The 53,547-nt window shown below is 35.8% G+C and overlaps 2 protein-coding genes across 2 annotated transcripts; one reads left to right on the top strand and one right to left on the bottom strand.

Moving 5' to 3' along the window:
• Positions 1–4,106: 4,106 nt before the first annotated feature.
• LOC125662546 (uncharacterized) lies at positions 4,107–36,471 on the top strand. The gene is made up of 11 exons (XM_048894781.2): positions 4,107–4,345; positions 11,908–11,930; positions 12,028–12,073; positions 12,332–12,433; positions 16,474–16,619; positions 19,789–19,908; positions 29,745–29,843; positions 30,627–30,846; positions 32,221–32,316; positions 32,554–32,745; positions 33,978–36,471. The coding sequence occupies exons 1-11, from the start codon at positions 4,282–4,284 to the stop codon at positions 34,022–34,024; spliced, it is 1,155 nt and encodes a 384-aa protein (XP_048750738.2). The 5' UTR covers positions 4,107–4,281; the 3' UTR covers positions 34,025–36,471.
• A 7,075-nt stretch (positions 36,472–43,546) lies between these two features.
• On the bottom strand, positions 43,547–48,008 carry LOC125653254 (uncharacterized). The gene is made up of 6 exons (XM_056146217.1): positions 47,718–48,008; positions 47,148–47,229; positions 46,727–46,789; positions 46,404–46,525; positions 45,581–45,870; positions 43,547–43,592 (listed from the first exon to the last, which is right to left on the bottom strand). The coding sequence occupies exons 2-5, from the start codon at positions 47,227–47,229 to the stop codon at positions 45,607–45,609; spliced, it is 531 nt and encodes a 176-aa protein (XP_056002192.1). The 5' UTR covers positions 47,718–48,008; the 3' UTR covers positions 43,547–43,592; positions 45,581–45,606.
• Positions 48,009–53,547: the final 5,539 nt, after the last annotated feature.

Raw genomic sequence — 53,547 nt, 5'->3', positions numbered from 1 at the left:
TTGAGGTGCAGGGTGTCAAGTCCCTATTTATTCCTATATTTCCCTATAAACTTGAAGATTTCTATATGTTCCCTATAAGTCATTAAAATCTCTATGAAGCCCTAGATATCCACACACAGAAAAATTGCAGTCCTATTTTCAAAAATGATCAAAAAAAAAAAAAAAAGAAAGAAAGAAAGAAAATAAAAAATCCAGGAGCTGATGCTAGATTTATATTTAATTCGATTTTTATGAAGAGAATAGCTGTGATGATTGTATACGAACTGTCTATTGGATAGAAAACTGTCCACATCTGAAAGGATTTTGTCTTTGTTTAATATTATTTCTTCTCCAGTAAGATGCTATGCTTGCTAGATTTTTATGCAGAAACAATAAACCTTTATACAAATTCTTTCATAAAACCCCTATTTATTCTTATAAATATGCTGTAAAAATCCCCATATTTGCCTTATAAACGGCAAAAAAAAATTCCTATAATTTTAGACCAAAAGTGGCTTGGCAGCCTGGAGGCATTACTCCATTTCTAGCTACGGACAAGGTTTTGGTCACTGGTAAAGTAGATAAGTTAAAATCTACAAATGTAGGAACATTACTATTATTTTTATTATCATTAGGAGAATTTATAAAGCGCACAATTTTACAAACGAAAATGCAATTAATGGCGCTGTACATGCAAAATAAATTAGAAAATACACAAGTTTACATATCGACTGATTTAATATCAACATATACTGTAGCAAGTGTCCATGGAGGAGTAATAAGTTAGTAGAAAATACTGATATAATAAAACAATTTGAGCTGGCGCTTGAAAATAATATAATCACTGATTGTTCTAATGTCTGTTGGTAGTTCATTCCACACGGTAGGTCCCGATATGGCAAACGACCCGGAAGCATAATTATGTTTTGCGTTTGACGGCAGGGATACCTAGTGTTTTAGCTACATTGTTTAGGGAGCGAATGTTGTATGGTGATGTTCGAACGCTCAGTATTTCCCTAAAGTATGCTGGGCTTTCGCTATCATTGAGACTTTTGAAACTTTAAACTTGATCCGGAAATGAACAGGTAACCAGTGTAAATGCTTTAAAGCCTCTGTAGAAATGTCAGCCGACTTCCACTTTAGCACAAGTTTTGCCACACGATTTTGTAATAACTGCAGGCTTTTAACGGTGCATGGTTGCGCCCTCCCCCCTCCCTAAAATTTTCAAATTTAAGGTAAATCGCGGTATCTTGTTTAGGAAAATGTACTAAACGATAAAAGAAGCAATAATTTCTTCCACTCCCGGAGAAATAAACGACAAAATATTTTGATTCCTTGAATTACTTTATTGGGAGAACTTAATAAATGACTTAAATAGGAGACATATTTCAAGCCCGATAAAATCTGTAAAATCCAGGAGCTTCCGGGGGCTTCACCCCCTGGACCCCCACGAGGGCTTCGCCCTGGACCCACTGCCTCATAAAGTGGCGCCCCCCCCCCCCCGTAACCGTAATTCCTGGATCCGCCTCTAGAATGTGCTTAATGTAATATAAATTCAAGGAAATTGTTTTACATTTTTCACTAAATTTTTAAAAAGATAAATGTTTATCTAAATAATATCCTAGACACGTCATGCACGAAGATGTATTTACGTTTGCACCAATCACATTTATTGATTTGGAAGAAGACACAGATAACATTTGTTGACTTCCAAATACATTTTACTTGGGTTTAATTTAAGTCTGTTCAAATTCGTCCAGTTGTTGATATCTAACAAAACGACCTCCAAATTGAAAGACTGAGAATTCCATGGTTATCGAAAGCAAGATTTTTGTACCTTCCTTGCCTTTCGGGAAATCCACTCGCCCCGCTGCCACACGCTACAATGTAAATGGGATACAGTTATTTGACGTAAATTTAAGAGCATCATATAAAATACACACTGCATTTAGAATATTTTATAAACCACAGAGATTGTACCGAACTTTTAAATAGATATATAAAGTGGCCTGTAAAGGATATGCAAGAACCACACTGCATTTTTTGTTCCACGGGCCGTGAGTTCAATTCCGGGTAGGGAACAGGAGCGGATCCAGGAATTGCGGTTACGGAGGGCGCCACTTTATGAGGCAGGGAATCTGGGGGCCGCCTTGAGGCTCCCAATGGGTCCAGGGCGAAACCCTGGTGGGGGCCCAGGGGATGAAGCCCCCGGAAGCTCCTGGATTTTACAGATTTTATCGGGCTTGAAATATGTCACCTATTTAAGTCATTTGTACTACCATTTAGTCGCTTCTTACGGCACGCAAGGGGTACTGTGGATCTATTCCAACCCCGATCTCCACGGGGCATGGGTTGATCTGAATTTCTGGGCTTAGTTTGTTGTAATAAGTACAAAAACAAAATCCCTTTAAAAAATAAGGGAAGTTTCAATGACATTCAAAAGTTGAAATAAATTAAATCTCTCTAGTATAATTCTATTTAAATTCCTCTCTGTTTAGGACTTGTACTTGAGAAATCACGGGAATAAATTACTTTCCATGTGGTAAATTATATTCATTTCAGTTGTAAAAAACCCATAAATTTTGTTATCATTTTCGGAGGGGGGGGGGGGGTGTTTGTAGCACGCATGTCGTTAATGCATCGTCCACTTATATATGCATCTGTAAATAAACCACTTCTCCACTGCCTGTGAGTGGTAGAACTATTTCCCTCGGGTAACCATTGCTGTGGCGGGTTTGATAGAAGACCTATCCCACTCACAGCCAGTGGTTAAGTTATTCTAACTCGTTATCCATAGGAGATAATGTTAACACCTCATTCTGAACCAAGAAATGTACCTCCTTTATTGGTATCGACAGTTTTAAGGCGATAAAGCATTTTTTTTCACGTCACATCTGTCATATACTGCTTGACTATCCAGGAAGTATTCTGTTTGTCCTACTGATTTAAAAACATTAGGGGGTGTACCTATATCTGATAATGTGTAATGTCATAAATTATTCATTGAAATACATGTACCAGGTGCGTATACCCAGAAACGGGGAGGGAGGGGGTTAAGCCAACTTTTAACTCCCAACCCCACCCATCTTCAGTGAGAGCCAAAATGGCAAAATTAGCATTTTTGTTTTAAAATGTTCGATTTAAGGGAGTTACAATTCCCGTAAAAATCCCCTCTAGTTCCGCCAACGGATGGTATTAGTAACGGAGATGCCTGGGTGTTCATCATCTTAGACAGCGCGTACATCTCTCATTGCGCAGGGATAACAAATGCATCTCTATATTCTACGTATCCCACGCTGCGAGTCTCATTTCCTATCTGACAAATTAGTCTATACAGAAACCACGCGATATAAACTCCCGGGATCAATCGAAGAGTACAGGTATTGCCTACAATAATGTACAATGTATTCGATGTTTGAACATTGCAGTCTCTCCATTGTCGTTACACGACTTCACATACTGCGGGGTTATTTAAAATCGCTAATGTAAGTTTTCGGGGATTGCCATTTTCCGCTCTTTTTTAAAAAAAAAGATTTTTGTCTGTCCAGGCATATAGACTTTTTTTTTTTTACTTATATGAATTTTGTATTGCATTAGGTTTTAATTTCATAGGTTCATTAAAACGATTCACAATTAATTACACTGATAAAAAAGTGATTTCAAACTCTCTGAAATTATAGATAGAAGAGATGTGACGGAATCAATGGACACTTTACAACATTATTTAATTTACGAGCGAGGTTTTATTTTTACTTTTTGAAGTAAAACAATTAAAACAATTAGCCCAGTTCCGATGCAAAGTGCGTGCCACTCCTTAAGTGACATACAATGATATTGAACACAATTACCAGAGAGCCGGACCTCTAAATCTGGCACGCTTCAAAGTAACAGGGGACCTACAATCGATTTCTTCGAGGGTTATTGCTTTTCCAATAAAACTGTTGGACAGAAACGGCTAAAAATCTATATACGGAAAATCATGAATGAATTTTGCAACTTCATTCACAAAATGGATACGTATGTGTCAAAGATCGAGAACCACCAATTGGTGCCAGAGAAATTACACGTAACCATGGCAACCAGAAGTGCTGATGACGTATTCGAATATAATGGGCGACGGAACTGTCAGACCAAATAGTTTACAAAAGGAATTGACATCGAGAAGGTATCGATCAGAGAGAAAGAAGAAAAAAATACTTACAAACATTGTTAGCAAACGTTTGTGTTGCCTTTTGAATATTAGGGGCACCTTGGAAGCACCTGCACGTGAAAACACATCGTCCAAAAGGATTCCAGGAGACAATGAGAGGGCTAATTTTTTTGGTGTGTGTATGTGTGGCATGGGGTGCCCCGATGGGCAACAAAGGTAAGATAGAATTTATTTCTATTTAATTCCTTTTATATCCGTGAAAGCGTTTTATATGAGGGTGGTAGGGTATTTTCATTGCATTGCATTTTTTTTTGTGGGGGGGGGGGGGGGTATGTCCATGGAAGAAAATTATACATAAAACAAAATTCATGTAATCATGTAACACAGGTAAACAAAATGTATATTGATTGCATTGAATAAAATTATATTATATGAGGTGCTAGTTGAACATATTTGACATTTGTTACATAGGTGTAAAACACTACGATTGATTTTGTTGATAGCGAATTGTAATACCTGCAGACAGTTGAAATTCCCGTTTATACGAGTAAATGTAATGGGATTGTAATATTAATTCTATCCACGACGAGTAAATCATTCCTCTCAACGAATGAAAGGTTTATTCGTCAGAAACAAAGAATGATAGAATTATGTCGTTTTTCTCTAAATCTTACTCTGATCTCTTTAATGGTGCCGTCGAGCATGTATTTATCAACATATTGTAAGACTATTATTCATGAAAGATTAACATTTCCCATGTTTTATGCCTTCGATTTTTTTTGTACAAATTTTGATGGTGGTCATTTGCTCTGCGGTATTACACAATGCGCGTATGAATACAGAAGTACTTGATAAAAATATAGTAAATTTATATTAACGGCTGCGAGTTCCGACAGAAGTGAAGTAGAAGGTAAATATCAGAAATAAATTTCATTTTTGAAAATACATGGATTATGAACTTCACGCCAGCATACTAATGCGCTTCATAAAGTTTACCGACGCGAAGCATCGCAGTTCATGCTCTCATGTATTACTAAAAATGGAATTTATTTCTTACATATACACAACTGTCTGGAGGATATGCAATGCCTGTTTTGAAAGAGACAATTGTAAACAATTTCCATCTGTAATTTATTCGAATATCTTCGCGAATTTTCTTCACCAAAGTTTTCGATGCAGTCTCTGTACAATACTCACCCATCTGACCTTTTTTATTCGTTTTCCTATATAACTATAAAATAAAAAATTAAAAAATCTGCTAGACTTTAAAAAAAAAATGTTTTCAAGATGCCTCGATTTACCGTCCAACATAAAATCATTGCTCTGTATGTGAGACTTTCATAATAATTTGTCCTCTGTCATTACTCGCAGAACGTTTTGAAATGTAATTCAGCGTATATGTATAATACACCTAGCTTCATATAAGAAAATAGATTTCAAATAAATATTTTTGTCATTCCAAATTCTTATCGGGTTTCATTCTTTTCGATTTCTTTCGTATTTTTTTTAATAGGAAAAACGTAACCTTATTTGTATAACGTGAGAGCACATAAGTAATTCTTGCTAGAGATATCTAATTTTTTTTTTAAAGTTCAAAATCCATTTTGTCTCTCTCTTTCTCTCTAATAGATACATGTACATGAATTAGCGACAAGTAATACCGTGTTATTGCTTTATGTGCTTTTTATCATTTTTTTAATTTATTGATTTATTTTTTTATTGCATGAGCAGAATATGTATCCCAAGAAGCACATTTAATTCATTTGTTACAGGAAAGACCACGGACATGATTTTCCGTCATGTCACTCTACATGCCTGTGTTATTGTATCTGAAAAGTGAATTTCATTTTTTGAAAATACATCATATTATGAACTGGTACCTTTTACGCCGGTATACTACACGAAGCGCATTACATGAATTTTCAAGAATTATAATTTCTCCCATTTTCATTCTAATTTCATTTCTGTCGGAAATCCCATCCTTTAAAATATACATACTATATTTATCTGTGTTCATACACGCATTCTTTAAAATTACTGCGCGTTCATGATTCCAGGAAATGGCTATTAATACAATTTATAGAGATATTTAAAGTAGAAAATGGGTTTTTTGTACCATGTAAATAAACTGCAGTTGACCAATATTGATCCTCATGGCTGGTTTGTCATGCAGGCTTTGCTTTAGCTGCATCACTAATTTTTAGATATGAGAGAGAGAGAGAGAGAGAGAGAGACTAACTGTCCTTTTTTCCTTGACAGTTTACAATATCCTCATGTACAGTGTCGTACTATCAGCTTGTTGGCTGTATTTATTTACTTTCCAACACAGAGGCAAGATGATGTTCCGCGTTCGCAATGAACCCGACATAAAAATATGAAATCCATTAATGTGAATGAAAATATCTATTAAGCCATTATCTTTCGCGATTATTCAGCTGGATTCCAACAGGCTCTTCAATTCGCTTTGGTTTCATCCGTGAATGAAACTAAGTTCAGAACCAGACGTGCAAGCTGTCTCTCCTATTTAAACGTTTTCATTGTATCTCAGAATGGAGTGCATGGAAGTTGTTGGCCGCATTTGCATTTTCGTTGACATTCCTAGGAAAATTTTTCCTTATAGCAATCCCATTGTTATCAGTCATTAGTATCACGTGAGCGTATTGTGTTTTCTTCTGATTAAACAATGATAATTTCCGATTTTCCCTGGATCAACAGATGTCTCACGATTTGCTGATAAGATCTCACTAAATTTAAAATCGCCGAGACATGGCATTGAAATTAGTGATTACCATGACAACAGAATAGTGTTAGATGGTCAATAAAGACTCTTAAGTAGATGCTGCTATTGATCCTCAATGAAAACAGTGACACACACTAAATGTGCAGCTGGACAGCGACTACACGCTAAGACAAATCGCCCAGTTTTCATTCAGTTTATTTTGTTCTTATGTTTTGGTGGATTTTTGGGGGGTGGGTTGTCTTTTTCTTATCTTTATTGTCCCGTGGGGATCCGGGTTAGAATTTTCCCCCAGTACCTCCTTGCTTGTCGTAAGAGGCGACTAAATGGGGCGGTCCATCGGATGAGACCGCAAAAACTAAGGTCGCGTGTCACAGCAGGTGTGGCACGATAAAGATCCATCCCTGCTCAAAGGCCTTAAGGCGTCTCCATATGAGTGAAAGATTCTCGAGAGTCCATCTTATTTTTTATTATTATTTTGTTGCTAATATACAATCATGATTGAAAATGACATAATGTACTGAATAAACACTGTCTGAACTCGCTATAGTTGGGGCTAAACTTACTAATTTACACAAACGCACGATGAGTTTAATTGAAATTTAGCATATAGTTTATACAGTTTTATACATGGATATAGGAGTCGATACTGAATTAATTGTCAGTTGAATATAAATTTAATGCTTTTTCTGAAACGGAGTCATAAACAGTTTTACTAGTCATCCACTCTTAAAGTACTTTATCGTTTTCCTAGGTCCATCATAAACGGAAGTAGTATACATTGTATAGAATACGTGAGGTTTTGTCTGCGAAATGAAGTTCAAACGTAAATTGTTCGTCATGAATCAGACCTATTTAGTCTACGTGTAAGAGGTTTGGAACAAAATCGTCATCAGCAGCAGCAAACACACGCTTCCATTCCAACCACACTGTCATATAGCAGTCGATAAGGCGAAAGAGAATATCTCCTATACTAGAGAAATGAGTATTACATAGAGTTTACACGTAGGCGAAAAAAATTGGATAAGATGACTTTGGTTTCCCGTTTCGAGGGAATTAGAAAGATATACCTTCATAATTAGAGTATGTTTTCTTTCTTCGCGTGGCTCAATTCATCCTCGCCGAAATGAACATACTGTGTCACTTGGGAATTATGGAAATGTCGCGCAATTTTGATAATTAGCGCGGAAATTGAAAGAAGGCTATTAAACGTGGAGCGCTAAGTGTCCATATGGCTTGCATTCTCAAATGTCTTAGCATTACTAGCAAGTGAGTACATCTCAAGGATGGAGGCGTGACACCCATATTCATATAAATACATACATGTACATTCAGATATAATGTTTTTCTTGTACAATCTTTTTAAGATGGATATTGGGGGGAATTATTTTCTATCCTACAAAATTCATTTTGACTAACTTTCTTAAGGTAAGATTGGTGAAACAGAACCGGTGGTAATGCAGACACACGTGTTTCGGTTTTGGCGCAATAATCTGCATTTGTTGATTGCCATTCCATTTCCTACACTAGCTACCAATGGGTTATTAGAAGTGTTAATGTTTACTTATAAGAGAACACAATTAGGTATACATGACGCACACGCTAGAAGCGATTTAACGTTTACTCCATAAGGATGCCATTTGCCTCTGATGTAAAAGAAGAATAATGACGGTTTTCTAATTTCTTATCACGCTCCTTAAAGCCAGTGACCTCTCTATGACGCGCAACTTAAAGGCAAAACCCTTCTTAAGAACAACAGTCGTACTAAGGCGGTCGCTTTCTAATGTCAATTTGCCAGGTATTGAATTTATATCTTAGAATATATACACTATTCCAATATTTCTGCCTTTGGTCTATTTACAAATTGTAATAGCGGACATTTTCTCAGTGAAGAATGCGCTTATGTTTCTTGATAAATACATGCATAATACGTCTGTTTCAAAGCCTGGGATTTCGACAGAAATGAAAATAGCATGTAAATACACACGAGGTTAAGAACTGCCACGCTTCCCACCGGCATACTCATGCATTTTCTAAACTGATTTTTTTTTTCGCCACGTAAATCTCCAGTTGTTCAGTTTGATAAAAACAGATAGAGATTTTCTTTCATATAAAGAGAACAGAACATGAAAGTTGACGACCACACTCCTTCTAAAACCACAAAAATAAATCACCCGACGGCGGCATCCTGATAAGCATACACAATTTACCGAATATGTTCATTGAAATCAAATTATGCATATGGTATGAAACTTTACTGTAATTTTGTCACCAAAACTTGAATTCAATGGAAATTGTCCTATATTATATATTTCAGTAATAACACCAGTATTTAATTTTTTCAAACACTTTTTATCCTCAAAACAGGACCATGAATATGTAATTTCGGTGATAAAATAATTATTGACTTGCAAGTCAATGATTCTTCCTTATATATTTCTTTGCACTAAAAGCGGTTATCTAACATAGTTTTATTAGGTTTCTCTTGGGGTTTTTTTTGTACAAAATAAATGTTTTTATTCCTCAATAACACATATCCCTGTGCCATTGATATATTTTGTGAAAACATGGTTGCCATCATTTTCACATCTAATGCACCTTTGAAAATATATCATCTTTTATGTCAATATTCACTTGCAATCTGAAACGATTCTACCACATAAAATGAAGTACATGAAAACAAAGCAAAACACATCGAAAAGATCAGGTGTAGTGTTCATTGCCCCCGTGTTTCTTCCCGCCAGTAGATCGCCCCATGTACTTTGAAAAAGATTAATGCAGTAAAACGATTCTCACAAATCTGCCTAACATCAATGCCAAATAATACATTGAGTTGGCAAGACTATTAAAGTTGATCTGGCGCCAAGAAAAACCACGCGTCTTGTCAAAGGATATTTTGCACATTGTATAACAGGAAGAATCTCGAAATTAATTAAAGCGTAGGCAGGACCATGATCAAAACAGCTGCTCTATATACAATTTCATCTCTCCGGATACGTTCATAACGCGTGCATTATACGGGAACAACAACGCTTTGGACTGCTAATTCGTCTCTTAGAGAGAGAGAGAGAGAGAGAGGGGGGGGGGGGGTACTGAACATGACACGACACTCGGTATTTTCGACGCAACCCGCGTTGCGATTTCCGTCGAAAATTTGAGGTTTAAGTAACCAACAATATGGTGGCCTTTTCAGTGTTTCTATAACTTCCTTAATGGCATTGTATATTTTAAATTATATCTGACATCTAATGAAAGGGGGTGTTGTTGGACACACACACACACACTCGCTCTTTCTCTCTATCTCATAATAACTCTCTTATTTTTCAAATACGAGGCTCAGTTTACAAAAATTCCTGATTTATATTTTGTTTCACGATAATGAAGCTATTCAAGGAGGTGATAGAGCTTCAGTATTTCTCATTTCAAATAAATCGGATGCATGTGGGAGCAAAATGTGATATTTAATGACAATCTCAACTTGTGATGACGTGTCGTCCGCGGTAGATAATGGACTACTTGATATTGGGACGTACAACCGTACTGGGTTTTCTAGCCCTGTCCTTTTTTCTGATATATTATTTATCGATTATTCATTCACATCAGAAATGTACCTCATTTATAACAACAAAAAGAGATATTTTAAACCTTTCATGAGGAGGACGTCTGAAAAGCACTCATCACAAAAAACATGAAATGATAATATATTTGTCTATAGAAATCAGACAATGCGATGTCTATTCTGACGTGCAATGTCGTGTACAGAACAGAACACGCTATACGGCAGTAATTCACTCGTTCACTTAATGCTGAAAGAGTTTCGAGGTGTCTACCGGTAAATGTAATCAATCCCGCATTCGCATAATTCACTGTAATAGAAGGTACTCATTTCTATCATTTTCTTTCCTCTCTCATCCGATGGAAGTTTGCCCACGCAAAAAATATCATATTGTGTAAAATATCCTTATATGTATTCGTTGTGGGTGATATAGACAAAGTAAATTTAACACAATTGTATCCCTCCTTCTTAAGAGAATTTCATTTAGAATCTATGGCACGAAAATACAATTTAAGGAAAACTGACAATCGAGAAGTAATATCCACACGTTTACACTTCAAACACTCTGCTTCTTTGTCGATTTCCGTCGTCAATATGATGTTGTACAAGTTCTTCCTACTGCGAAGGTATTATATTTAGCGTGTACTTTGCTGTATGTTTGGCTCTATGCATAAGATCACGGTAGACATTTTTCAATGTACTTCATTTAGCGGGAGGACTCATCCACCAAGAGGGCTAAAATAAAAAACTGCCAAATGAGATACGTTTGCAGTACATTTTCTCTTCTTTTTTTTTTTTATAAGCCCTTTATCTGATTATTATCTAAATAAATGAGGAATGGCGGGAAGTACTATGGAATCTGGATCAGTAGCGGGCATACGAGCCGGTGTGCAGGGCGATGTAACGTGGTGATGAAATGACGATGGCGGGGTGGTGTACCAGAGACAACTGCACGATGTTATCGATGATCTGATGACGGCACTATGACGATGATTTATCGATGATCTGATGACGGCACTATGACGATGATTTATCGATGATCTGATGACGGCACTATGACGATGATTTAACGATGATCTGATGACGGCACTATAACGATGATACGATACCACATCGGGCCATACCGTGTCATCTCTCGGTCGTCATCGCTTATCCTCATCGATCCGTTATCATCGCTCTATCGTCTCAGTGTAATTGCACGTTCATCATAGCGAACTACGTGGCTATATTCAGGGTCCATAGTTAATGCATGTGTAAATACGGGAGACGTCACGAGAGAGATCGTTTGCGCATGCGCTTGGGTTCATTAAATGATGAGTTCATTTTATAAACCTTTTTGCAATGCTCCTTTTCTTACCCTTGTATGGTTGGTTTATCATCGTATAATATACCCGATTCTCTCAAAATTTCAACACTAACTACATGTATAATTTTCACTTGTACAGCAAACTTCAAACAGTAAGCCTTAGTTTTTCTTTTTTGTAGGTAAGGAGGACGGACTGGAATCGGTGAGTGATGCATAGGTTCAGTACATGTCTGGTTCTTTGTGATTTCTGATGTATCATGATGGATGCATGCTGATTTTATATCCGTTTGCGTTTATAGATCCAGAACACGGAGAAAGAGATCGAAGAATTGGCGGATCTAGCGGGTATGTTATCTGTATACGTGTTGGCCCTATCTGTTTTACATGGACAACTTCCTTATTAATCAACCATGAAAATTGCGGGGTTTTTTTTTTTTTTTTGTCCTCTGTTGAATTTCGATCTGAATTTAATTATTTCATATTGTGTGTATTTCTAAATTAAAATGAATATTTTTCAACATTGATTGTGCTTTATGAAGTAACATTGAAAGTCATTCAGACAACTTGAAGAAAGTGTTTAAATCGACTAACTATTTGTTTTAGCGGAGTCCGGTTCACAGGACGTCGGGTTCGAGACACAGAAGGAATATTCCTTCCATAACATCAATGGTCACGTGGACAATAAAGCGAAGACAGAAAACAAAGGTAACTCTAGTAAACATGGTTACAATAGAAGCGGTTATCATAAATTAATGTCCTTGTTAAAATTACCCCCCCCCCCTTTCTATTTGGTTAGCAAATTATCCAAGAGGAAAAGAAATATTTTCTTTGTTAATTAACAAGCTTGAATGTGACTCAAGATGCTAATGATTTCTCGTATAAACCTGCACGAAATACGATTAAATTGAACTGCAACATGCGAAACACAACTGATATGTCTTGGATTGGACTGAAAAATACTCCATTCTTTAATCTATACGATGTCGGTGAAAATGGGACAACCAGTCTATAGTTCGGTTGGGGTTAACCATCCATTGACTGTTGACCAGAAATCAGGAATGAAATAAACCCAGGACGTTTTTAAGTTAATTGCGTTAGTCAAAATATTTATTGATTTTTTGATTTTTTTTATCGCAATATTTTAATTGAAGAAAAATGAAGATGTGTAAGATTCTTACGATACCAATACAGTGTTTTAAATCTGTGTTATTATTCATGGATAAGGAACGGTGAATCGGTTAGAATGACCTAATGCCCATTGTAACTACTTTCTACCCTCTGTAACGTAACTTCATAACCTATGTAACGTTACTATTACCCTCTGTAACGTAACTTTATACCCTCTGTAACGTTACTTCATAACCTATGTAACGTTACTATTACCCTCTGTAACTTTACTTCATACCCTCCGTAACGTAACTTCATAACCTATGTAACGTTACTATTACCCTCTGTAACATTACTTCATAACCTATGTAACATTACTTCTACCCTCTGTAACGTTACTTCATAACCTATGTAACGTTACTATTACCCTCTGTAACATTACTTCATACCCTCTGTAACGTTACTTCTACCCTCTGTAACGTTACTTCATAACCTATGTAACGTTACTATTACCCTCTGTAACTTTACTTCATAACCTATGTAACATTACTTCTATCTTCTGTAACGTTACTTCAACTCTCTGTAACGTAACTTCATACTCTCTGTAACGTAACTTCTACCCTCTATAACGTTATTTCATACCCTTTGTAACGTTACTTCTACCCTCTATAACGTTATTTCATACCCTCTGTAACGTTACTATTACCCTCTGTAACTTTACTTCATAACCTATGTAACATTACTTCTATCTTCTGTAACGTTACTTCAACTCTCTGTAACGTAACTTCATACTCTCTGTAACGTAACTTCTACCCTCTATAACGTTATTTCATACCCTTTGTAACGTTACTTCTACCCTCTATAACGTTATTTCATACCCTCTGTAACGTTATTTCATAACCTTTGTAAAAGAAGTGAATATGAGACATTATACACGATTATGACTTACCTGAAAACTTTTGATAGCTTAATTAAAGCATCTGCCGTGGGCGTTTGTTCAGGTTTATTTTTACCACACTCAGTGGATATTCCCAGCAAAATCAATACAAACGTTAATGAGCAATATTTAATCAGGAGAAGATGATTATCTCTCTTTTAAAATTCAGTGCGGTAAATTATCAGATTTCCATGTAATGTAATTCAACGATGGAAGATGAATGAGCACTGCAGAACAGCAACGACGTGACGTAAGATATGACAAACACACCCCTCATTCTCTATCTATCAAACGGAAATTGAAACTGCTTTTCTGTTAAAAAAGAGAATTTCGCTTACTTTTGTAACTGTCTTTAAAGTTTGTGAAGCGAATTTTCAAACACATGCTTTGAAAGTTTAAGACATAATTGTCCATTTCCTTCGAAAGCCTTACGAATAATGCCTTATCAATTCTTTCTAAGGCATTTTGCAATTTTTAAACAAATGATGTAGATCTATAAAATATATATTTAAGAAATAAATACATGAAGTATGCAGGCATAAAGCGTCGCAGTTCATACCCTCATGCATTTACAAAAAAAGATGGAAGTTTACATTCTGTTTTCATTTCTGTCACATAATTTCCAGCCATTGAAATAGCCGAACTACAATGTATATTTATCAAGATTCATACGCACATCGTTCATATTCATGAGGAATGACTATCATTTTAATTGGCAATGATATCGATGGCAAAAACATTGAAAATTCAAATATTGTTAAATGTACTGCATTTTACCGCAGAGGTAATTAAGAATTTGAGATAAATCGTGATATTTCGTGATAACGAGGGGAAGGAGAAAGACAAACAGCGAAATTCTTCACGATAGCTGTGATTGATGTAAAAAAAAAAAAAAAAAAATCATATATCACGTTGTTTTAAACGTGCTTGATTTCCTTTAAATGGCACATGTGTGTAGCACAAAAGGTTCACAAGTTAATGATTATCAAACTGACAACATATCATCATATAATTTAACATGGACGTCAGAGTTTGCACACGGCAGCCTCGGTTTGGCAAATTCAACTTTTTGTCATATAAATGCATTGTTTCCTCTAGGGGGGGGGTGATCCTGGCGTTTTACAGCACGACAGTCATGCATCAGCTTTGTCATTATGATTTGTCGTGGATGGCAGCTGGTTTTTTTTATACAATTTTCGCCTGAATGTAAATATTTCAGTATCAATGAGCACATACCATTTAATGTTTCATCTCTAGATTTAATTTGATAGTAAACACTTTTGATTACTTAGCACATAAAAAAGGATTAAAAACAGGTAGCATGTGCTTAGAATTAAATATAGTTTGCATAAAAGAGCAATTTCAGTAGTTTATTTTTTATATTTTTTTAAAGAATTGATGCCTGAAATTGGAGTGGATGTTTAATACACATATTTTGCCTCGTGCCTTGTTGTGAAATGAAACACTCTAGTACTAGCGTGTAGGATTGAAAGTGTTTCATTTTATAAGGAAAAGGGAATAGTTTGTTGTTTACATGATATTAATCTTTTCGTACATGTATATCTTCTTTAATGTCAAATCACTGATGTAAAACAAACATATTGACGATACTTAAACCCATCCTTCCTACGGTGAAAACAAAATAAAGGTGTAAGTTTGAGTAAATGCTACATTATACATTATCTTGTTTCGATTCTTCTTCTTCGTTTTTTTTATTTTGAGGATTGATTTGCATCAAAATAAAGCCATATCGCAGCGATGAAAACGCCTTTTACACCGCTTTTTATTCGTAGTTTATATGCGGTTTCAAGTTCTTTTTTCACGGTCTAATAAAAATATAAAGGCCATGTCATTTTCATATATATAGCAACACTAATGTAAAAAAAAATGTTTCCTAGCTTTAGGTACAGGTTACTTAATCACTGCGCATGTCCATCTACATCAACAGCTTAAATCTGATCATAGCGCACGTTGAAATCAACGTGAATTCCAAAACACGTGGGAGCCATTAAAGGCCGACATCTGTCATATTTTCTTGTCATTTGTTTTCCGTTTTCAGATTATGTACAACAAAATGTAGTGAAAAGAAAGAAAATTTAACATAACTTAATTTTGAAGACAATTTTATCATGTTCAGAAAATCACGTGACTGCAATAGTGGCTGTTCAATTTTGCATTTTAACAGAATGTGCTACAAACGCCAATTGCCCTATACAGTCAGTTACGGATTGCATGATGTAATTGTTTTGGCAATGCAAAGACCTGGGAACATGACGGTCAATAGCTTTGTAAGAAATTGCGCGTCGATGATTTTTTTTTATTATTTCTACCACACTGGCGAATAAGGCCACACGTCGTTGCATAGTAACACTGAATGTAAAATAGCAGTTGCATACATGTTCGGCCATTGACAATAAGACGATAGTGTATAATAAGAACAGTTATATCAGGGGCACTTGTCGAGCGTTTTGGGATTCCACGTTTCAAATTTTCTAGACAGTTGAGCTACATGTCCTACCCATACAAGTAGTGACCTTTCCACTTTCACTTTCGATGGATTTAGATGCTCGTAAGATGTCCGTACGGCATGTTATCATTGTCTCGTGTGCGTCATAACACTAGTAGCTGATTTTCTAATCCAAATATGTACAGTCACTTTGCTGTTTCCAGATATATTTAAGATTAACTTCATTATTTTCAGTTTTCAACCCAAAGACGGGTAAAGTAATCTCCGACTTGCAGCAAGAGACTTTAGGAGACGATGCCAGCAGAATGAAAACGAAACTAGACATTCCGGCAGCAAATGTTCACCAGAGTGTGATTAGTGAAAACAAAGAAGATCAAACGGTATGAATCAAAATTAGACAAAAACAAAGATATTGACATTTGGATTATGTAGATTTCAAAACATTTAACTGCCGACACAAATACTTACACACATACATGCACAGATAAAGAGGAGAAAGAGAGAGAGACTTGCCTTAGCACGACACACCATGACAGATGCTCTAATTTGTATCAATAAAACAGCTAATCTATAGAAGACAACTAACTGTAAACTCTTGTTTCTAAAACAGTTTAAAGTGCTGGTTACACGTGGCGTTATGAATACCAAACGGCTGGTTGATGGTTACAGTTTTGATGCGTTGGGTATCTCTTTCGCTATTAAAATATCCATACGCGGTAAATATAGGGTACGATTTAAAGGTTAGAGAAGTTACCTTAATCAGGGAACAAAGATCAATAACACGTGAAAGGAATCGCATTTCTCTATACCAACAATCGCTGTAGTAAAAAGTGAATTCTCGAAGGAAATTTAAATAAATACGACTTGTGTTGAAATTAACTTCCAATTGGTGATTATAGACGGTTTATATTCTTATTATTGATTTCCATGCGTAATCAGCCCAGGAATAAGAAACTTTATGTATTAATTACACCTCATTCCTCCCCAGGTAATGACATTCTCTTATGAATTATGGAAAACATTGGACTCTGCTAATTACACACAAAATGCCATACTTTTTGCCGACAGACAAATGTTTGCGTTTGCTCCGAAGAATTGATGTTGTGTAAACATTGATAATGTATCTGCATTGACCCTTTTCACATATCTTTGGGCAGTATTATAACCCAAGCTATTAAAGGTTTTACGAACCCGACATAGTCGCCTCAATGTTCAGTTTCCCAACATTTCCCAGAAAGTAAATGACCATATATTTCCATTTGACTTCAGACGAAAGTCGTTATTATCATGTTGTCATTAATTTTGTAGAATTATGAATCTGAAATCGGAGGGGGATTATAATTACAAAGAAAATCTACATGGCATTCCCATTAGAATTACCTTGACCTATGCCAATTTTCCATAACAATGGATTACATGTATTTAGTATGGTTTTGGAGTTGAAAAATGCTTAACAAATAAAGGTCACTTGTAGTCTGCAACTAGTCCACCATGTCCTTGGACCAAAACAGTACCGTCTAAATTAGGTTGTGCATATCCGCCTCCATTTTATTTTTGGATCCGCCCTAATTGCAGAACTGTAGCAATACGATGTCGAAAGTGAACTAGATGCATGTATATCATCTGGCGACAAGTTAAGCTTATCATTTGATGTGTTCATCATTTGGTGTCCCCTATACTTCCATTCCTAGATTTGGATAAACATAAAAGAAAGTAATATCCCAACAGGTTTATTGTCTGTACTATAGAAGAAGAAAAAAAAATATAAAAAAAAATAAAAAATAATGTGACCATCGTTAAAGATATAGTCAGTTTTTTTTTGTTTTTTGTTTGTTTGTTTTTTTTGTTGTTGTTTTTTTTTTGTTGGTGTTTTTTGTTTTGGTTTAAAAAAACAAAGATAAGGACATTGTTTTCTTCAAAACTTTTCAAATGACAGTTATTTAGTCAGCTGTGAGCGTTTCATTATTACGGTACTCCGTACAGAAGATCAAGCATGAAATAACACTATAAACTAGCTACTCTTTCGACGTATCTAAGTTACAAGCCTTTAAGCACAATATTTTTCTGGCGCGTTCCCTTATCCAGTAATTAAATTTTATTGTCAGTTGAAGCTTTCATGGATCTCGAGCCCGAGGCAATTGACCGGCGCTGCACGTATATTACAGGATTTTCAAACCTATAATACGTTGTCAGAATTTCGAGTCATAGCAATTTTCCCCCATAATTATCAATAGAATCAGTGTAAGAGATCAGTTTTAATGCTTCAGCCTCTGTATTATCAGATCATCGTGTACAGGGAGAGGTTTATAACAAATCCATGCTTCATTGAGAAGGATGACACCACGAGTGATTATAGATCATATTGCAAGTTTGAATAATATATAGATAATGTCACTTTTTTTTTCGATGGACTGCGATAGAATCATGATAACGAGTTCTATCAATAGTGCTTTACTTCCTAAGCTTTAGAAAAAAATATAATATTGGAGTTAATAAAAGAAGATCAGCACTTTCTCCCTTTTCATTATCATCTAGAAATCCAATAAAAAAAAATCCTCTATAAATTCAATAAAAAAATCTTTTATAAATTTTAAAATTACCACAAAAAATGAATCTCCCGAGAATTTAATGTCATTGATTAACTCAAGATTTAATATTCCCCTCAAAGTATTTCAGCGGTAATTTAGCAGCTGGGTTGTGAGTGTTCTATGTTGTGCATTGCATGTATGGCTTTTCAGTTATTACTTGATCCCTATGAGAGCAGCGTGTAGTTTTAAAGATAAATCCAAAATATTTGAAATAAGATGCTCCCCAACCAGTGTGACAAGCATACCTGTAACTATGGTTGTCTGGACGGACCATAGTACCGAAGTCACTATTATTTTTAAGAACGTATTCCTGGGTTTCTTTGTTATTGCATTATGATAGATTACATTCAGACGAAAACAATATCACGCAATCTACGTGAACATTACAAAAAGAACAGCTAAGTACATATACCAGATCAATGTAAATGCACTAGTATTCGCCATGCAGATTTTTTTCATAAACAGCGTCAACCTCCGCTGTAGCTGCAGACCCGTAGCTCTCAGGGTGGGGATACGGTTATACCAGAGAGCTATATACCTGTCCGTTTTGAAAACCGTCGAATTACACCTCGTGACTTTCCGCGCTCGATTCAGGTGGTAGAATTTTTATCTTTATATCGCCATCATGATTTTGAATTAAAGAAAAACCACAAACCAATAACAAAACACCAAAAAACTATGATATTCCCCAATGCATTTTTCAAGACATACTGACAATTATTCTTTAATGCCCCAGTCCAACTAAAACTTAACCACTTCAGGGAGTTTGCATGTTCATTTGTCCATATAAAAAACACCTAATCTTGATTAACAAAAAAGCATGGGATTTATATATGTCACAACCGATCATATGACCTAGTAAGAATTTGTACATGTGCATTTCCCCTTCGTTCAATTACGGCACTTCACTACAGGTTACGGTAGAAGACGGGTCCTCATTTCTGTATTTTCTTTATTCTAGGACAACGATTACTCCAAGGTCTTTAAGTTCACGCCTGCCGCCGTAGCCGAGTACCTGTTTAGGTCTGGAGAATTTGAAGAACTGGAAGAGGCATTGGCGGATCTAGTGAACTCATCCATTGTAAGTACAATATATCACATTTGGAACTCCTATAAATCTATAAATGTCCTGTTACTTACGCCAAATTGACTAATTCTTTCCGATCCATCTATTTCCTTAAAGAGGTAGAGTCTATACATCGATCGAAATTCTCATGAAGGAAAGCAACGAGATAGATGTGATAAAGTTCGGGTGTTAGAAGTCTAAAAGGTTTGCCTAATGTAGCGAAAAATTGCAATTTTAGTGTATGTTCACCAAGAAAGAAATCAAAATCACTGTGAAATTCAAACATGTGCGAGATACAAATAGTCAACCAAACGTTTAAATTCGCCTAGATAAGACGATAGGAGATGAAATTCAAAAAGGACAAAGACACAATTTCTGAATTTGTCTTTGCCACAAAATGATGTACTTCGGTAAGGCGGATTATTTTGGATCGTTCGCAGAACATGTTTCCCTTATGATGTTGTTTATATGCCACAAAATATCACGTTGTTTCATCGTTTGTAGCTTCATACGTGCATAAGTTTGAACATACTCATTTTCTGATATTCACATTTCCAAAGTTTTTTTTTTTACCTTCAATATTTTTACCACTTGAAATGATAGCCTTTTTCTCATGAATTTGAACAATATGCATATGACTCTTGATAAATATCGCACTATTTTAACGACTGGAAATATTCCGAAAGTAATACAAGTAAGACAAAATTATACAAAATAAATTTCACAGACATGACGGTATGAAAAGTAACGCTTTACGACAGCCAACTTTTCATGTAGCCCGTTACTAAAAGGAAATCTATTTCTTAAATAATTAATTGATTGATTGATGTTTTCCGCCACACTCAACAATTTTTCAGTTATCTGGTGGTTTCCAGTTTGTATTGGTGGGAGAGAGAACCCAGATACAATTTACCCGGGAAAAGACCACCGACCTTCCGAAAGTAAACTGGGAAACTTTCTCACTTACCAGCGCGAGCGGGATTCGACCGATATTGAGCGCGATGCTCTAACCAATCGGCCACGGAGGCCCCTTTAAATAGTTAACAATGGTATCAAAATTTGACTATATTATATCAAAGTTTTAAGATTTTTTGTCACAGTAAACCGTTGTTATTGATAATATAATTTGTTGGAATTTATATCAGGGATTTACACATCAGAAATGGTTTTCGTAAAACTTCATATTTTTGTTATAATAACATGTATACACAATTATTTACAAATCAGTTTTGCATCCAAGTACGCGGGTCATGAAGACATACTGAAGGTTATAAAACGCTTTAGTGATACGGAATGTACATGTATATGGATCACTGCCAATAAAATCACTATTTAATCAATTAACTCAGAATTAGAAAAATAAACCATTTCTCGGGAAAATTTGTATTATACAACTACGTTTCGTCTTTTATATTTGTGGTCTTTTTCTAGCATGTTTTTAATCTAATATTGTGAATAAAATATCAAAGCTGTTCAAACAGACAGGACGTGATCTATTTGGTAATTTTAGGCATATTCAATTTCCAAACAAGAGAGTCTTCGTATTGGTGGGCGTATTTAATAAACGCCCAACAAGCATCAAAGCAGAAATCGTGTTCCAACATTTTAATTACATGTACTTCGTATTGCTCATATAAATCTTTGTTATGGCTTCTCCTTTGAAAAATATAAATTATCGTCGTGATCTCCGTTAGTTAATTGACGAGAGAGAGAGAGAGAGAGAGAGAGAGAGAGAGAGAGAGAGAGAGAATGCATGTACGAGAAAAGTTGAAAGTGTTGGATCATCGAGTTTAGAATTAAATCTATATGGATTGAGAAATGGAGAACATTCTCTATTTTCAATATCCGTGATTACACTACGGCATGGGCGGAGATACAATAATGATCCCCTGTTTTATTTGGATTAAAGAAACATTTCCCTTTTAATATAAAGGCTCGTGCTGATTCCGTTGAACGATTTTTTGCAATCAATATTCTTTTCTTTTGAAGATTTTTTTTTTAATTATCAATTGACTGTTCAGACTGCTCGGTATCCGATATAAATATACAGCGAATAGCGCGTACGGGATTTAAGAAGTTTATTCCAATTTAATCTCAGCTCAGATGAAAGATCTCTTTTTGGGATTCTTCGCCCCATAAATTTTATAGATCGTTTGGTTCCATTACTAGATCGTTTTATTGATTTTATCGTTTATTGTCGATTTATTTCTTCAATAGAGTGACAAAGGTTTTGGATTTTAGAACATTCGGGAAAAAAAAACCCCGTTCTTTTTCAATAAGGCAAGGAAAATGATAAGACTTAGAAATACTGACGTGAAGTATTTTGCGAGAGAAACATATTCATTTTGAAACAAACAAAAAAATTTAAGAGAAACACCCGGTTCTTCTTTCATGAGTCGTAACTTTAATTCTGCGTGGTTAAATCTCCCACGCAATATTACGTGTACGGGTCTGTGGAAAAATCAACTCTTAATAGAAAATTTTAACACCTGTCGGGATATAAGGGATATTAAAAGGGAAATACGGAATTTAGTACGACATATACTACTTACAAGGTTTGTAATAGCAGTAATTGTAGGTGATAAAATTGTGTTAGAAGAAGATATATCTAGTAAATAATGAAAATTTAGCAATCAACGTATAATCGAGGTCCCGCGTCACAGCAGGTGAGGCACGATAAAGATCCCTCCCTGCTCAAAGGCCATAAGCGCCGAACATAGGCCTAAATTTGGCAGCCCTTCACCGGCAATGGTGACGTCTTCATATGGGCGAGAGAGAACATGTGGGCGAGAAAGAACATACACAATCAATCAATCTTCTCTCTCTTCTTAACATACGTCAGTCACCATTTTAGTCCTTAAGAACTGCCTACACGTGGTCTCTCAGCATGTTATTATAACACACAGTAACGTATCTAGGAAACAAATTGTCAATGTTGAAATAATACGTGTAAATTGAATGTGTATTAGTTTACCGAAGTTCAAAACTGTGCACGTAAATCAACCCACTGAATAGCGAGTGTCATAACGATGCTAATGTGCGAGGGCGAATCAGCTCTCCGCTGACAGCAATTCTCGGAATGTGCCAAAATCAGCTGGGTTTTTTTTCCCAATAATGTATTGCTGTCTCGACAGTCGGGGGACTGAGAAAGAGAGAAAAACAATCACCTTCCTCCCTTCTTTCGCTCCCCTAATGCGTCGCCATAAGTTCGTATATTTCATTTTATTTGAAAATAAAAAAAAAAGCAATACAGAACCATTATATATATATATATATATATATATATATATATATATATATATATATATATATAAGCCTTAATTATAAATATGTATGCAATGCAAATAATCAGGTAAGAAAACGAAGAGGTGGAGGAAATGAACAGCGACCCTGTATGTTACAGCTCGTCCGGATGGGTGTCGTTGTATGAAATGCGTGACCTTTGAACTCATACCAAATCACCAAGATACACAAAAAGACAAGGGGTAGAGAGCGGGTCTTGTGAAGTCTCTTTTGTGAAATATGAAATTTAAAAAAAAAAAAACAAGGGATAATTAGAGGAGGACAACAGACTGCCAGATATTGATGACGAACAGTTGTCAAATATCCGCCTCTAAGCTGTAAAATAATTAGGATAGCGGAGAAGAGAAGACTTGGACCTTAATTTGATTCAAGTCAGACACTCTAGCCCCCCCCCCCCCTCCCCCCCCCCCCAAACACACACCCACACACACACCTTCCCGAACCCGAGGTTAAAACACAGGCTCCACATCACCCGTGAGTCATATATCGATACATGTACATCACTTCCGGTGTAGTGCTGGGATTATCTGGCGTGTGACTGTATGGTGTGACTTTGACATTGTCAGATAATTCGTATGTGATAGTTATTATTTGTTTGGTTTTCAGCCATGTATCTTGTGATCTTTGTGCCACTTTTTGTCATTTACCTAATAAATGGCATTTTCAATCATACATGCCGCTATTTGCTTTCACCCGCTATATTGAAAAAAAAAATTAACGCCCGAGTTTCGGCATCTTTAGAAGTACACAAGTACACCCACGGAAAGGGAAAAGACACCCATCAAAGGTCTGGTTTTTTGTATAAATCATATGGGTTTTCCCTAAATGAATTAAATTTAATTAACGATTTAAAATCGTAAAAATGAGATCAGTCACAAATGTTGTGAAATATTAAAGTTGCTAATCAACTGTAAAATAATGTCGAATAAAAAACGTTACTAATCAACTGGCAAATGTTGTGGAATATTAGTCCCAAGCGCATTTATCCATACGAAGGAACGGTGTCGCCGTCGAAGTTCCGAATCTTATTCGTTGCAAAATGCAATAAAGCTTTAAAATTGCGCAACAACAATAAAATCCCATCCTAATTGTAAAGCATTGTTAAAGCTCTATTTTATGGCTTCTAGTTAGAATTTTAACAGTTGTTCTTCATCGATATTTCATGTTGGAGGTGTCTTTTTGCGCTGCGTGAGGAATAAAAGAAGCATTTATGGTAATATAAAAGAATAAGTCGAAATCGGAAAACCTCGGGAATCGTAATTACGTTCATTGTGACATTTTCTTGTAAATGTCAACGACTGAAAAACATGGTCTCAAAACATTTCTCGCAGCGAAAATTGTCCACCACGGTACAATGTACCTCAGGAAAAATAACAGTTATTATTTTAACTCGAAACCTAGACAGGTTGACGCTCCTCGATAGAGTCGCTAGACACTGTCATTTGTCATAAAGATAGTCTGATGGAATTCAGAGAGGTTGCCTGTTGTAGAGAGCGGGCACTGTCTGCAGTGACGAGTCAACTTCACTCACACTGTTTATTATATTTTTTTTTAAATATTTGTCATGCATTCAACATTAATAATTTTCCGTACACCACCATTAATTGATGTTCTTATTAATTCTATTACAGTTACAAAAGTTTATGTCTCTTATAATACTTAAAGGGGTATTAGCTGTGGAAGTGACGACACCATTTTCCCCCTCAGGATCTCTCAATGGCATAGGAATATACAAATGTATATTAATGACTAGTAAAAACAATAATTTTGTACAAAAACAAGACAAACCTAATAAAACTACGTTAGATAACCACTCTTAATGTAAAGAAATATATAAGGGAAAAGTCGTGCCTTGCAGGATAATAATTATTTAATAACCAAAATTGCATATTGATGCGTTTGCTTTGAGGTTAAAAAGTTTTTGAAATATTTAAATAATGGTGTTATTACTGAATTATATAATATAGAGCAATTTTCATTGAATTCAATATTTGGTGACAAAATGAGTGTTAATGCCCCTTTACTTCAGTGACAAGGGATACCTACCTTTTAAAATGCTGTATACCGTAAGAAGAAAAATATGCTTTTTTCCCCGTTGCATATACCACAGTATTAAATGCACACACCCTATCAATTTATTGGTTTTCTGTAAAAAGGGACCGAGGTGGCCTGTAGAAAGGGGGAGGCTAATTCTTTGGATCCATGCATATGAGAGGGGGAAAAATTTCATGAATCCGAGCACATTACTTGTGTCCCCTTGGAATAGTGACGTTTATCACATTTTTTCTGCGTTAGACAAATAACCATTTTGCGACTGGATAGATTGCATCCCCCCTCCCCAGTAAATGTCAAATGATTCTAAACTAAATGGTTACAAAGGTCGTTTTCTGTGACCTTCGATAACATTCTTAATAATGTCTGAAGCAAAGAGATCCAACACCGAAAGAGAGAGCACGTAGACCACAAACTACGGCTGACCACATAGCAAGTTTGTATTTAATTTTGAATTGTTCTCAAAGGATATGGTTCTGCCCAAAATAAGGAATGACAATTGAATTACAGCCTAGATAGATAGAGTACATTTATTATCGTGTTCAATATGCAGAGCATCATTTGATTAATTATGACAAAATATGACCGTGATAATATCTTTGCCCATATGCCCATGCGTCATGTTGCGACAAATTAGTTGGTACTTATCATTTATTTGAAATGTAATTATTGTGTATTGTTGGCAGGCAAAATGATTTTAAAAACATTTTGTATGACTAAGACATACATGTTTCGTTCTGTTTATATGTGCCAACAACATTCTCGGAAATATTTAGATTTGTAGATCGTAGTATTCTGTAATGAAGAATGTATTGTAAAGACCTTTAACGACCGACTTAATTTCCACTGTACCGATGACCTTGTGCTGTGTCGATGACCTTGTAAATTTCACGTGTAGGCGTCGACAGATCCAAAATAGAAAATCGAACTACGTCCATTTTTAGTCACTATTGATTTCCCTTTATAGAGAATACAACTACCAGAGAACAAATGCTGTTGTATGAAAGCAGCCATTCCCGATTTGTGCTTGATAAATCACTGTCATCAGCACGCTTTATGTTTGTCAATTATTGCCAATACAAACATTGTTCAGAACAGATAAATCATTCCGAAGATCGTGATTAGTATCTTTTCAGTGCTTGGAATATTCTGTACAAATATTAACCTAAAGTAAGCCGGATATGGTTATCATAACATAATTATATCCGTTTGTACGTACTAAAGAGGTTAGATGTTTGTTAACAATCGATATGTAAAGGTACCGGCGAGGAATCATTTTGACGTCATACATAAGAATTAGAGAATATGGTGATAAGAAGTGCAATAAAATCTGCGCGTTGGTAAGACTGTATCTACTTGCCCCCTTTTATTTTATTTTATGAATAGTCATATCAGTTGGTGTTTTTTATATTATGAATATTCATATTAGTTGGGTTTTTTCTTCTTCAAAGTCCTATCTATTAAAGTCCATTCAACAATAAGAATAAGTAATCTTTTTTGTTTTAACTTTTAGATCTGTTTTATAACAGCCTGGTTTAGAATATTGTCAGTTACTCTATCAGATTGTAGGAAATAGAACCTACATTTAAGTTTGAACAACTATCTTCCGCAATGATAGGCTAAGTGCAATGACGAATTAAATCCCAAAGCCATCTAGGTGTTTTCACAATAAACTTTTACCGGATTTTCTGCAGTAGTTCAGCTGTCCATTATAAAATGGCAAACGAGGGGAAAATATGAAGGAAAGAGAAATTGTCATCTAACGTCAGCGGCGCTAATCTATAATGACGAAGTGATGGTCGATAAATTTTTATGGACAGTTTGCAACACAACTTGAAACTGAATCTGCCAATATGAAGTCTATTATGACGTCATAAAACATCTATAATGGTAATTGTGGCAAGGAAATCGTGACTTCCCACTTCCGGCCTGCTATGGTTAACCACGAAGTGTTCCATTGAGAAGATTTTCTTTGCCCAAAATGTCTTACATAATGTAGAAAATAATTCATTAAGATCGGAATGCATTTTGTCCTTATCATGTTAAATGGAGTTTCTTTGTCTCCTGTCACATTGATGTGGAGTGGGTCAGTAGCATATATTGAATTACTCTGTCCCCGTTTTCTGTTGTAATAATAAACCATCATGATATTTAACACTGCAGCAATATTGGTTACGATAGTCATCAGAATCTTAGTGCTTGCTACAATTATGGTTTTATTAACAACAAAATTTTTTCAGCACTGTTACAACGCACTTTGAACAATTACGTATCTTGAAAGAAAAATTCAAAGTACGTTGATCAATTTGGTCCCAAATTTAACGCACTTTGAAAAAAAAAATCAAAGTGCGTAATTTTTTTCAAAGTACGTTGTCACACAGCACCGAATTTTTCAGTTTGGTTTTATTTCAGTCTATTTTTCCTCACATTTTATTTATTTATTATGTTTTATTTCTATTTTTTTTTTTTAGAAAGCGGGTTTCTACAGAAATACCCAAAATGCAAGACATCAACGATATTCCATTTATTTAAGTGGAAATCAAAATTATAGAAGAGAACTGAAATAGTATTCTTTTTCAAAACCAAAACATAAAGAAAAAGAAAAAAAAATGCATTAAAAATATCAATAAAACAAACAGCACCCCCCCCCCCCAAACCCGCGAAGTTTGACACTAAGGAACTTTAATGATATCACATTTCTTTTACTAATGTAGGATGTGTTACTAGGCAAAGTGCAAAATTTGTACTTTATTGTTAGTGGGTTGCGATGAAGAATCGCCCCAAGTACAATATGGTGGGGAAAGGACATGGGCAATAGTCGCCCTCTTAGCTGATGTTATCTATGTTAATCTGAAACGTGGCGTCAGACTGATGGCATTACGTTCAACTTTGCTTGCCGAAAGGAAATCTGTCTATTCAGAACTGACGCGAACAGATCATCTTCTAAGAGCCACAAAACAATGCAGACGTATCAGTATTTCCTGGAACAAGTTCTCAAATTAATTTGGCCAGAGCGTCTCCCAAAAGATCGATTTCCCCCAGACGAAGTCAAGTGAGAGAAAAAAATCACCATAAGAAGAAAACGAGACAGGGAAAATATGCTGTCACTTTATTTTCAATGTTAGAAAACGTCGATATGAGATTTAGTGTTTACCTCAGAAGTGTTAATGATAATCACGTCATTCTCATTAGATTGTAAATGTGTGTTTACGTGTGTTTACAACTAAAGAGTACACTTTGATGCAGGTGTACGTTTGCACTAAATGACGTGAGTTTCCTGGTAATACACATTCAGACAAATGTGCATCTACCTAAAATGTTTTTGTTTTAACAGTTATTATCTACACTTTTGTATACAATCACATTTCTCCCGCAATTTATGGAAATTATTTACAATTGACCGTTCGCCATAGCTTAGTGATAAATTTCACATTTCCCGGGTGGTACAATTACACAATTTACAATAAATGTATGACAACTAAAATATTCACTTAGATTCGCAACCACGAGGCCGGGTTGGATTCTAGATTTCGGCGCGTGAAAACCTAAACATTTGTAACGAATGTTTCTTTGATACGATTTTTTATAACGGGGGTCACATGTCATGGTAGGCGTTCGCACGAAAAAGACTTTCACTGCTACGGCCGCAAGAGCATTGATTGGCTCAAAGTTTGTGGCACTTCATCTAAGCTGATGATATCTCTATGAGTAAAAATGATTAACGTGATGAAACGTAAAACTACAAACATGACAGTTATGATATACACTCTCTCGTATAACTGTATGTCTGATGTAATCTATAGAATGTTCTACAATGGTGATTAGCATATGGTCAGTCTCTCGCAATGTCCGACTTTAAATTAAATTAAAAATCCATATATCTAAAAATAATAAATTATATTATTATATACCCATCGATGTATCGTTCTTTGATACTGTGGATTTCGCAGCATGTGATCCGGTTTTCCGGATCACCACACTGTGGTTTTCTGATTCTGTATCAGTATCCTCTGAAACTGATGCCGTCACAATGCACCAACGCAACGTTATTTGTGGAAAATATTGACCGCGTCACAAAACAAAACTACGTACAAAAAACATAATTTCATGGTATGTCTGTTTTTGATAATTTGGATTACATTTATCTTATAAATGTGGATTTAAAATGCAGAAGGGGGTATATAATAAATTTATCATTACTACTATGCGTCTCGTGTGATCTGATGATCCGCGCCTGTCAACTCGACGTGATCCGACTCTTCGGATCAAGTTACTGTAGTAATAATATATATATATATCCTCCCGTTGTCACTTTCAGCAATTTCGAAATGAAATACTAAAGAAATCTGTGTTTGAATGTCTTTGGTGAATGATACCATATAGCTATATATTGTTTTGTCACATGCACGTGGGTTTCTCGAAATATCATTCTATGTCACGTGACCTTTCATCATAGTATGCTTCTCGAATGACGCATTTTTATCTGTCCTTCTTAGATGACACAACAACAGGCGGACACATATAGGGAGGATGTGAGGAAGGAATACAACGTCCTCGTACAACAGGCTGCTGCATCCAATATGGCCGCCACCATGGTACCTCTACATTTAGTTTTTCTTTCCCCTCCTTCTTGTTTTCGTTTGTTTTTGTTTCGTATGGCGTTTGTTCATTTGGGACTATTCTAAATTATCATGTCTAAGTGAATGTTTAACCATCTCAATATGTATACGTCACTAAGGCTTCCATTTGAAACATGAATGAACATATAGATATGCATAAGCAATACTTCATTGCCTACCTGGGTAGCTTAGGGGTAAAGATGGACGGCTGATCTGTAGTTCATTGGTTCGAGTCTAGCAGAGGTTCTAATTTTTTTTGGTTCAGATTAATTTCTACTGAAACTTTATTTATTACTGAATAGGGTAAATTCGAAGTTGTTTTTTTTTCTTTCTAAAATTTCAAAATATGATTGTACAGATGTACAAATTTTAACTTTCCATCCAGTTAGTGTTATTCATCCTTACACTAAGACTTGAAACAAATATCTTCTTACGATAAGCTTAAGGGTGTTCTGTCACACGCACACGCTTACTCTGGTCTTTTTTTATCATTTTGAAATCTTCAACTGCTCCTTTCTGGACACTAGAGGCACATACTTGAGTTCCAATCTACCTCCTTTGAAAATTGCTTGGGATCCATGCCAGAAGTGTGCATGTATCTGTTTCGTGGGGGGGGGGACGTATGGAACAATTTCTCTCCGGAAAAATATAGATATGCTCGCACTATTCATACAAGTGCGTAAACTGTACGGCATTACAACTTCAAGACAATGCGACCAAACGTCACAATATTATCCAACTTTTTAATGTATTTTAAAGAACCTGCCCAGAGGTGAACAGAATGAACGATTTCTCAGTGACTATTCAACTCTGAACGACATCTACAGCATGTTTGGATACAAGGATGTCATCCCTCACCTAGGCATCGACGAACTACAGAGTAAAGACATTATGAGAATTGCGTTATCTCGGGCTACGTCTTTGATCGAGGTCATCCGAGCGCTTATGGACGAATGGCTCACCAAAGCTACCATTACAGGTAAAAATCAGAATTTACATTTAGATTGGCCTTGATCTCAAATTGGTGTACTTCAAGAAAGAAAATAAAACAATCAGAAAAATGAAAAACAGGGAAAACCTAAAAAACAATAACAATGAAACCAAAACAAAGTTCCACATATACAATGACAAAAACAATACACACCAGGAGAGAGAGAGAGAGAGAGAGAGAGAGAGAGAGAGAGAGAGAGAGAGTCAGTCAGTCTAAGATCTACGTAGTCGCTCTGAACCATTGTACGTAGTCGCTGAAATAATTCGTCACATTAGCGGCACGCTATTCTATTGATATTAAGTAGACGAATGCAGTTAGAGCGGAGTGATGCGTTATTCTTCCTGTGTACAAGTTTGTTCAGTAAACTCTCAAGATCAAAACACAGCGAAGAACACTATTTACATTTCCAATGTTTTTTGCCTTCCACATGTTTCACCAATTGTAATGTTAGTAATTTCCTCAGGAATGTGATGCAGATGTGAGCAATGCGCGTATGAATCTCGATAAATATAGTACGTATATCTTAATGGCTGGGAATTACAACATAAATGAAAGTGAATTGTAATTATATTTTTAAAAAAATCAATTTCGAAAAACATATGAGGGTATGAACAGCAACGTTTTAAGGTGACATGTTTTGTGCTTCGTGAACTATGTTGGTTTAAAGCATCGCATTCATGCCCTCGTGCATTTACAAAACTGAAATTCATATCTGAAATAACATGTCCTCTATTGTTACATATATGTACACGTAACTTGTCAGTCACTGAAATCAGAAAGCACTGGCTTAGAGCAGTATCGGTTCTCTTAGAGGACTTCTGATAAATCACAACAATAAGGGATGACGTAAACATCATTATATGGCATTTCAACCCATGTTCGATTCGAGTACTCACATTCTACCATTGGTGTTAGCAATATAATACATCAAACTATGCTGTCTGACGTGTTTCATACCGATTGTTAGGCCGTTCTTGGCACACTGATTTTGACTACTGATTGCTGCGTTTACCTGATCAAAGACATAGGGCTCACGGCGAGTGTGACCGGTCGACAGGGAATGCTCACTCCTCATAGGCACCTGATCCCACCTCTGGTATGCTCAGGGGTCAGTGTTTGTCAAAGTATTTGTTTTGCATTCCTTACACACTGTAGGAATCACTGTTCGTTATCTCCACCTTTCATGAAAGTGTTATGGTTATATATGTTAAGATTCTTAAAGAAAAGTTCATAGAGGATACCATGAGAAAGCCTTAGGAATACATCGCCATTTGGAAGCGGATGTGACGAGTGGTGGGTTTTTTTATTTCAAAGGGCTCGTATTTGCAAACTCGAAATATTGTTTCTCTTTGTATATTATAGGTGATCCCGATGCTGCAAACTTGTTAAGTGACATTCTCAGACACGTCTCCCAGGACTCAAACCCGGACGACCTGTCTCAAATGAGAGAGATTCTGTGTAAGTAAAAATCGAGCACATTGATGAGTTTGATGATACGGAGTGGCGCATCAAAACTCAAGCACTTTGATGATACTGAATGGCGCTTTAAAAATCAAGGACTTTGATGATACGAAATGGTGCATTTGTTTCTGTTGGTGTAATTTTAAATAAAAAAATGTTAATTACCTGTGATCATGATTTGATTAGTTAATACTCTATTTTATATACATTGTCCTTCTTGATTTAACATTCCAGACGATATTTTTGCCAATGAAGTTTTGAACAGTCTTGAAAAGCGACCTCTAGGAGATTACGAAGATCTGAACGAGACTTTGAACGAGATTCCATCAGGAAAAAGTGAAAATGAAAAACAAGAAACTGTGGAAAAACAAGACAAAATCGACGAGAAAGTAAAAACACAGGAGCCAAACACGAAGACAGAAAAGGGTAAGAGTGTTTTACATGTAATACAGTTATAGCATTCGTGAATAATTTATCATCTTTAAACAATGTTCTGATGTGGGTATCTGATACTCACCATTAATTTGTGTCTTCATTGTTTCTTTGATATTGAAATCCACTTTTTAAATTTATTTTTAAAATCATTCATTATCTATTTTTATTTGGGTTTTTTTTAGATATAGTTTTTACTATTCTTTTTATTGTTTTCTATTTTGATTTATTTACTATATCTTTTAATTTATTGTCATTGTTGTAAAACATCTATCAGACCTGTAAGTTATTTTATATCGAGTTAAAGGTTTGATTTTAATTTTTTTCAAAATTAATATAAATACTCAAGATTGCTAAAATAAACAAGAGGTACTGTGAGCAATGCTCACTAAGAATACTCCCCGCTTACCCCAATCTTCCAAAGCGTATTGCTAATAGGTATAAATTATCTCTTTCCTGAGTGTAAAATCATGGTATGCCTTTGTAGAAGAAAATGGAAGATATAGTGCGAACACAAATCCATGGCATAAACCTATAATGTTGACCTTGAGATCAAAGGTCAAGGTCATAAAGAGGTCATGAATGTACATGACACATAGTCTCATGGTGATACACCCATGTCTTATGGTATGACAATGTCAAAATCCTATAATCAATTTTGACTGTGAGGTCAAAGTTCAAGGTCATATAGAGGTCATGAAGGTACTCGACACATCGTCTCATGGTGATACACTCATGTGTCAAATATGGGATGCCTATGTCAAAGAACAAAAAAGTTATGGCCCTGACACGAATCCATTGTAAAAAAAAAAACAACCTTTAATTTTGACCTTGAGGTCAAGGGTCAAAGCCATATAGAGGTCATGAAGGTACTCGACACATCGTCTCATGGTGATCCACCTGTGAGCCAAATATGGTATGCCTAAGTCAAAGAACAAAGAAGTTATGGCCCGGACACGAATCTGCACAGACAGACAGACGGAGTGATTACTATATACCCCCTAGAACTTCGTTCGGGGGGTATAACAATGCCAACTTTAAAAAATTTACTGTATTTCATATGCCATCTTGCACACAAGTCTGGTCGACCTTAAAGGTTAGATGTGAAAGTGCAAGATACTTTTATATAGACATCCCAGTATTCAAAGGATCCCCAGCTTCACTAAGAGTAATGGGAATGAAAACAAATCACCCAATATTAATATATGATATTTATTTCTTTACAGAAAACCGAGAAGAGAAAGAAACAAATGCGAAGAATTTGAAGATGTGAAATGTGAAAGATGTTGTTGAAAGTAAAACGGTTGATATCTTAAGTAGCAGTCCGTGTGTGTTAAACGTGCGATATGAACAAAATTAAACTATTTTAATACATAGAGGGTTGATAACTATTTTGTTACCCAATAATGTTAATAACTCTGTATTTTATGGTAGACTACAGCAAATATATTTGGCATTTATCTCTGAGAATATATTTCATCATCTTATGTGGGGAAAAAAACCCCAAACCAATGTACAATATTTATTATGGATTTCAAAGTGAACACCAATATTACTACTTGAATGAATAGGTTAAGGAGGCAACCAAAACAAAAACAAAAACAACAACAGATGTTTGAAGAGTATACCACGTGATTTCTTTCTTGCATGATACGTCACTGCTTGACTGCTACTTAGATAAATTAATGATCTTTTATTAATTTGTGGCGCTTCTTTGTACAGAAAAAGACCCAATGAGGCGTATTGAGTTCCTGTATATAATAACAGCGAGAAATATATATTACTTTTATTGCACAATATCCAGATAACAACGTTTGCTGATGGAGCGGTTTATTGCGTAACATTTTAGAAAAGTTTATGTGTAACTACTTATATTGTGATGTTTTTATGGACATCCCCACGTAATGCAGGAATCATGTTTTGTATATTGAATAACGTAACAAACAAGAAAATGATAAATTTATAATTATGAAAATCGGAAAATGCATCCATCGGATCACTTGTTATATCTAAAGCTACTGAGATGGAGAACATGGATTCTGTTAATGTGCTTGTTCAATTATTTTTGTCGTGCAACAGTTCAATAGAAATTTGCTAGAATTTCCCCCACAACACACGAAGTATATAGTTATGAGAAACACGAGCGGCGACAGCCAGGTAGAAATCAATTTTGCCGTAATCCTCCTCCATACACAATTAAGACACATGGAGTGTCCCTTCTGTAAAACCGCGTTGTACTGTAGATGGGTACTTTACTATAATTATGTTCAGCTAGTAAGTAATATATACAGTTATTTTCGCCCCGTGAATTCATTCGCGATGTTTGTTAATTTCGGATGATCAAAAATTTATATCTAGCACATCAAACATTACGGCGGAATTGTCACGTAAATTTCGGAACGAGATGTTAATGAATTTTACGCACATACTGTAAATTTTGTAGTCCCCCGTACGATTGCACTCGCAATTTCACGATTAGACCCACAGACGGAAATTTTACCAAATCAAATTTTCTCTTAACATATGGAATTGACAGTATTTCAAACATGCAGAGGAAAGGTGAATTATGAGCTAGATGAGATCTTTTTGACATGTTTTAATATTTCAGAGAAAAAAGTTGTCATAATGAACGACTTTTCTCGATTCCGGCTATGTTTGATGAGTCAAAGGTTAATAATAAGTCAAACGGTCATTATTTTAAGTCGGTAACATTTCTGTGATCAGAGTGTAGCATTTTGTGCAATATACCAGCTTATCTTTTAAGTCCGTGTACTTCACAATCATAACAACTATCCATTTACGCATTTTGGAATTTAGATGTATACCCAAATGAAAAACAAAATGTTTTATCGTATATTATAGCTGTTTACACAGCTTTGGGGCTAGAACACTAATATTGAAGCACTGTTAATCTCAGTACATGCACATTAGAAAATCAGACAGACTAATACACGCGATCAGGTATTGGACTTTCCATCAATCATCTTAATTTTTTTCTGGGTTCCACCAGTCCCTTAATCTTACTGTCGTTCCAATAAAAGCGTGTCATTTGGCTTGATCGAGCGTGGAGATTTCATTGAATGGCTATGTGGTTTGAATAAAAATGATTTTGAATGACCACGCTATGTCAATCGTTCAATGTGATTGGTAACTGAGAACGGAAGTAAAACATATTTCATGGAAATCTATGACAAGCCTCGTCCAAACATTTCCTCGCTCGATTAACTAAGTGACACGCTGTCACTGGAATGGTAGTAGATTCCATGCATTGTTGTACAGCGAAAAAATAATATACGAAAAAAAAAACAAAAAAAAACTACTAACTACTTATTTCAATTCAGCTTTTTTTTTTTACACCCCCCCCTCTTCCTTTTAAATCAATTTATGCGCACATATCACATTTAAGAGAAAGTACGCTTTTTTATGCTTGATGTTCTTTAATGTTATTAAAAAGAGTATGGTTTTAGGAAGTAAGTAAAAAGATAATAAATCATTTGAATATGTACAACATTAAACATGTTCCGACAGTGCGTTATTTAAAATGATAATAATTTGGTTGAGTATTAATGCTTATGATGGCAAACAATCTGAAATGCTATTTTTGACTGGTGTAGATAAAGAGATTGTTTCTGTATTTTTATATGAAACTGCACAGACACAAACTGTAAATTTGTTAATTGTTATTACAAAAAAAAAATTAAATAAATCTCGTGCCTTTGTTGTTTGTGGTCTTTAATAAAATTGTTGTTGGTATCAGGCAATGCCGTCTTTCCTTCTTGACTTTGTTCAAATTCTGCTGAGTCATTCGGGGACTATGAAAGCATTTAGTATTTGTTCTTTCCCCGTATGAGTGAAAGGTTCTCGAGCGGGACGTTACACATGATACAACCAACCAACCCGAGCGCTGGAAGGAGGTATTGGGTATGCAAGTCGCTCTTCTTCTGAAGAGCCGTCCCACAGTTGAAATCGGACAAAAAGAAAAACATTTCTTAGTCCGCGCAATATATAACCTTGACGGGTAAACTTATATATTTCATGAAAAGCAAAGATAACGAACAGTGATCAATCTTATAACTCCTATAAGGAATACAAATTAAGAGTTGGGCAAACACGGGCTCCTTGACAGACAAGAGGTGGGATGCAAGGTGAAGATAACGAACAGTGATCAATCTCATAACTCCCAGAATTGTTTTCGCTGTGGTTCATGAACGCGTATATGTCATACCTGTCTTCTCTAGATCGCCATGACTAGCAGGAACTGTGTGTCTCTGTTTAGAGGTGCAGATCCAATGCTGCTGATGTGTCGGTTTCAAATCGCAGTGACAGGCGACGGGAACAATTTCTCTGCTAACTGGGGTCGCATGTACCATAAACACAGTTATAACAAACATCCGGATAACGAACAACCTGTTATGACGAAGTCAAATATATTCTTGGAATATCCATAAAGATAAACATAATTATGCATTAGATTCCGAATAAGGGATATTTTCTGTGGTTGTCCATTTTTCGCGGCATTCTGCAAATAGGAAAAATCTGCAAAAATTACAATCGCAAAATATGTATGCATGTATATATATATATATAATGCAATCGCAAAAATTAGAAACGCAGGATAATTTTTTTTTACCATCTATGTATCAAATCGCAAAAATAAATCAACCGTGGAAAATGCGTGTTCCACGGCATAAGGAATTGCACTTATAACACATCAGGTAGGATAGTGTTTCAATGAATTCTGTGCATAGCATGCGATGGTATCTAAATTGTTGGAATGACTGAAATTCACAGCTTCCGGTGCATTATGTATATGTAAGCATGGATTCGTGTTATTTTACGTAATTATTATATTTGCGTAACGATGAGCCCGGTATTGCGTTATACGTATCATGTATGTTGGTCGACATTAATGTTACTGCTGTTATCACAATTCATTGCTGTTTAGAAGCACACGCAGTAATATATGTAAACCTACACAAATTAAAACATATCCAACACAATCGATTAACAAACCAATCCGCTTGAAGTACGAACGAGTGGTCCATGCTCTGCCGAGTCACCTTGGACCTGCTGTTGCTCATTCTTAAACGTTTTTGTTCCCTGCTGCAACGCGGAGGAAGACATAGAAATACCTATGTCCGTCCCTCACACTTGGCTTTGTGGAGGGGACGCCTTGGTAACTGCTCAACGGATTTTGTTCACATTTTGTAGGATTGTTCATCACCATATGTTGTTGATCATATTGCGCCGTCATTGTGATTCGTCAAATTGTACAGGAGTAATGGGACTTGTTGAATTTGTATATGCTACACTATAGGAACACTTTGTAGATGCAACTCCATAGAAACTACTCAATGTGTTTTTTTGCAAATTTTGTAGAATTTTCAGTTATCATATTACACCCCCCCCCTCATTTTGATTCGACAAAACTTATGGGACTTGCGCTTCAACTCTTTTTGCGGCGGCGGAGGACATATGGCTACGCATAGCAAACTTATTTTTTAAAAAAAAAATTGGATTGGGCTACATTATTGCAGCTCCATAATCAATATTACAGAAAAACAGCAAAGAATAGTGAAGTAACTATAACGCAGGAACGTTAATACAAAGAAAAATATGATTTTCTACAAGGTAAAGGAGTTATCTTTCTTTTGAAAGAAAATAAGGTCCATGGGAATCGGAGTACATATTACACATGAGATACGACAACAAATTCCTGTGTATTTCACGCCATCCACGATACACCATATTGTCAGAAACAGAGCATACACATTGCAGATTTTGTATTCCCCTTATCCCATAATTCTACATGCCAAAGAAAAGGTTGTCAAGTTCTTACGACAAAATCGATATGGACAGCGAACGATGCACAAAGTCAGTTCTCAGTAAGATATGCCAATGTATTCTAAGGTCATCTGAGTACAATGAGATTATCTGTTAAGTCACCTGATACGGAACAACTTTGAACACAAACTAAGCTCAGCTGGGTCGAAAAGCTACCACAAGCTTCACTTCAGAACAGACTGAATATTGCTATGGTTTTGTCACTTAAAATTGACGGATTGTCTACACGCTCAAACGATTGATTGATTGAATATTGTTTAACGTCTCTCTCGAGAATAATTCACTCATATGGAGACGTCACCATTGCGGGTGAAGGTCTACAAAAAGGCCTATGCTCGGCGCTTATGGCCTTTGAGCAGGGAGGGATCTTTATCGTGCCACACCTGCTGTGACACGGGACCTCGGTTTTTGCAGTCTCATCCGAAGGACCGCCCCATTTAGTCGCCTCTTACAACAAGCAAGGGGTAATAAGGACCTATTCTTACCCGGTTCCACAAGGGACCTCTCAAACGAAAGCAGCAAGTATCAATTGTTGCTGCACTGACATAAATTCAGGTATCCAAAGCCCATTAGACGACTCAAGAGACGATGCCAGTACATTTTGGTGTATGTCGGATATTAATAAAGGCATTTTAATGAACAAATTAAATGAAACGGATCTCTGTCATTTGATATTGTCATTAAAAATGAAATATGTCCACGTTTGATGTTGTCGTACAGTCTCACACAAACGAGATGACGCGTAATCTGTAATGGCTGCGCCCATGGGCAAAGTCCTGCAGGACGAACGCAGCCGACTTACTTTGGATATAAAGTCAAACTGAGATTTAAGACAACTCAAGACGACAGAAGGTGAATAAAACGTTATCCTATTTGTCGTATTCAAGACGATACGTTAGATGAAAACGGGTGTGAAGAATATTGTCCATGTATATTACGGTTGATGAATTGAAAAAAAAAAATATATATATCGAAATAAAACGGGAGATTGGGGAAAAGATAGACGAACTGTGTCATTGAGATGTTGGATCGATTCCTTGAGCCACTGTTGTGCTGTAAGATGGGGCCATTTTATCTCACATGAGATATAAAAGGTGAAATGAAATTGAGACTGAGAGGGTGTTTGTACATACAGTGTAGTAACTGCGGGCAGCTGAATACCGTACTGTGTGGCAGTGCATACTCCGGGTCATCAACAAGAGGACAGCTAATGCTTACTGCTAACACAAAGTTAGGTGCAGGTATGTAATCTGAGCTCATAGTTGTACAGATGTACACTATTATTGTTTCGCTATTTAACAGAAACTTTATCTCTGAAGAATCAACATTAACATGTAAAACTTATACGGTACCAATTTTGATGCACCAGATGCGCATTTCGACAAATAATGTCTCTTCAGTGATGCTCAACCGAAATCTATTTTATCTGCAACGCTGAAGTACTTGTTTACAATGATTGTGTGCGATACAAAAAAAAAGTAATCACCATTAAACAGAGGCCAGTCGAGTGCGTTTATATATAACTTGTGCGACCTACTTTACAAGAGTGGTGCTGGCTAAATGGTTAGCGTGATTGTTATGCAAGCAGAGGGTTGTTGGTTCAAATCCTGTTCATATACAACCACAATTGTGTTTTTCGGGATATGAATGAAACTTACATAGAGATTAAAATCATTTAATATTTATTTGCCTTGATGAAATTACGGCGATTGTGATTGGCTGGAAAATTCGTTTGATTTTTGCATCAAAGAAAACCTGATTTTGACTTCATGTTGTGCAAATGATACGTCGTATGAATTTGAAAAGAAAATCATGTTTTATCATTTAAACTCTATGCTTTGAAACACGATGATAATTTAATGATAAGAAATTAATCTTATAATCCTTTTTCTTGATGGTGGTATCATCGAGTAAGATTGGACGAAACACTTTTTCATCAATGCGCGACTTTGCTAATAAATCAAGGAACTCTTTTTTGAAAAAATAATATATGACAAAATATTACGAATGAAAACCTGATGAAAAATACATACATGTATCAATAACAGTGTGGATGATTTACATGTACAGCATTGCCAATGGTTAAATTTCTGAATAAGAGAGTAATTTATGTATATTACTTTTTTTTAAACGACCAGCCATTGGAGATGTATAGTATGATAATTAAAGGTAGTTTAAAGGCTGTACTCACAATATGTTTATCAATTAAATCCGTGCCATGCACCTGATCCCACCTCTGGTGTGTCCAGGAGTCCGTGTTTGTCCATCTCTTTATTTTGTATTGCTTATAGGAGTTATGTAATTGATCACTGTTCGTTATCTTCACCTTTTCTTACATGCAATATCCATGTACATGAAAGGTGAATATAACGAACAGTGATCAAACTCATAACTCCTATAAGCAATACAAAATAGAGATTTGGGCAAACACGGACCCCTGGATATACCAGAGGTGGAATCGGGTGCCTAGGGGGAGTAAGCATCCCCTGTCGACCAGTCACACCCGCCGTGAACCCTTTATCTTGATCAGGTAAACGGAGTTATCCGTAGTCAAAATCAGTGTGCCAAGAACGGCTTAACAATCGGTATGATTTGAGTTTGATTTGATTTGATGTTTTCCGCCACACTCAACAACTTTTCATTTATATGGTGGCGCCCAATTTTTGTTGGTGGAAGAGATAACCAAGATACAATGCACCTGGGAAGAGACCACCGACCTTCCGAAAGTAAACTGGGAAACTTTCTCACTTACTGGCGCGAGCAGGATTCGAACCCGCGCCGACAGAGGTGAGAGGCCGTGTGATTTTGTGCGTGATGCTCTAACCACTCGGCCACGGAGGCCCCCACTATCGGTATGAAACACATCAGACAGCATTTGACCCAATGATAGGTTGTATTGGCAAACTAGATAGTTAAAGACCATATACTTTGCGAAATGCTGACTTTAAACGAGACTGTTGGAACCCCTGCACCATCTACTTGTTTGTCAGTAGCCTGCTTCTATTTAAAAACTGACCATAAGCAGAACAAGCTCTTGCGTATCGAATCAGTTGAGAAATAAAAACACTCTATGCAGGTGATAATAGAATCTAAAATGATCTCGTTTGTCATATAGTTGAGTCGTTAGTTTGCCGTTAATATATATTTTCAATAAAATATATTACTCTGTTTTAAGTCTGGCAAACCAGTTTTCCGCACTTTTTTCTGTTCTTGCAGATATTTTTTTTATTGGGGAATTGCTTTTGCATTACAAGTTAAAGATAAAATTCGAATTTGGTTTTGGTCCGTTAATTTTTCAATAAGTTATAGCCCTTGGACTTAGAAAAATAGCTTGAATTTTCAGTTTCTGGACTATTTTCGTTGTGCTAAAAATATTTATTTGATATTTGTACATTGCTTTGCTATAACAAGTTTCAGATGAAGTTTGAATTTTGTATCGGTCCGTTGACTTTTCACTAAGTGATTGGCCTTGGATTTAGAGAAATAGTTAGTGATCAGGTTCCGGAATTTATTTAACCCTTCAATCTTACATTTCATTCATTTCTGAAAGGTGATGCCATTTCAGTTACTATGGGAACCTCTACAGCAAATCAGGTTAGCATGAAGTAAAAGCTACTCTGTTGCATAGTTTATGCAAAACGCCTCATAGTGGGTAAGTTTTGGATATAATAAAGTTAGATAAAGGAGGTCGAAGATGATAAGCAATGGTAATTTGATTAAAACCCCGTCGGCAACCACTATTTTTTTTTAATTTGATCATTTGCCTAAATAGCAACCCATTATAATACCTACTACACGATACTTATTGTGTCCTTTAAAAAAATACTACACCATACTGTAATAAAATTATATCTTGTGACAAGAAACACTAGAGAAGAAAAAACATTTCATATCCAAAACACTTGTCATGTAAGAAGTTATCCCATAGAGCTTTTTACTTTTCATCTCTGAATATGTGCACAGTTTGGGTGTTCATAAGTGGAAGATTGCACAAATTCACTGATGCAAATTAAATAACTATTTTATTATATAGCTAGAACCCTAGAATGTATAAAACTATATCATATTTCATTTTCAATTTAAAATCAAAGGAACCATAGGTTGTTTTTGGCAATTGATTATCATGCAAAGCATGCAGCACACTGTAAACAGCAGTGTTGATCGAGTATTGTAGGATGTACATACTTTTGTCCGTGGGGTCAAAATTCAGCATGTGTAATTAAGTACATCTACAGAATCTCAGAGCAATACGCAAGTTCCGAGTTACACAAAAAGTATTTCCCTTTGTCGAACTCTTTCGCATTTTATGACGTATGGTGGGTACACAATGTATACATTATATCGTAGACTGGCATTGTACATAACGATTACGAACGATTAATGTAATAAAAGCGTAACTTTTGTTTATACCAATCACTGGTATGTATATTCTGGCCATATCAAGCATAATCTGTTTGATTGGCTATTATTCATTATTCATTATATCTGAAGTTACAAACTAAAAAGCAGATACATTAGATTACATAGATCGCTACACTAGGATATGAAGTAATCCAATAGAGGGTCACGTCCGCATAACCTTTTGTTTGCAATATTCATTAGAACTATCAGCCAATCAGATTTATAACGATCTAGTTCGTCAATAAAACCTCGAATTGGGTCAAATGCTGTCTGACGTGTTTCATACCGATTGTTAAGCCGTTCTTGGCACACTGATTTGACTGCGGATAACTCCGTTTACCTGATCAGGATATGGGGCTCACGGCGGGTGTGACCGGTCAACAGGGAATGCTTACTCCTTCTAGGCACCTGATCCCACCTCTGGTGTGTCCAGGGGTCCGTGTTTGCCGAACTATCTATTTTGTATTGCTTGTAGGAGTTATGAGATTGATCACTGTTCGTTATCTTCACTTTGCATGTATATGCTGTTATAGTATATGTGATAAACATACTGATTTAAATGAAATTTCAGGAAGATCTTCATCTATTCCAGTACCCTACGAAACAAACAAACATGTATTTTAAAATTCCTTTCCCTTTTATCTTTAATTCCCATTTTAAAAAAACAACAACTTACATGGCAATCAAATTTATAACTATAATTTTAGTTGCAACATGCAATTAGACACTTTAGTTACACTTTGGCCATGACCTCAATATATATCAAAAGGCAAGGCCTTCGTCATACCAACATGAAAATGTAACTCAAAACCACTTGTAAACAAACTCTAGTTATATCAAGAGTTGCTATATCCCTTGCATATTGACAACTTTATGTAATACTTACTGATTTAAATGAAATTTTAGGACGACCTTCATCTATTCCAGTACCATACGAAACAAACAAACATGTATTTTAAAATTCCTTTAATCTTTAATTCCCATTTCAAACAAGAGATGTTTGTAAAACACATATGCCCCCATGGTGCAAAATTGAAAAGGATTATACACACACATCATTTAATTGATAGTAGTATCATCAATTCAAAATATTGAGCAGACAGTATCTTCCTATGTCAAGAGTGAATTGACCATGTGACCTCAAAATCAATAGGGGTCATCATCTCCAGAAGATGTATCAGTATATCAAGTTTGATGTCTGTCAAGCAGAGGGTTCTCAAGATATTGAGCGGATATTATATTCCTATGTCCAGAGTCGATTGACCCTTAACCTTTTGACCTGAACAAACAATAGAGGTCCTCTTCTACTCATAACCAACCCACATATGAAATATCATTATCATCAAGTGAATGGTTCTCAAGATATTGAGCGGACAACATGTGGTCTACCGACCGACAAGTGCAAACCAATATGCCCCTCTTCTTTGAAAGGGAGGGGGGGGGGGGGCATAAAAAACAACAACTTACATGGCAATCAAATTTATAACTATAATTTTAGTTGCAAAATGTAATTAGACATCATGGGACATGTCGAGCATAAACACGTGTGATAGGTAATGTGAGCATATAACTGCGAATAACCAATGCATATAAATTTTTTCATTCCCTATACCATCAATTTTAAACAACTGGAAAAGTTCATCATAAAATATATATATCAAGCCATGCATATTCAGAGTCATTATCTTATTAATAGTTTAATGTTCCAAGAACTTGTATGATAACAATTATTAAAATCTTACCAAATATATCTCTAATTTTAATACAAATAACATATATCCACTACTTAATATTCACTGTCTTCAAGAATTGAAAAGGTACTAATCTATCACCACCACTATACAATGTACATAATGTAACGAAGTACCTAACTACTGGGCTGTAGAGACCCTCGGGGACTAACAGTCCACCAGCAGAGGCCTCGACCCAGGGGTCATAATGCAAAACTTATACGGTACCAATTTTGATACACCAGATGCGCATTTCGAAAATAATGTCTCTTCAGTGATGCTCAACCGAAATGTTTGAAATCCGAAATAACTATGAAGTTTTAGATCAAAATAATGTTCTATTCTTGTGTAGCTTCATGTATAATCCACAACCTATTTACAGAGTTGCAAAGTAGTAAATAAACTACATTGTTGATGTCATTTCAAAAGCTAGTAAAACATTAAAAATAGGATTAAAGCTAAAATAAATATCATCATATTTTTCATAATTTATATCATCATTTTTATGTTTGATCTTATAACCTAAAGAAAAAAATTCAATTTGTACCCAAGTCATATGAAGTGAACAGTTTTGGGGAAGTCTTAAAATTCATAAACTGTCCACAAGTCGTTATACTGTATAACCTGCAGGATACCAATTGAAATCGACAATTTCTTATACTTTGATTTTTCCTAATTCTAGAAGTTCATGTTGTGTAAAGAGTAACTCACTCAAAGAAAATCATTTTGAAAAGCAGTAGGTTACCAATCATGTAATTAATGAAACGGTGTTTATGAGTAAAATTATATTATATTTTAACAGCTACACCGCACATCCGTTTTAGTTCAAATAAAAGAAATTTTGATGAATTTACCTTTTCCTTTGGCCATTGCATAAACTTTAAGGGGCAGTTTTTTTTGGCTTTTGGCACTCCACTTTTTCCAGAGTCCAGTGCATCTCCAGGGCTTGCAGGCCCTCACTCCCCATAATGTAGGCTTTAAAGTCTATATGGCCAGTGAAGTGGGTAGAGAGCTTCTCTGTCCACTCTCTGACCGTTTCCTCATAAGTTGAAGTGATTGTTATGCATCCAGTTAGGCCATCCTCACTGGTAAATAGCCTCTTCAATGCTTTTTTCTTTAAATCCATAATGTGGATGATTATTTCCTAAAATGCAGAACCATTTAAATATATCATAAGAGTGTATGTGAAAACATACCTCCTAAAATAACAAGAATATAATAACTTACAGCATCAAATAGCACCCATTCACCCACTGTTGCTAATAGTTGATAATGGTAGTCTTTTTGTGACATTGAAAGTACCATGACTGGTAGCATTGTTCTGCAGCCCAAAAGTAAGTTTTTAAAAATAATTAAACTTAAACGTTTCAAAATTAAAATGTATTGTATATTTTCAAAAGTTTCATATTCTGGTGTTTCCGTTCAAGGACAAAGAAAGATAACTCACAAGTCAAAAGTGCATTGCCATGAATCTCTAGCAAGTTAAAGTAGTGTATTATCACTATTAAAAAATACATGTACCTTATGTTTTTATTTCTAAGTATCATATCAACATCTAAATCATACCGTATATATGTGTTACTTGATAATTATAATTATAACAGTTCTTAATTCTTGGACAACCCCCAGGTAAATATGCCACTGTAATAAATATAGTATTCTTAATTCTTGGACTACCTTTCTACCATCCATTTTTGATTTGGTGGAGCACCCTTTTCTCTCTTTAGAACATCCTTTTCTTTCTTTTAAACCTGCATACTTGTACTTCTTCTTAATATGAGCAAGACTCTCCTTAGCACCTAAAATTACATGTACATATGATTTTCTTAAATAAAGTTCATGGCATATGTTCAAATTATTAGGGTATACTGTGTTTGAACAAAAAGTATAATTTCTCATATTTACAATTTGTCAATTCATTGAAAACATCCACTGTACTTATCTAACAGTGTTTTTATTATTCAAAAGTTCATATAAAACATTTTTTAACATCACCGTACTTGTGGATAGATTTAACTCCATATTACTTTCCATACATTGGTTATGTTGGGGAACTACAGCATCTGTAATTACAAGAAAATCATTACTTTTCTTTAAATCACCAATTTTCTTGTACATTTTGTGCATCCTCAGAACTACTTTGATGATTCAATTTGATTTATTATCAATATTGGTAGTTTGCACTACAATTTCTCATTCAATGCAAGGTGAAGATAACGAACAGTGATCAATCTCATAACTCCTACAAGCAATACAAAATAGATAGTTGGGCAAACACGGACCCCTGGACACACCAGAGGCTGTGGTTGGAAATCACGCTGATAATATGAAAGGTAAATATCACCATCTAACATTCAGTAATCTGATTCTAGTAGTCAAGTTACAATACATGAAGACATATTTAGTACTGTAAAATCTTACTTTTACCTGGAACTTTTGTCCTACAATTGCCACAATATTTTGTGGCAATTAATAGCTCTGTTCCACAATCCATGCAAAACATCTGCAACATATCACAGTACTTTAATGTTCTGGTCTCAAAATAGATAAGCAGTTAAAATCAACGAATCAAGATCAGTCGTTATAGTCTCAACTGACACCTTGATCATTTACTGTTTAAGTATGTTAAACTTCAACCTGTCATAAGAGTTGTCATAATGGTCTCATTAGGAATGACTTACTGCTGAGAAAATTCAAGCTAAAATTTAAAATACAAGCAAGACAATTTGATTTTGACACTGTCAGCAAAGATATATAACTATATTATGGCCAATTTGTCTACATATGGAACATACGATCATCACCACGCATTCTCAATCTCGCCCATATAGAATAGTGTAGAAACAGTACAGAGACAATCCGAACTACTTGTTTCTTATGTAGCTGTAGTTCAATTATAATAAACTGACAGCTGATTTGAGACATTTCCTTTATCGAATGAATGCAAGTCACTTACTTGTACATTAATTATACGTAGTAGTCTTTATTTACCGTTTATTTAGACGTTGGAACTTGATACAGCTGTATACCGCGATACGCATATGCAAATAGAGGCAATGTCACGTGACACTCTTCTTCATACAAACGTATCATTTTGTCAAGCGTCAAAATCTTTACACCAACAATAATCTTGTACAGAAAACCGATGCCAACATTATTATTGTGCATCAGAATCATACAAACGTTTCAGTTTTTCAAGCGTCAAAATAAAGATCTTGCGCCCACCAAAGCTGATCGTGTCAAGATTATTATTGTGCATCAAAATCATATAAAAGTTTCATTTTGTCAAGCATGTTGCATTTTTTTTTTTGGTCGAGATTATTATTGTTGGAATACACCAACAATAAAAATGTTGCACTTTTTTTTGGTCGAGATTATTCTTGTTGGTTGGTTTACATTTTTATTGTTTGATGACAAGATTGTCGTGCGGGAATAAAAATAAAAATATAGTGGAAGAGAAATTATGATTTTAACCATAAAAATAGGTCTATGGAAAATTAAATGGGGACAAATTGCAATAATTGTGGCATAAAAATAAAAATGTTAGCAATTGGAAGAGGTTTTGAATTTTGGTAGTACATTTTTATTTTAGCATGATTATATAGGAAAATAAAATAATAATGTGAGGGTACCCTACGGCTTTCCATACGTTAGTGATACTGAAGTTTTGATCAACAAGTATAGCACGGACTAAGGGCTTTAAAAATACCAGATAGCTGCACTCAGAATAAGGACAACAAAAATTAGAAATCATGAAGACGTTAATCCTGACTACTGAGTCCCGGAACAGTCTAACAGGTACACCCGAGTCCGAATAACAGCAATCAGTGGAACATTCCATCAACGCATTCCTCTCATATATGCTGTATTGCTTCGAAAAACAAAACAAAGAAAACAAGAGGTACTGTGAGCAATGCTCACTAAGAATACCCCCCGTTTACCCCAATCTCCCAAAGGTTGTTGGTAATAGGTATAAACTACATCTTTTCTGAGTGTAAAAAACAAATGGCATGACAAACCGAACCATATTGCTACTTTGATGTCCAGTGCGCGTGACCCCAAAATCGATAGGGAACATCTTCATCCCATGGGTAGTCCATATGTATGATATGGTGACTGTAGGTGGAAAGGATAACGCTTTAGAGCCCGGAAACCATATTGCTACTTCGATGTCCAGTGCGCTTGATCTTAGACCATTTGACCCCAAAATTGATAGGGAACATCTTCATCCCATGGGTAGTCCATATATATGATATGGTGACGGTAGGTGGAAAGGATAATGCGTTAGAGCCCGGAAACCATTGCGTCTACAGACGGACGGACAGACGGACAACCCGATTCCAGTATACCCCCCACAACTTATTGCGGGGGGTATAAAAAACGATTGAGACTTTGTATAATCTCACTGAGTGCAAGGAAACAGGCCTTCATACACAACTCACTTACACAACTCACTTTTGGTCAACACGGAGACAAGCTGATGCTCTTCTCATTTAGAAAGACATTGTTTTTCACAAACTGCTTTGGTAGCTTTGAAATCTATTTAGGTTACTTGAATCGTAACAATATATTTTCATTTCTCGAAAATGTGAGAACAACTCTACTAAAGACTGTCGTGTTATAATTTGACAACTCGTCAACGTTGACTTAACAGACTTAAGAAATACCAGTTTGAAGATTTAACTTTTGCCACTTCCTCTCGCCATTCAAACATAAGTCCGAATATGTATAATTATACTTTTAACAAAGCTACGAACAGGTTTACCCAACAATATTTTCTCTGAAAAATTGCCAGGAGCCTCATTGGTTAATATCTAAGCGGAAGTACATGTGACGTATTAGTCATTCTTTAGACATCCATGCTCGTGGAAGGACGTGTTTTGCTGACGTCTGGATTTTGCTGCTCGAGTCGCTCAACATACTTGGAAAGGAAATTAATTTTTTTTTATATGTTATTGCCTTGGTGACGACGAAATATACATTGATTATTTTACATATATCACTGGCTTTACGAGGTTTTTTTTTTATATAGCCTCAGGACATTTTTGAAATTAACCTAGGTGGTCATTTTTTATTGAGGCGGCAAGTATTGAAGTAGCACGTGCATTCACTGACTGGTGTATAGTTTACCTGGTGGAAACAGTCATTCTTACCGCCGCGATGGCCGAGAGGGTAGAGCGTTCGCCCCGCATGCGGAAGGCCCGGGGTTTGAATCCCGGCCGCGACAGACCTAAGCATTACAGTTCCATCGCCAAACGCTCGGTATCAAATGTCGACATCAGATGTGAATGTCATGGGTCCTCGGAGATGACCTTAAAAACGGATGACCCGTGTCACACCTAAAGAACCCACACTGCTCAATGGCCTTAAGCGCCGAGTTTAGGCCTCAATTTGTAGCCCTTCACCGGTCTTGGTGACGTCACCATATGAGTGAAAAATTCTCGAGTGACACATTAATCAAGATACAATCAATCAATCAAGTTTATTCTTTGTGTTTTGATTGGTATTTAAAAGCATTCATTACGTGATCTTATACTGTTGGAAAATATAAGTTTTTAAATATGTGAAATTTACTGGGAGAGCAATGAATTCTTTTGTCTTGCAATCCAAGGGACACTGATGCCCTAGTGATTTTTCACGTGGACTGTGGGCGAAGGGATTCTTACTTTCGGTGTGATTAGTGCTGGTTGTGTTGTCGGGTATGATTATAATTTTACAGAGAATGAAGTTTGTTCCAGACAGTATTTTTTTCACGACTTGGGCGTTGAATAGTGGTTTCAACCCTATGAATGTGAAAATTAGGGAACAACCGGCATGGATTACACTTGAAGGAGGAGTCCCTTTGCCTACAACCCATTTACCTCGCGCAGAGGAAGTAATCAATGGTGACATGACAATAGATTTTTATTTTTATTTTGAGTATTGGGAAAAGGGTATTGTAGTTTTGTTTAAATGATTGAATGAAAGAGGAATATTGAGGAAGTGCAAAGTTTTTTATGCCCAAAACTAAACATGATCTGAATGCTGGAGGATATTAAACACTGAGGATAGGGTAAGAGCCTCATTGGTTAATATCTAAGCGGAAGTACATGTGACGTATTAGTAATTTTTTAGACATCTATGATTGCTTATAATAGCGTACACCAGTGGGATGATGATGATGGTTCACTTCAATTTACCCACCCACCCACCCTTTATGTATGGTTGAAATGTGATTTGTAGGAAATGAACTATTTACCAGTACATCCATAGTAAACGTGAAAGTACCACAATTTTGGGTGATGATGATTTTGCCTTTTGGGTCCTAATATCTATATGCTGTAAAATATTAGTCATTGGACCATGTTTACTATGGATGCAATGTTTAATATCATCCTACATTCAGATTTCTCTCTGCAGAGTTTTTTTATGCCCAAAACTAAACATGATCTGAATGCTGGAGGATATTAAACACTGAGGATAGGTTAAGTTCAAAATGTGTTCACAGTGCACAGAATTTAAATTTCGTCGCATCAATCATGATGAGTTTGCAGATCTCCACACCATCCACTGGCGAGAAATTTTTCTGTGGCAATAATGACAAGTCCGCAATGTTTGTTACAGATGAAATACAAGAACGTTCCAATTGTAAGTTTCAGTGACAGTCGTACAGTCTATACAAGTCCATTAGTGAAACCAACGGTTATCATTGGAGTGATAGATAGGGCCGATGGATATACAATATCTGTATTAGGTCATACTTTTCAGATGATAAGATATAGGGCTCACGGCGGGTGTGACCGGTCGAGAAGGGATGATTCCTCCTCCTGGACACCAGAAAACAACATTCTGCGGAAGGCATCAATCCTAATCATCGTTCAAAAATCAGATGGATCGTGGTGTGAATGGAAGGTTGAAACAGTGGCCAGTTTTTTGTTGTTTTGGGGTGGGGGGGGGTGGGGGGTTGGACAAAGCTGTTTGTAATCATTACATACCATACATCAGGGAATTAATTAGATTGCTTTCAGCAATATGCACTAAGTAACCCCCGCCCCGTTTGCAAGAAGGGATCCACAATATAACAAATTAGCAGAGGAAATGCTTGAAAGGAGTAAATAAGGAGACCATGTCCAAAGTCAGGTAGAACAAGAAGGCTTGCTGAAGAAGAGATCAGTGTATACAGTTGTAGACGGATCTTCTGACCAGCTGAAAGACTCCCCTGTACTTCCTGAGGATTGTATATTGTTCGAGAATTCATCACTCATATGAGACGTCAAATTAAATTACCTTAATAGGAATTTATTAATTAAACCAAGAGCCATTATATGCAAAAGAGCACATGGAGAAGAAAAAAAAATCACACAAGCTAAATGTTTGTAAAGTAAAGCCTTGTAAAGATCAAATCTCAGTTCCGTCAAAGAAATTGCACTTAATACACTTTGTTTGTACAAAACAACATAGGCGGGGAAATCACTGGATGGTACTGCACATGTAAAGTTACAGTCAGAGTGGTAGGATGCTGTGCCCATGGTTTCAGTGTATTCTGATACCTCTAGTTTTAATTTTATATGCTAGTGATATTCCGCGCGGTGATTCTGGCTGTCGTCCTGTTATTGACGAGTAAAACAAAGTTTTCTAGTTCTTGATAGTAAAACGTCAGTTGATTTAAAGAAATTCCGATACTTGGTTGATTAGAAACAAACTAACAACTCAACTTTATGACAAACGGGATGATTTCAGCTACTCCATATCCCCCATCTCTAAAGCAATATTCCATTATCACATGCATGTACATTTTATTGTGTAAACATCTTCATTGATTCGATACACCAGAGCTTGCTCTGCGTATGATCAGTTTTTAAAACGAAACAGGGGCCCAAGTATATAATGGTAAAGTAGCATTGCACACTATTTTTTTATATATGTGATTTAAAGGATTTTTGATATATTTATATAGTATGTGCAACAATGAATTGATTTTGATGTTTCAATATTTCTATTAACACACTAATATGCAAAAAATGAATGATGCATCAAATTTAGAACATGATAATGGGAATCATTTTATTTTGATTCTAGATATTGGTAAAAATAATGAAAATTTTCTGGTAACATTCATTATCAAAGGGCAAATTGAATATATGGACATGGAACATGATGACAGGTATGCTGGTCGACAGGTATGCTAGTTAGAAGGTCGACAGGTATGCTAGTTAGAAGGTCGACAGGTGTGCTAGTTAGAAGGTCGAGAGATCAGTAGTGTAACAGATATGCTATTCAGCAGGTAAACAAGTCAGCAAGTGGACAGATATTCTATTCGGAAGGTCGACTGGTGTGTTAGTCAGCAGGTCGACATGTATGCCAGTCAGTAGGTCGACAGGCATGGTAGTCAGTAGGTCGACAGGTATGCTTGTCAACAGGTCGACAGGTTAAGTAGCAGTCCACGTAAGAATCATGCAGAAGGTGGCACACTGATAATCTTGGATTTTCATGAAACTTTCCATAACTCTTCATAATAGTGATATATGAAGACATGCAGAGTAAAAACATTGTGTATCAATGGTTGCTATGGAAATTAAAGCATTTGTGTTTCCATAGCAATCACTATTGGGTTTTGTAAACTGCAGAAATACATACTTCTTAAAATTTGTATAAAAATGAAAATAATAATTTTTCAAACATAATGATAATTTATTTAGGCAAGGCAAAGGTTACTTCAATATAAAAATGTACAATACTAATGAAATAATATTATATGGTATCTGTAGAGGACTTTGGAATAGGCATTGTTTTAATATTTATCAATTTTCTGTAAATTCGACAATTTTAAGGTATTTTAAAT

The sequence above is a fragment of the Ostrea edulis genome, chromosome 8 (assembly GCF_947568905.1).
Source record: "Ostrea edulis chromosome 8, xbOstEdul1.1, whole genome shotgun sequence".
Taxonomy (NCBI): Eukaryota; Metazoa; Mollusca; class Bivalvia; order Ostreida; family Ostreidae; genus Ostrea; species Ostrea edulis.
This window is presented reverse-complemented; position numbering and strand designations above follow the sequence as displayed.

Bases quoted from the DNA above. Each gene is read 5' to 3' on its own strand.
- LOC125662546 (XM_048894781.2), top strand. From the start codon at position 4,282: ATGAGAGGGCTAATTTTTTTGGTGTGTGTATGTGTGGCATGGGGTGCC. The intron at 4,346-11,907 runs GTAAGATAGAAT...TCTTTTTTGTAG, and splicing joins TGCCCCGATGGGCAACAAAG to GTAAGGAGGACGGACTGGAA. The intron at 32,317-32,553 runs GTAAGTAAAAAT...TTAACATTCCAG, and splicing joins TCAAATGAGAGAGATTCTGT to ACGATATTTTTGCCAATGAA.
- LOC125653254 (XM_056146217.1), bottom strand. From the start codon at position 47,229: ATGTTTTGCATGGATTGTGGAACAGAGCTATTAATTGCCACAAAATAT. The intron at 46,790-47,147 runs GTAAGATTTTAC...TTGTAATTACAG, and splicing joins GACAAAAGTTCCAGGTAAAA to ATGCTGTAGTTCCCCAACAT. The intron at 45,871-46,403 runs GTAGTCCAAGAA...TCTGCATTTTAG, and splicing joins CAAAAATGGATGGTAGAAAG to GAAATAATCATCCACATTAT.